The sequence below is a fragment of the Alnus glutinosa genome, chromosome 6 (assembly GCF_958979055.1).
Source record: "Alnus glutinosa chromosome 6, dhAlnGlut1.1, whole genome shotgun sequence".
NCBI lineage: Eukaryota > Viridiplantae > Streptophyta > Magnoliopsida > Fagales > Betulaceae > Alnus > Alnus glutinosa.
Window position 1 is genome coordinate 10,573,602 of NC_084891.1, and position 60,948 is coordinate 10,634,549.

The 60,948-nt window shown below is 36.4% G+C and overlaps 6 protein-coding genes across 7 annotated transcripts; 4 read left to right on the top strand and 2 right to left on the bottom strand.

The window, feature by feature from the left end:
* Window positions 1-22,177: 22,177 nt before the first annotated feature.
* On the top strand, window positions 22,178-25,854 carry LOC133872074 (tRNA (guanine-N(7)-)-methyltransferase). The gene is made up of 3 exons (XM_062309588.1): window positions 22,178-22,285; window positions 24,379-24,455; window positions 24,911-25,854. Exon 3 carries the CDS (start codon window positions 24,928-24,930, stop codon window positions 25,684-25,686), a length of 759 nt encoding a protein of 252 aa, XP_062165572.1. The 5' UTR covers window positions 22,178-22,285; window positions 24,379-24,455; window positions 24,911-24,927; the 3' UTR covers window positions 25,687-25,854.
* A 608-nt stretch (window positions 25,855-26,462) lies between these two features.
* Window positions 26,463-26,993, bottom strand: LOC133871513 (transcription repressor OFP15-like). Its single transcript, XM_062308951.1, has one exon. It carries the CDS (start codon window positions 26,991-26,993, stop codon window positions 26,463-26,465), a length of 531 nt encoding a protein of 176 aa, XP_062164935.1.
* Window positions 26,822-35,147, top strand: LOC133870983 (WAT1-related protein At5g64700-like). 2 transcript variants are annotated; one of them, XM_062308304.1, is made up of 7 exons: window positions 26,822-26,959; window positions 29,570-29,944; window positions 30,416-30,478; window positions 30,613-30,946; window positions 31,943-32,104; window positions 33,745-33,896; window positions 34,844-35,147. In XM_062308304.1, the coding sequence occupies exons 2-7, from the start codon at window positions 29,745-29,747 to the stop codon at window positions 34,968-34,970; spliced, it is 1,038 nt and encodes a 345-aa protein (XP_062164288.1). In that variant the 5' UTR covers window positions 26,822-26,959; window positions 29,570-29,744; the 3' UTR covers window positions 34,971-35,147. The 2 variants fall into 2 exon arrangements, with proteins under 2 accessions (XP_062164288.1, XP_062164287.1); XM_062308303.1 differs by having other exon boundaries at window positions 26,826-26,959; window positions 29,564-29,944.
* A 4,119-nt stretch (window positions 35,148-39,266) lies between these two features.
* On the top strand, window positions 39,267-50,554 carry LOC133872019 (uncharacterized). The gene is made up of 2 exons (XM_062309524.1): window positions 39,267-39,637; window positions 49,767-50,554. Exons 1-2 carry the CDS (start codon window positions 39,439-39,441, stop codon window positions 50,453-50,455), a joined length of 888 nt encoding a protein of 295 aa, XP_062165508.1. The 5' UTR covers window positions 39,267-39,438; the 3' UTR covers window positions 50,456-50,554.
* Window positions 50,555-51,574: 1,020 nt separating this feature from the next.
* Window positions 51,575-53,524, bottom strand: LOC133870253 (pentatricopeptide repeat-containing protein At2g20540-like). Its single transcript, XM_062307337.1, has one exon. The coding sequence runs from the start codon at window positions 53,522-53,524 to the stop codon at window positions 51,899-51,901; it is 1,626 nt and encodes a 541-aa protein (XP_062163321.1). The 3' UTR covers window positions 51,575-51,898.
* On the top strand, window positions 52,650-57,646 carry LOC133870252 (putative pentatricopeptide repeat-containing protein At3g15130). Its single transcript, XM_062307336.1, has 2 exons — window positions 52,650-56,058; window positions 57,093-57,646. Exon 1 carries the CDS (start codon window positions 53,665-53,667, stop codon window positions 55,723-55,725), a length of 2,061 nt encoding a protein of 686 aa, XP_062163320.1. The 5' UTR covers window positions 52,650-53,664; the 3' UTR covers window positions 55,726-56,058; window positions 57,093-57,646.
* The last annotated feature ends 3,302 nt before the right edge of the window (window positions 57,647-60,948 follow it).

The window sequence follows — 60,948 nt, forward strand, 5'->3', positions numbered from 1 at the left end:
AAGAAATTCATGAAAAAAAGTTAGAAGATAATGAAACAATACAACAAAAAGATGACATTGGAAATAATGATAGTGACGTTCAATAATGTAATATAAGTTTTATAACAACTCTTGATGAAGAAGTTCAAGAAAATTTAGAAGAAAATAAAAATATTGATGATATATCTAATTCTATTGTTACAAATATTTATGACCTAGGTCAATGGAAAAATATTGAAGTAAAATTAAGAGATTTATTAGTAGAAAATGGTCCAACAAGAGAGAACAATATAAATTTTCCTAAAGATGAAAACTCTAGACATTTTTCTAGTACATTTTATATACGAAAATTATCAAATGGGGAGAAGAATGATAGAAAATGGCTAGTCTATTCAAAAGATCTAGATAGAATATTTTGTTTTTGTTGCCAGTTGTTTAATTCAAAATCTAGTATAAATCAACTAGCCGATGAAGGAACTAATGACTGGAAAAATCTTAGTGCTAAGCTTAAAAGTCATGAAACAACCAATGAACATATTACTAACATGAATGCTTGGGTTGATTCAGAAATGAGATTGTCAAAAAATAAAACAATTGATAAAAGCGTCCAAGAACAAATTAACAAAGAGAAAGATCATTAGAAAAAAGTATTATTGAGAATTATTGTTGTAGTAAAGAATCTTGGTAAAAATAATTTGGCATTTAGAGGAAATAATGAAAAGATTTACCAAGAAAATAATGGAAATTTTTTAAGTCTAATTGAAATGATAGCAGAATTTGATCCAATAATGCAAGAACATATTCTGCGTATTAAAGATGGTGAAATTCATAATCATTATCTTAGACATAATATCCAAAATGAATTGATACATTTGTTAGCAACTGAAATTAAAAATAATATTATTAAAAAAATTAAATATGCAAAATATTTTTCAATTATGCTTGATTGTACCCCTGATGCAAGTCATCAAGAACAAATGTCTCTCATACTAAGATGTATTGATATTTCAACAAATACAATCAAAATAGATGAACATTTTATAGAATTTATAAAAGCAGATGATACTACTGGAAAATGTCTTTTTAATGAAATTATAAACATAATTAAAAATCTTGAACTGAATATTAATGATATACGAGGACAAGGATACGATAATAGGTCTAACATGAAAGGAAAAGAAGGAGGGGTGCAAAAAAGATTTCTTGACATTAATTCTAAAGCGTTTTACACATCATGTGGTTGTCATAGTCTTAACCTTGTAATAAGTGATATGGCAAATTCTTGTCCTAAAGCTATTAACTTTTTTAGGAATTGTACAACGTATATATTCTTTGTTTTCTTCGTCTACAAACGATGGAAAATTTTACAAGACAACGTGTTAGGTTTAACTCTTAAACCTCTCTCACAAACATGTTGGGGAAGTCGGATTAAAAGTATTAAAGCCATAAAATTTCAAACCCCACAGATTAGAGATGCTTTGTTGCAATTAGCAAAAACAAGTGAAGATCCGAAAACAAAAAGTGAAGCTAATTGTTTAGCAAGCTATGAGATTGAAAGTTCTTATTAAGCATGACTATTTGGTAGGATATATTATTTGCCGTTAATACTGTTAGTAAAAATTTACAATCAAAGGACATGCATTGATTTGAATTCTTATTTCTTGTTTTAAAAATTATAGAGAAAATGGATTTACATCTACTATGATTTCATCTAAAGAGATTGCAACTAAAATGGAAATAGAACATGTATTTCTTGAAAAACGTATAATTCGAAGAAAGAAACAGTTTGATGAGATTGTCAATGACGAGACAACACAATCTGCTGAAGAATCTTTTAGAATTGATTATTTCTTATATATAGTAGATCAAGCTATTTCTTCAATTCAAAGTACGTTTAAACAATTTCATGTGTATGAAAATATTTTTGGTATTTTATTTAATTTTAAGAAATTAAAATCACTAAAAGATGATAGTTTGCAAAAAAAATGTCTTAATCTTGAAGGTTTTCTAAATGATATTGATGGCTTAGATTTATTTTCATAATTAAAAGTTTTAACAGAAATTTTACAAATCGAAGAAAGTGCTCCAATTGACACATTAAATTATATAAAAAGATTTGATTCTTTTCCTAATGCAAGTATCGCTTATAGAATTTTATTGACAATACCAGTTACAGTTGCTTCTGTAGAAAGAAGTTTTTCGAAATTGAAATTAATAAAATCCTACCTAAGATCAACAATGTCACAAGAAAGATTAAATAGATTAGTCATATTATCAATTGAAAAAGAAATGTTAAAAATATAAAAACTTAGTAAGTAATTTTGCATCCCAAAAAGCGAGAAGAATGCATTTTAAATAGAAATATAATTTTAAATTAAATAATATTTAATTTTAAATAAAAGGCATCACTTAAACTTCTCGCCTAAGGCCCCCAAATATATCGGGCCGGCCCTGTATGTAATACAAAAACCTTGTGATGCAGCTCATGAAGAAAACACTGAATCACAATTGTCGGGAATTCAGGAAAATATGGGACAGGGATGTCTCTGTATGGATCATCACGAAATAATAATTGGTTGGAGGGTGGTCAAAATGTTATGGAAGTGTGTTTTCTGAATGACTAAAATGAATCAGAAGATAAAGCACACACATGTGTGTGTGTGTGTGTGTGTGTGTGTGTGTGTGTGTGTAGACTATAGATATATGAATGTATGTACGCACGCGTGTATGTCTGTCTATAATGAAGGCTAATCCCCATACGTCACTTTAACCCTTGTTTGATAAGTTTTTCACGGGATACCTAACTAAGAAAAATATGTCCTCCAAGTTGCCTTTTGAATAGCTTTTAATATATATATATATATATATATATATATATATATATATATATATATATATATATATATTTATGATCCAATGAGAGCTGTTTCCAGATTTCTTTCGTCTCAATGCTCTAGGAAACTCACTCCATCGTCTTACTTGTTTCCTACAACTTAGTCAAAATTATCCATAATATTCTTAATAGCATGCAGCATATATATATATATATATATATATATATATATATATATATATATATATATATATATATATATATATATAGACACACACACACACATTGGTGAGCACAAATATTAATAATGACCTTTTGGTCGACTTGTTTCTTCTGTCATCATATAAGTTAATTGCACACTATTAATTTGAATTTCGATTTCGATTTCGATGATCATCATAATATTACCTATTACTCAAAATATAAAAAATTATACTTTGAATTCGTAATTCCAATTTGAAACATATATATACAGGTTGTTCGAAATATAGATTTTATTCACCTCACCCCCTTCCCCCTCTGCAACATAGATAAAAGATTAAGAACTACACGTCTACACTTGGCGAGTCAATATAAAAAGAAAAATTAGTAAAACTGAAAAAATTAAATTTCACTAAAAATTAAATAAAATTCTCAAATGATTATATCACAAGGGATGTAGTTTAAATACTCCATTCATATATAAAATAATCACTTATTGCATTCAACAAATTAAAGTACATCTATGTATAATAAAGGGTGCCCATTTCTCGTACATGTAAATGATGTGAATCAAACAGCAAAAGAACTAAAGGGAAAGGATATGGGCTTCTTCAAGGGAGTCGTGACCTCTAAGACACCAAAAGATGTTCTAGATTTTGATAATACTTAAGCATGATATTTTATTCATTAGGATTATACTTAAATAGGAGACGGTTAGGTCATAAAATATAACCATTAGGTTTAGCCGTCATTTACATCATACAAGAACCCTAGCCTCCGTTTAAATGCAGGAACCCTAGAGGAATAATAGCTACATGTTACAAGGCTAGGTTTAGCCATCATTGACTTAAACCCTAGTGAGAAAGAATACTCACGATTAGTCTATTATAACCTTATTTGGAATATATTTTCCTTATTAGACTAGGAAAGAAACAACTAGCAATTATATGGAGATTATACTCTTATTAGTCCCTACATGCTCCTCAAGGCATGATTGCATCAGTAAAGCAACTTGTTGATTAAAGGTGCATTTGAGATTGTGATTTTGTAGACAAAAAGTACAATTTTAAACCAAATCGTAAAAAATGAATCGTTTGGGAATTGCGTTTTTAAAAAATTGCAATTTGAAAACGCAAAAAACTGCTTTTTTAAACTAAATTTCAAAGGCTAATCTGCGATTTTAAAAGCCAAATTGCGATTTTGTCAAACACTTAACTGCGTTTTTAAAAATCATTTTTTCAAATCGCAAATTTAAAATCGCTATTTTTAAATCGCACTTTTTGAAATCGCAAACTCAAATGGACCCTAACTAGAATGTTTAAACAACACACCTTGAAGAGGATGTAAAAATAATAAAACCAAATAAATTTCATATGTGTAATTAATAAATTAATTTTTAGATATAATATCGTCCGGAAATCATTCATCATGATAATTATTGTCTTTGTGTGTTAAATGATAACGATTTTCCTAACAGATTAACTTCATACGAAATTGAAAATTTAATTATTAATTAATACTAACATACTCCCCCTTACGTGTGGGACAATACAACACGTAGGCTATTTTAATTGAAATTGGGGATAGACTATAGAGTCAAGGTTTGAACTCAAGACCTCGACTATAATACCATGTTGTTATAGCGAGGCCATTGTTGGTATTCCCTAGCTGATGACTGTGGTGACAGAAGGATTGTACCATTGATGATTTCAAGTTTATTCTTGGCACCAATAGCGATGATCATGGCACGACTTTGTGTTGTAATTGTCTTCAATGAGTAGTTGGGATACTGATGTGGTCGTTTTGTGTACAAAAATATCAATAATAAAATTACCACTCGCAATAGTACGAATTCTTGTAGGATAGAGCTATATTGAAGGTATCGAACCTCAAGGACTGAGTAGGAATTGCTATCAAGTTTTTTAAGATTAAATATAACTTAGTTAAAAGAAGTTTGATTTGATTTTGTTTTTAACTAAATTAAATGCATAAAACTAAAGACATAAAAATAAAGATTGTAGTGATGAGACAAATAATAGGGGATTGATTTCACCATTCACCACATAACAATGGTCAATCATAAATTAACAAGAAAAATTCATATTATGCATGATATAGGGCTCGTCTCACTCGAGTAGTCAAGAAACTACCGCTAAAGAATAAGTATAATCTATCTTCGATTGGCACAGACCGTCCACCTAACTATTAAGATGCGGTACGACCCGTCTTCCCTAGGTATGGATTAGTTACGTCTTTAATAGGATATACACAATCAATGGAATAGTATAACCCATCTTCGGTTGGTACGAACCATCTACCTAAATTACACTAAACTAGGGTGTAGTACAATCCGTCTTCTATAGGCATAGCCTATCTAACCCTCTTGATCATATATCAATTAAAACCGTTGTATTTACATCATTCACATAATCGCAAAAAATATGAAGGATTGAGTTCAATCAATATAAAAAACTTTCTAAGACAAGATAAGAAATTCATAATGATTGAATATAAACATTAAGATCAATTCTCACAATTATACAACCATCATACATATAAAAAAATCCCAAATTAAAATACAATTAAATCATTGTTACTTGAAAAATGGCTACATCAACCCCTATTACGAATTTAGCCGCTCATCGTGGTGATGAGATAGCCTCCTGTCATATTCTTCTCCTCTTCAACTTCTCAAACTTCCAAGAAGAATTTTCTGTCTAAAGCTAAGCACACATTCTCTTGAAGCTTAAGAGTTTATTTATAGATATTAGGAAAGGCCTAAAAGCCTTAGGAATCCAAGAAAAATTGGAACTCAGTCTCTTAGTCCAAGTAGGAAAATGATTTCAAATTCGTCCAGATTGGTGGTCTAATATTGTGGGGAGATTTTAGTATAGTAAACATCCTAATTAGGAAAGAACTATTTCTGATATATTTGTTTTATTTTTTATTAGCTTTCCAACACCACCAATTTCAGTGCAATCCAAGACTTGAGCAAAAAGTTATGATTGAAACACTGAGACGTATGCAGAATTCAAATTTGAACCCAATCCGATTTTGACTCTTATTAGAGAAATTCTGATTTAAGCCTTCCCTTGATTTGATTAAACTTAACCACATCTTCTAGGTCTTCTCAAAGTGTGCTTTAAGTTCAAAATCAATAGAATTAATTGCATCTTTATTTACTACCTGAAAACAATAAAACAACACAAAATTAAATAAATAACAATGCTAAGGAATTAACATATATAAGTTAAGGAGCTTGAATGTGCAACATTCAACGCTTATCAGATACCAACATGATGCACGGTGGCATAGTGGGTTAGTAATAGTAAACAACAATAGAATCACAACTCTTTTCAAACTAAGATTTTATCATGGAATCGAGACAAAAATGATAGAAAATCACTCATTAAATGGTTCATATGGATAAATTGATAAAAATGCATGAGCTGGAAGCTAAAGCCATCTTAATAGGCTTATATAGAGCCTACATTCGAAACCCTACATGATAAAAAATAAATAAATAAATGAAATAAAAACACTTTGCAGTACAAATAATACAAAATAACAACTTTTGCCTAGTAAATGTTGGAATTACAAAATTTTCATGAAATACAAAATTGTAGCCGTCAGAATATGATTTCTAATGCCACCAAGTTTGTCTCAATCTGATGTCATAATCAGAAGATATGATATTTTAAGTAAAATGAGTCTAACAAAAAACTGATAAAATTGGCCTGCAGTAATTCAGATGATTCTTGCCCCAATCCTTCATATGCCCAATCAATCCATTTCATCTAGTTCTCTTCAAAAGCAAAATAATGTAACATCCCACAAGAAATAATAGTTCACTAATCACCACAAGACTGCGATGATCAACTTGAAAACTTTTCATATTGGATTCAAACAACTCTAGCTTTAGACAATTGTCACACATCTTCTTTCGTTCATGCGCATTAATATTTACCCAAAAGGGATCAACGATCTCTTCACTTTTAAACATAAAATTCTTCTCCGCATAAAAATCATCAAAAGCATTAACATCAAGAGAATTTGATAAAATATTTTCTACTCCAAGCAAAATTAATTTCATTAACATCCAAATCAAATACTTCACTTTTAGGGCTTTCATCAAGCACATGATGTATAGAATTCTCATCAACAAAATTTTCAATATTATCTTAGAGATTTACCTTTTCCAATGGTTCCTCTTTCTCAGGATAAATGTCGTAAATTAGTGGATAGACTCAATCTACTACAAATTCTTTCTCTTGATCATATGAGAAGGAACCTCCCACAAGATCTTCATCGTTGATATCGGTATCATAGTGTTAGTTTGTGTTACTTCATTTTGTTTGACAAAATCACTATCTTGTAAAGTTGTTGTCATAATCAAAGATGCCGTATATTTCAGAGTTTTCATTAGAGAAAAGTGTTTCAAGATGTTCAATGAAGATTCTGTGCAGATTTCAACTCAAAGAAGTCGGATCCCAAGTTTCCGTCCTAACAGCCAAGTCATGCATCCAGATGCCCATTAGTGTTGAGAAGCCGAACAGTTCAAGGTTGCATCCGTCTGGACGTCATGGCAACACATTCGGACGCACTTCAAAGTTCGAGAAGATTCCAGCTTTCCTTTACAGACACAGAGTGGGAAGACAGCTTTCACCCGTCCGGACGCCGAGATCCTTGATAACGAAATTGCATGCATACTCTCTGCATCCGTCCGGACGTCAGGGCAACACCGTCCGGACACAGTCTTGTTATGGTAATTATGTGCAGACAAAGTGCAACCGTCCAGACTCTAGGGCAACACCGTCCGAACACGGACTTAATATGGAAACACGTGGAGTGCATTATGGAAAGCCAGTTGCACAGACAACCGTCCAGACACTCAATGCTTCTATCTAGACGCCACCTAGAGAAATCAGAGACAGACTTGTTTTAGGTCTTCTTAGCCTATATAACTATATATAGAAGCCTCTAGGCATGTATTCTTTATAGAATTCGGTATTGAATTCTTTATAGCTTAGAGATGGTGTTTAGGGAGATATTGTGAAGATCTGCTAGCTCTCAAATTGTTGCCGATGTGCTATTGTTGTGCTCGTGTTTGAAATCTATCTTAGGGAGGAGCCCTAAGGTAAAAGAATTCATAGAAGACCCCTTCAAGTAGGAGACTTGGTTGGGAGGCGTTCACGTTCGATTACGTGTCAGAATGCAAGATACGATCACTGCATCGGGTATGTGAATGTTACTGTCTTTGTACTAGCTTTGTCTTCTGATAGTGAATTTCTTGGGTTTGGCTGCCCCGAAGTGGTTTTTCTTTTAATTGATTTTCTACTTCGTTAACAAAATATCTGTCTCTTTTAATTCTGCACTTTTGATATTTTGTTACACATAGCACACACAAAAGATTAAATTAGAAGTCTTTTTATTTTTCAATTAGTATTAGAGCTTGGTACACTCTGTTTAGATTAATTTCTTGAATGTAATCTTTTTTACTTCTATTTTATTATGGCTATGTCTCAAAATCTTAATTTTGTCCCTGCCTTTGATGACACGAACTATGGCTATTGGAAAGCTCGTATACGTTTCTTTTTAAAATCCATTGATGTTTGGCAGATTGTTGAATCTAGTTGGATTAGCTAGAGGATACAACTATCGAACTAGTTCATCCAAAAAACGCACGACTTACTAACAATAAAGCCCTCCATGCTCTATGTCAAGCTCTTTCACCATCTGAATTTGCAAGAATTTCAAACTGTGAAACCGCTTTAGAAGCATGGCAGATCTTAGAAACAATATATGAGGGCACAAAACTTGTTAAATCTACCAAGCTCCAAATGTTGATTTCTAGATTTGAAGAAATTAATATGCTAGAAGAAGAGACATTTGGGGAGTTTTCCACTAAGATCAACGACCTGAGAAACTCGATAGTGAGTCTCAGGAAGTCAGTCTCGGATGTAAAACTCATCCGAAAAATTCTAAGATCTTTGCCTAAGCGTTTCAAAATAAAAGGGACTACCATTGAAGAAAGCAAGGATCTAGAAGAAATAAAGATTGAAGAGTTGGTAGGATCTTTTAAAACCTATGAGTATTTCTTGCCACCAATCAAGAAGGCAAAGACTATTGCCCTCAAGGCATCTAAGAAGAAGGTCAGATCTCATCTAAGGAAGACTCTGATAATGAAGAAGATGTAGTGGCAATGCTGGCCAAGAACTTCGGAAGACTAATAAAGAATAACAAATTCAAGAAGAAGTTCACCGAAAGACTGAAGAAGGCCCCCTAGAGAATCTAAGCTTGAAGACACTGAGAAGAATGACCCAAGAGGTCCCAGGTGTTTTGAATGCTCAGGTCTTGGGCATATTCAGGCTGACAGTGGGAATCTCAAGCAGGGTAAAGGGAAGGCCTACAATGCGACTCTCAGTGATGAGTTAGAAGAAGAAGAAGAAGAAACTCTTGCTCAAGATCAAAAATTTCTAGCCTTTGTGGCTCCACATGAAGACCAAGAGGATTCTCAATCCTACTACTCTTAGCACAATGATGAAGATGGGGAAGAACTGAAAGAGGACTATAAAGTCCTCTATGTAGAGTTCTTGAAGTTGAGAAAGACTCGCAAGCAGCACATCCATGAGCTAAACGATTTGAAGACTGAGAAGAGTTCTTTACTGCTCAAGATTCAGGATCTAGAGGAGAAGATATTGGAGACACAACTACAGTTGGAAAGGGTCACTGATGAGAAGCTTACCCACATGCTATCTATCTAGAAGAGCCTAACAAATAAAACTGGACTCAGGTATATAGCTTCTTCCTCTGATATCCCCTTTACTTCTAAGACTATATTTGTCAAGCTTACAATCCCCAGCCTCCATCTGCCTGCATGGATAAAGAAAAGGAAGTAATTGGTAGGGATGTTCCGGCTAGTGCAAAGGCCACTTAGAAGCCTCCTACCATTAGAATGCCTCTTATATCCCACAACTATGGTTTAAGTGGTCACATCCAACCCCATTGCTCACTTCTCAAAGCTCAGAGATCGAAGGTCAAGAAGGAGTTGCCAAGACAAGCTACATTTGACACTAGATATCTAGCCCAGCATCAGGCTCCATGGCATTAGGGCCCAAGGCATCAGGCTTCACAACATCAGGCTCATCAGCATCAGTAGCAACAGCAGCGATTTGTTCCTGCTCAAAATGGCAAACCCAAGACAAACAAATCAAGGCACTACATGAAGAAGCAGCAGAAGCCTGAGAGTAACCAATTCTATAAGGAGCTACCTATGTTGATGCAGAGCATGATAAGGTGGATGGACCACCAGATGAAGGATTGTCAACAACCACCACTGAAAAGGCAGGTATGGGTCAGAAAGGATGAAGCTATTCACCCCTTGAGGGGGAGTGGACTCACCTAGATGGTGAGGGTACACATGCCTAGGGTTTGATTTCTAATCCTAAAGCATCAGGTTTGATTGCATTGCTTTGTTTTCTCCATGACATATTTTGTTTGCCTTGCAATCTAGGAACCATTATTGTTTTATCCCCACTATTTTCTCTTGTTGTCTTGAGAATCTTCTACATGTACTACTTGGGGATAACAAAAAAAGCACATCGGGCGGCTACTTTTCTGTCTTGGTAATTTTGAACCTTTTTCCTTGAGGACATGTTTGATTTTGCCACACATTCTAGGTTTAGTTTTGTTTCTTTACCGTTGAAGCATATTTTTATTGTTTCTCATAAAAAAAAAAATAAATCATTAAAATAAATAATAATAATAATAATAATAATAATAATAATAATAATAATAATATAATAATAATAAATTGTGTGAGAAGATGTAGAATTTTTTTTTTTTTTTTTCTTTTGATAGCTTTTTGGATATTGCATGTGTTTTTGCCTGATATCTCAGTTTATTGTGCATTGCTTGAATATGCTTACATATGATTGAGAGTTTATGCCTGATGTCTGTTGAGTTTTCCTGTGCATCTTAATGATAAATAGTTACTTTTCTCATGCGATATAAAATTGTGTACTATCCAAAGCTCTCCTAAATTACATTTTTTTTTCTCTCTGATTTTTAACTTCTAGAAATTCAAATGAGAGAGATTTTTTTTTTCGCTAAGATGATCAAATTGACCAACTCGCTAGTTGAACCTAGAAACTATAAATTCTAGCACTCTTTCTAGGTTGTAGCACCAAGTGATAAAAAGCATTTAAATTTCAGTTTATATGGATATTTGAAAAGATCCACTGCTTTTGTGCTATAAATATGTTCTTAAACTTGTCTCTAAAAAAACAGTTAGTAACCAAATCATTACAAAAATAGACGGTCACTAAAAGACTAAGTAAAAGAAAAGTGTTGCAGCTTAGGGGGAGTGTATCAGATGAGGTTGGTCAAGCCCTAGTATAATAAGGTTTGATTTTTTACTGATCTAACATTGATTTTTTCTCTTGTTTAGAAAATTCAGTTGTTTTAAATCATATCAACGAACTTCATATCTTATTGAGAAAGCTTTCACACACATACACAGCATGAGTTGAGCAATCTATTTAAATTTTTCTATCTGCAGGGAATTTGTGTTTATTGAATAATTAACTCTTAATTATATCTTTGCATATTTTTGAAATGTTATTTGACTACTTTATCAATTGAAGCTATTTTTAGGGAAAAATATTTTTTTGCAAATTTTCCTCCAGTTTTAGATTTTCAATGTGAAGCGTCCAGACAAACCTACTATTCGGTCCAAAAGCGTGCAGCTCAAACATTTGGACAGTTTAGTGACACGTCCGGACCAACACAGTCTTGTCAAGAGCTGACATGGCAGTGACCATCCGGATGGGTAAGTTACGCATCCTTTTCTCCCCTACGCCGCATCTCTCCTTTGTTTCTCTCTTTTCTTACGAATTTGGTGCATTTTCTCATGCTTTCTCACGAGTTCTCATCCTCTTTTGTCCTTTTGTGCATTTTTTTCTCCATTTTAGGTATTATGCTCTATCTTTTATATTTTTTTCAGTTTATTTTAACTGTTAGAATTTTAGGATTCTTTTGGAATTTTTTGTTGATATCAATAATGCATAGATTTAATTATTTTTTTTGTTGCTGGGGTTGGTTTAACTTTATTTATGTTGTTGGATTGCTATTTTTTCATGTGTAATTTTTTGGGCATCCAATTTACTGCCGTTATAAAGCCGAATTATTTTGGAACTAATAAAATCTAATTTCATTGGTGTTATTTTTTGGCAACTATTTGGGTGCTTTTTTTTTTTTGCAGAACTATGTCTGCTGGCAGCTCCCAGCGCAGAGTTCATCAAAGGACAGAGGAAGGACAGGCTGCCACTATGGCTAAAGTGGCAAACTGGCAAGCATTCGCAGAGAGGAACATACACAGAGCTGATATTATGAGGCCTCCACTGGATTTCATTGCTGAGATTATCGAGGTGAATCACTGGGGATACCTATACACCTGTGCATGTCCAGTGTATCCCAGGCTTGTTTGTGAGTTTTACAGGTGTTTAGAGGTTGTTCAGGATGATGACTGAGGGATCATCCTTCAGACCACTGTTCAAGGCAGACCATTCAGATTGATCCTCAGGCCATCAGTACCGTCATTGGTGTTCCAGTACAACCTATTTCTACCAATCCATTCTCAGAGGTTATTGAGCCTCCTAGCATAGAGAGGCTCAGGGATTATTTTGATGCTCATCCACAGGGTGACGAGAGCGTTCATGCTCACATCAAGATCGGTGCCTCTTCTCCCCTACACCGACTGCTCGCATAGATTGTTTTGCACAATCTATGGCCCACAACTCATAAAAGTGAGCTCATTCTGAAGAGGGCCCAATTTCTATATGCATCGTGTATGACGATGCCTTTTTGTTTGTGCAAGCATATCCTCAATCGTATGTTGGAGATGAGAGATGATCACTCTAGAGGGCTTGGTCACGAACTTTTGTCTTCAGGTTATGACAGACATATCTATTGAGCCCAAGATGAGAGTACAGGATCCTCTTGGGAGTCAGACACTTATGAAGTCGAATGTCCAGCTGCGGCATGAAGGTCAAGATGAAGCTCCTCAACCTCCACCAGTTCATTTTGAGCTACCTATCGGAGCTTCCTTTTCTTAAACTACTCCTCCGCCTCTACAGTATAACTCTGGATTTGCTAAAGTTATGGTTGTATTAAGCTTTCTTCAGAGGGATGTCAGCTCTATTCAGCTGGAGGTCAACTCTATCAGTGCTGGAGTTGAGCAGTGCCTAGTTAGATATCCAGGACTGTCTCCAGTACCATCATCCTTCTCATGATGATGAGGATTGAGTGATTATTTACTCATTTTTTTGATGTTTTGTTAGTTTATTTTGAGGCAATTTTTACTATTATCCCTGTTTTGGATATTTGTAAACTTTTATAACTCTGAATTTTATTTACTCTGTTTACCCTTGTTTTGCTGAGACATTAAGGGGGAGTCTTTTATCGCTGGTTTTTCTATTCTATTTACCCTTTATCCTTTTGAGACAAAAAGGGGGAGTATTTTTTGTTTTGAACCAGGAATGTATTTTTAAACAGGTCAAGTGATTTTTGTCCCAAAATGGCCAAAGATGGAGTTTGTTAGTTTGTGTTGGCTACATTCCGTTTGACAAAATCACTATCTTGTAAAGTTGTTGTCATAATCAGGGATGCCATATATTTCAGAGTTTTCATTACAGAAAAGTGTTTCAAGATGTTCAAGGAAGATTTTGTTCAGATTTCAACTCAGAGAAGTCGGATCCCAAGTTTCCATTCGGACCGCCCAGTCATGCGTCCAGACACCCATCAGTGTCGAGAAGCTGAACAGTTCAAGGGTGCATCCGTCTGAACGTCATGGCAACACGTCCAGACGCACTTCAAAGTTCGAGAAGATTCCAGCTTTCCTTCACAGACACGGAGTGGGAAGACAGCTTGCACCCATCTGGACGCTAGGGCAACACCCCCCGAACGCCAAAATCCTTGATAAGGAAATTGTGTGCATACTCTCTGCATATGTCCGGAGGTCAGGGCAATACCGTCTGGACGTGGTCCTATTATGGCAATTACGTGCAGACAAAGTGCAACCATCCGGATGCTCAATGCTTCCGTCCAAATGATGCCTAGAGAAATTAGAGACAAACTCGTTTTAGGTCTTCGTAGCCTATGTATAGAGGCATCTAGGCATGTATCCTTTACAGAATTCAGTATGAAATTCTTTATAGCTTAGAGAGGGTGTTTAGGAAGGTATTGTGAAGATCTGCTAGCTCTCAAGTTGTTGCCGGTGTGCTGTTGTTGTGCTCATGTTTGAAGTCTATCTTAGGGAGGAGCCCTAAGGTAAAGGAATCCATAGAAGACTCTTTTAAGTAGGAGACTTGATTTGGAAGCGTTCACATTGGGTTACGTGTCAGAGTGCAAGATACTATCATTGCATTGGGTATGTGAGTGTTATTGTCTTTGTACTAGCTTTGTCTTCTGATAGTAGATTTCCTGAGTTTGGCTGCCCCGAAGTGATTTTTCTCTTAATTGAGTTTCCACTTCATTAACAAAATATCTGTCTCTTTTAATTCAGCACTTTTGATATTTTGTTACACGTTGCACACACACAGAGTTAAATTACAAGTCTTTTTATTTGTCACATAGGTTGGTGGACAATCCCAATGCACGAATCCTTGTGAAGGATCGTCAACATCTTCATGTTCAACATCATCATGAGCATCTCTATGTTTGAACTCCTCATTAACGAACTCATCTTCTTGGAAGTCTTCACCAACAAATTCATCTTCCTCCTCCACATAAGATGGATTTGGTAGATGAATTTGAAGCTTGCGAAAAATGGTCAAGGTGGCCCACTGCGGACTCTGTCAAACCATACCTTCCTCCATTGAGATCTTGCCTCACTAAAGGTAACCACATCATCCTCATCCATGAAATGTGGAGTTGGTTGACGGCGACAATCGTTAGCAACATCCATGGTGTCAAGTTGGTCAGATAAGGCTCTGATTTGCTCCATCAGTCACCTAAATCGCGCAGCAAATTACTCCTCCACGTGTTGCGAATGAACCACCTGTCGTTCATCACGTGTTGTTTCTTTGTGCTTATGCACAACACCAAAATTTGCATATCTGTTTCCTCTGTCGCGTTTTCTTCGCACCATGGCAGGAAAGTTGTTGAGCTCTGTTAGTTTGTAATTGGCCGCATTCTGTTGAACAAAATCACTTCATTGTAAAGATGCTTTTTAATAGGGATTCAGCTATTTAGAAGTGTTTTCAGAAGATTCTGCACAGTTTGCAAGTCAGAAAATTCGATTCCCTGCCAGTCGTCCGAACGACATGTCATACCGTCCGGACGCCCAGCTGTCCAATGCATCAGCCTTCCGGACGATGTGTCAAACCGTTTGGACGCACATCAAACTAAAGCATCATTCGTCTGGACGACGTGGATTCCCGTCCGAACCTTCCTCTGTGTCGAGAAGCTTTGAACTACTCCAGCTTGCATCCGTCCGGACGATTCAGTAGCCCGTCCAGACGATCCTTAGTGTTCGATCAAGCTTCAGGATTTCTTTCCAAAACACAGATATGGGAAGATTGCTGCAACCGTCCGGACGATGTGGTATCCCATCCGAGCGCGCTCATCCATAAGACAAGTATCGCAATTCAAATCCAAACGTCCGGACGCCAATCAGCACTGTCCGGACGCACGTGCCTTAGATATGGAAATTACGAGCATCAGATCAGTCATCCGAACGACCGTTCCCCCAGTCCAGACGTGCGAAGCCTTTATATGGAAATTACTTGCAGTGAACGTGAGACCGTCCGGACGACAGGGCATCACCGTCCGGACGCGACTCTCAAACAGGAAAGATCTTCAACAAAATTTTCAGAATTTCGGTCGCACAGTTGTCTGTCCAAACGGCCTATGACCACTGTCCTGACGAGGGCCCTAAGCTTGAGAGCAGTATTGAATTCCACTAGTGCTTAGAGAACTATATTGTGAGGTTATTGAGCTGAGTTGATCTCTCTGAAGCCGTTGCTGTGTGTTGTTGTTGTGCTTAACTTGAAGTCTATCTTAGGGGTAAGCCCTAAGATAAATTATTCTATTGATGAACTAATAAAAATGCATAAGCTGGAAACTAACGCCATCTTAATAGGCTTATATAAAGCCTAAATTCAAAACCCTACAAAATAAAAAATAAAAATGAAATAAAAACACTTTTCAATACAATAATACAAAACGATAACTTTTGCCTAATAAAAGTTGAAATTACAAAATTTTCATGAAATGGAAAATTGTAGCTCTCTGAATAAGCTTGCACCACAAGTTTTTCTCAATCCAATGTTATAATCAGAAGATATGATTTTTTTAAGTAAAACAGATCTTAAAAAAAAAAAAAAAAAAAAAAAAAAAAAAAAAAAAAAAAAAAACTGATAAAACTGGCCCGCATCACAACACCACTCTAAAGTGATCAGATTGATGAAGATATAAATGATGACATAGATCTTTGTAACTTGAAGCATTGTTGGCCGACCTTTAATCTGGATTAAGTATGCTCTAATTGGTATAAGTAAGTGGTGGGATTGACTTTAAGTGTTAATAGGTAAAATTTTGGACTTTCTAGAAATTTTTGTGTTACTCAAACATTCAAAGTTGGATCTCGAACACTCAATGGTGAACGTTCGAGGTTGGATCTTGAATGATCGAAGTTGGACTCTGAACGTTCAAAGTTGGATTCCAAACGTTCGATGTCGGTTTGAGGGTCTTTTTTTTTTTTTTTTCTTAAGGCACCTCATTTTTTTGGATGCACACAGGCGCTTATGAATAGGGACCTTCCACTTTTAAGCCTTATTTTCACCCTTTTGAGATAAGAGAACCCTAGAGAGAAAGAGTGAATGGGTCTAGAGAGAGTATGAGTTCTCTTGTAGTTCTATCTTCAAGAAGAGGTAATTCTCTTACCTTAAACATTTTCTAAGTGTTTTTCTTCTTCATTTTACCTAATTATTCACTTAATTACTCTAATTCATGTATTTAACGTTTAATTAATATCTCGGACATTACATCCCTCCCTCCTTATAAGAATTTCGTTCTCGAAATTCAAATTCTAAGTCGTTTAACAAGATTACAAACATGATTTTATCTAAGTGAACATATAAAAATAGTATGATAAAGTGATCATACCTGGGTTTAGTCGAACAAATGGAGATATCGACCTCGCATCTCTTGCTCGAGCTCCCACAAGGCTTCTTCTATGTCGTGATTTCGCCATAAGATCTTCACCAATGGTATGGTCTTGGTCCTCAATTGTTGTTCCTTGCAATCCAACACTTGCATTGGCAGCTCTTCATATGTCAAGTTCGTTTGAATATCAAGAAGCTCGTAGCTTATAACATGTGATGGATCATGAATGCACTCCGCAACTGAGAGACATGGAAGATGTCGTGAATGCCCACCAAGTTAAGAGGAAATTCAACTTTTTATGCTAAATGGTTCACTTGCTTCAACACTTGGAATGGTCCAACATACCATGGACTAAGCTTGGGTATTGTCAATACCCAAAACTCAAAAATTTCCTTGCTCTTGATATCCTTTTGATGCCCATGCAATGGGTAGTACCCCATTGTTATGATGACATTGAACCCGTGCTTCACCCACTCTGTTTTGGGGGTTTTACCTAATATTAACAAAATGCCATGTTCACCCGAAATTACCAAAATGCCCCCTAGCAACCCAAAATTACAATTATACCCCTTATGGGTGTAGTTGCATTATTAAAAAATCATTATGCCCGAAAAGTTTCATGAACCTTGATTAGTTTGGTAAAATGCCATGACCATAAATTTATATTGACCTAATTTATCTAAAGACCTAAGTAAAATCCCACAGGGGCAATTCCGTCATTTTACCACCAACCACTGGAATTTCATCTCAAAATATTTTCACACCCAGTCTCTAGTAGACAAACCAAGACTTTAAACCCTCTTGTGTTGATTAAAGGTAGGACACTTAAGAATAGAATTTGATTTTTGTTTATTCTGTAACATGTAGTTATGACAAGTGTTAGGAAGAGGCAGTGCGTTTCAGTCAAGGGCTTTACCTCCTAGAGCACTCAGGATCCCCAAGACTCGCAAACTATCTACGACTTTAATGCTATAGAGTTTGAGTCTTTCTCAACTCCACTTGTGACTTCACCAGTCAAGCAGCCTCAGAAACCCCTAGAGTCGTTGTTCGACCACACCAAGTTGGACACTCTACTTGTAATGACCCACCCCAAACGACATAATATTGTCTACTTTTGGCTCTCCCAAACCAGACTTCCCAGAAGGTCACCCATCCCGATAATACTTTCGCAAAAGCACGCTTAATTGCGGAGTTGTAATAGATTCATGGCCATCACAGCTTTAAAACACGTTGTGTCATGAATGATGAATTTATACATAAAAGCACATCCCCATTCCCAAGCGATGCGGGACGTCACAATCACCCCCTCTTAAGACCCAGTGTCTCTGCTGGCGACCCTCATAGGATCACCCCATTCTTGGTGTCCCAGTAGGTGCCCGCTAGCGATCCTCATGGGCTTGTGCACGCTCCCTTCATCTCAGGGTAGGCAATGACTCTGATACAATTGGTAACAACCCACCCCAAACGCACAATATTGTCTACTTTTGGCTCCCCCAAACCAGATTTCCTAGGAGGTCACCCATCCCAGTACTACTCTCGCAAAAGCATACTTAATTGCGGAGCTTTAATAGGTTGATAACCATCACGGTTTTAAAACGCGTTGTGTCAAAAAATGTGCGTTTTTACATATAAGCACATCCGGATTCTCAAGCGATGTGGGACGTCACACCACTGCATCCCACAAATTCTTCAATTGGGGAGGAATGTGGTATTGGAAAGGAGTGTGAAATTTAAGGACCTCGTGGATTCTGCTCCACAAGGAAATTTTTTCTCTCACGTTCCATGAAGCCTAAATTGTTTTCATGGAACGTGAAAGGGCTAAACGAAGTTGACAAGTGATTGAAAGTCAGAAATCTTTTAAGACAGTGGAAGGCAGACATTATTTGCTTACAGGAAACTAAACTTGAGTTTATTTCTGTCAATATTGTGAGCAACTTGTGGGGTTGTCTTCATGTTGGCTAGTGCTACCTTCCTTCTAGTGAGGCATCCGAGGGTATTTTTCTATTGTGAGACACAAGGGTTGTGGAGAAGATTGAGGTGTATGTGGGGGAGTATGTTGTGGCATGCTCCTTTAGAAATTTTGCAGATGATTTCACTTGGGCTTTTATAGGGATCTATGTACCCAATATCGATAGTCATAGAAGGTCTCTTTGGGAGGAGTTGGCAGGACTTCTTAGTTGGTGGGATTTGCCTTGGTGCATCAAAGGCGACTTCAATGTCTCCTATTCCCTTGCGAAAGATCAAGGGAAGCTCGCTTTCGTACCGTGATGACAAAGTTTTCAGACTTTATTTATGAGCAGGGTCTCATGGATCTTACCCTTTCTAGGGGGCTGTCTACGTGGTCCAACAATTCCTCTTGGTCTAGACTTAATCGGTTTCTCGTCTCTCCGGATTGGGAAACTAATTGTCCTAGGCTTTTTCAGAAAAGGGTTCCTAGATTGTGCTCGGATCATTTTCCTATTCTCCTTGACTGTGGTGGTATTCAATAGGGCAAAAACCCATTTAGATTTGAGAATGTGACTGAAAGAAGCTGGTTTTGTAGATAGGGTGAGGCAATTGTAGTCATCTTATAGCTTTCAAGGCTTTCCTAGTTTCATTCTAGCTTAGAAACTGAAGGCTTTAAAGTTTGACCTTATAGGGCGGAACACTCAGGTGTTTGGTAATATCGATTCTCTTAAACAAGCTCGCCACCTCGAGGAACAACACACTTTTGATAGACTGGAGACAGAGAGAGCATTAGACCCCGAAGAGAAGCTGAGTAAAAGTCCGATCTCCAATGACCTAGAAAAAATAACTCTTTAAGAAGAAATTAGTTGGAGGCAAAAATCAAGGGTTCTTTGAGTTAAGAAGGAAATAAATGCACAAAGTTTTTCCATCAGCTTGCTAACTCGAACCTGAGATTCAATTCTATAGAGTCGCTTTATGTCAACGGCTCAATTAATTCCGATCTTTCAGTTATCAGAGATCACATTGTTCTGTTTTATGACTCTTTATTTTCTTAACATCACAACTGGAGGCCTAGATTGGATAACCTTGCTTTTGACTCTCTAGAGGTGGAGGAGGCTTCTCAGCTAGAGCTCCCATTTGAGGAGATGGAGGTTTTAGAGGTGGTGAAAGGTATGAATAGAGATAAGGCCCCAAGTCCTAATGGCCTCTCTATGACTTTTTTTCGAGGCTGCTGGGATGTAATCAAAACCGATCTCATGAAGGTTTTCTTAGATTTCCATGCTAATAGCTATTTTGAGAAAAGCCTTAATGCCTCCTTTATTACTTTAATTCTAAAGAAAGCTTAGACAATCGATATCTCTGACTTTCGGCCTATTAGTCTAATCAGTGGAGTTTATAAGATCATCGTTAAAGTTCTTGCTAATAGAATGAGTCTTGTTTTGGAGAAGATCATCTCTAAGCCTCATAATGCTTTTGTTAAAGGTAGGCAAATTCTGAATTCAGTCCTCATAGCTAGCGAATGTTTAGACAATCATCTCAAGTGTGGGGATCTTGGGTTACTTTGCAAGTTGGATATTGTAAAAACTTTTTTTCTTGATTTCCTCACTCGTTTATCTAGTTAGACGTTTGTTTTTCTATACTCCCAGTATACTAAGATGCCTCTCACGTTTTTAATAAGGTTGGCTTATTACTTATGAAAGAAAAAAATATATGAAGAGGAAGAGGCTTAAAACCCACTTGCCAGTATTTTGACGATGCAGTTTTTCTTTTGTCTAAGAGCATTCCTAACGAAGTCGTCAAACAGACGAATTCACCAAAATCAGACGATTTTACTCAAAATCTTGTCTCCAACGAGCTCGTCGCCTCTATAGTAAAATAGACGATTGTCAGAAACGCTCGTCTCATCAGACGAGGGCAAAGTCGATCGTCTGTTGTTTTTTTGCATTTGTTTATTTCATTTTCGCGGGGAAGGTCGTTGATGAGTAGAAGAGAACACCAAAAATATCACAGGGAAACACACAACCGGAAATCACAGGGGAGACACAACCAGAAATCACAGGGGAGATCAACACCAAAAATACACACGGTTCATTAAAACCCATTAATCAATAATAGCCCAAATTAATCAATAATAATCCATATAAAAAACACAAGAAATTACATCAAGAATTTTCTGTTTAATCACAGAAAAATTCACCAAAAGTTATCTCTCAACTCACCGGAAAACACCCATCGGAAACCCACTGAAATTGCCACGATTTTCACCGGGAAATCACCTCACGTCCACCGGAGATGGGTTCTGGCCGACGACCCATGGACGTGGGTCTCTGGGTTCGTCAGATTGCTACGGGTCCTCCACGATCGGGCTGGGTCTCTCAAGTTTCAGGTCTCCTAGCAAATGGGCTCCGATTGGTCACGGGTTGCAGAGCGATTTCGCCGGAAATCACTCCACGGGCCACCGATCGTCGTGCCTCCTGCTCCTCCGGCGACAATCCATGGAACCCACCGGAAATCGACGCCTCTGGACGGTCGGATCTTCTCCGGTTCTATCTCCCGATCTCTCGGGTCTGATCTCTCCCGGTGTGGTCTCTCCCTTGATCTCAATCTCTCTCTCTCGTTCACTATCGCACTGTCTCTCGGTGTGGAGAGCGAAGAAGGAAGAGGAATCGGATTAGAGAAAGAAGAAAATAATAGAAGTGTGCGTGAGAGAATAGAAGAGAAAGGATAGGGAGGTTTGAATTCTGGAACAATCCGGAAAAGGCAAGTCAGTTGAAAAGGTAATAAAAAATAGTATTTATTTTGAAGTAGAGAATATTTGGTGAGTTTGATATTTAGAGCTCTTAAAAACTAAGTAGCTAAAATAACAAAAGTGGCATTTTTAGTCAAAATTTGCTGAAATTTTGACGAGCCCATTACAAGTGCTCTAAGCGTTGAAATATCATACGTACTGTTCAGCCCTTCCCTGGGGCCCGTATGAGTGAGGTTGCCCAACCATAAATGGGTGAGCTTCGGGTCCAGGAAGCAGCTGGGCTCAACTATGAACCAGGCCCAAATTCAAATCTCTTTCAATCGCCCTATTATTTCCGTTTCGTCTCTCAGAGCAAATTTCGGCTCCATCTCAAGGGCTTCACTCTTCTTCCGTCCGTCCAGCTCCATCAGGTAAGCCTTTCTTTTTTCTCTCTGTTTTCGTTGATTACGATTATAATGTTGGATATCAGAAAAACTCAGTCATTGATGGCTATGCTAACTGGTTTCTAATAGGTTAAACCTTGTGTTTTGTGTTTACTTTTGTTCTTCTTTTCTCTTCTTCTTCTTTTTTTTTTTTTTCTCAGAAAGAGTAGGGCTAGATAAGCATGAATTGACAATAGATTTTCTGCTAGTCTTTCACTTAGCACTTTTTATTTTTTTATTTTTTGTTTTTATTGGAACGTAATGATTAATACTGTTTGAGATTCTGGGTGTACAATATTGAACTTCAAAAGAGTTGGCCGGATTCTTCTTGGAATGTTTTTGCAAATTCGGGGCTTGAAAGTATATGTAAGGTCAATAGATGAAGTATCAGAGCCCTCTGCTGCAACTTGCAGAAACCAGATAAATTTTGGATTGGTGAGGTGATTTTTGTACCAGCTTTAAAAAGTAATTTACAAGGCAGATAACTTACTTTCTTTGTTAACTTAAAAAGTTGTTGTAGTTCCTTGTGTTGGTATGGGAATAGTGTCATACTAGATCGCCTTGTTGGAATGTGGTTGGCTAGTTATAAAGGTAATGTTTGTAGGTTATATTTTCGCATAGGAGGGGGAAGTGAATGGCGGAGGCTGCCATGGACTTTCTAAGGGTAGGAAATGATGATGTCTGGTGATTATTATGAGGTAAAGATGCAGATGAAATTGATTTGGATAAAATATCTTAATCTGAAGCACCCTATGTAGGGTTGTTATCGAACTAAGTCGAGTTGAATATTTATTGTATCGACTCGGCTTGAAAAAAGTATATATAGGCTCGAGCATGGCTCGAGCACGGCTAGAAGAATGTTTGAACTTAGCTCAACCAGAATCAGCCAACTCTCGACACGAATAAACCAAACAAGGCGAGCTCAAGCTCATACTCGGCTCACATTTCAGTCAGATAGACAAAGAAACACTTGAATGAAAATTATTAAAGAAAACAGACTGATATCACAAAGGCAGAGGTCCTTGGGATCTGTGATGGAGTCAAATCCAGCAAAAGTAGAGGAAGAGGGTCTTCTAGATCACGTGGTCCTCGGAGGAAAGAGCGTAGCATAGCAGAGGATAGCAATGAAAAGTTTTATGGCTTCTTTGATCTTGTGATTCTTGTTGAGCACATTTGCTTATTCTCTTTTCAAATATGAAAAAGAATTTTTTGCCACGGTGAAGGAATTTTATATCTTCCATAGTACTATCTATAAAGAAAAAGGTAAGCAACTAAATAATACAGAAAATGCTATAGTACATTATTAGCTCAAATCTCCACCCCTTTTTTGTAATCTGGGAGTTAAAATTTGACTTAACACTATTTGTTGACAAAATATCAAACAGTACCTTGAATTTTTTGCAATCAATTCCATGTGTTTTACTCAGTTTTTAAATAGATTATTTCATCTATTTTCTAACAGAACCCATATGAAAATAAAAATATATCTCACATGAAAAATTTGTCCAAAATTTGTCTGTTTGTTTTTAATTTATTTTTATATAAAAAAGAAAGAGGATTGCTGGAAGTTGTGGTGGACCTTCCAGCAGGCCACCCACCTTCCTCCATGAGGTCGCCCCACCCCCCAACATACGGCTAGGGTTGCCTCACCCTGCAGTGGAGGAGGGTGGGTCGGGCGCCACCCATCCTCCTCTCATGAAGGAAGGATAACCACATCTCTCCTCCACGGGATTGGTGGCTATCCTTCCTCCTCCCCGTATAGGAAGGAGGGTGGGGTTGCCCACCTTTTTTTCTTTTTTCTTTTTTTTGCAATTATTTTGGAAAAAAAAAATCTCCAAGGGTGGGTTCTGTTAGGAAATAGGCAGGATGATCTTTTTGAAAAACAAGTAAAACCCATAGAGCTTATTACAAAATTAAAGACTCAAATAGTGATTTGATGCTGATCTAAAGCTGGATAGTGATTTGATATTTTTTCAAATGAATATTTGAACTCCCACACGTATCTTCTCATTTAATTATTTAGTTTGGATATTTACTTTTTGGATGACCCTTATGGATATATCCATTTCATGTCAAAACAGATCCTTTTTTCAGTTGAGGAGGGTGTGCAGCATTTTGGACTCCTGTCTGCCATTTTTTTACCAAGGTAGAAGATTTGGTAAGTGATGAAGCATTTTTAAGGTTTGGATATTGATTGGTAAGCGCGCGCATATATATATAGTATTATACATATTAGATTTTTACTAGTTTTAAATGCAAAACAAGCCAAATCAAGTTCATATACGAGCAGTCTATGAGCCTAAATCGATTCAAGTCAAGCTTATATGAGTTTGGCTCGTTTAATAATTGAGTTAAAATTTTGTTTAGACTCCTGAACTCGGGTTCGTATAGCACTTGAGCTGTTCATGAATAACTTTAACCCCATATTATTACAATTCCTTGCACTTGTTTTTTCTGAATTTTATAATATTGAGTGTGTTTGTGCTTATCATACATCTTCTGAAGAAGACTTTGATTAGTAATTAAGAAAAGCACATTATTTGGTATTTCATTTTAATCTCCCTAAGTTTGGGCAGAGGTGTCTTGAAAATCTCACTTGCTATTATGATGCAGCTTTGCAGAAAAGAACCATGTTGGAAAACAATGCAAATGCAAATATCAGCAAGTCAACTGGCCTGCCTCGGAAGCGTTTCTACAGGGCGCGAGCACACAGCAACCCGTTAAGTGATTCTCACTTCCCAATACCAATAACCCCTTGTCATGTCGACTACTCGCTTCATTATCCTCTGTTCTTTCCTTCATCTGATAAGATTGATGGTGCCAAGAAGATCCAATTTGCAGATGTTGGTTGTGGTTTTGGGGGACTGCTAATTAGTCTTTCGACCCTTTTCCCTGAGACCCTAATGATTGGGATGGAACTTAGGGATAAGGTAACAGAGTATGTCAAGGAGCGAATTTCAGCACTGAGGGTGGCAAATCCAGGTCAATACCAAAATGTTTCAGTGGTTCGGACAAATTCCATGAAATATCTTCCAAATTACTTTGAGAAAGGACAGCTTTCAAAGATGTTCTTCTTGTTCCCGGATCCACACTTTAAAGAGAAGAATCACCGTCGTCGAGTGATCAGTAAACACCTGTTAGATGAGTATGCTTATGCTCTTGGGGTTGGCGGGATTATATACACGATTACAGACGTGGAAGAGCTTGGAGAGTGGATGAAGGCTTGTTTAGAGAGTCACCCCATGTTTGAAGCCCTCACAGAGGAAGAGCTTGAAGCGGATCCGGTTGTAAAGCTTTTGAGTTCTGCAACAGAGGAAGGACAGAAGGTTGCTAGGAATGGTGGACAGACTTTCCAAGCAGTTTACAGACGCTTTATGCCATCCCTATAATACATGGAGAAACTCAGACTGCCCAAGTTCAGTTGACTTAATGGATGATTATTGTTGCTCAGTTAGTCTTCATTAGGATCATTTGGTTTTTCCAAATATGTGATGTGCAATTTTTTGTGTTATTGAGAGTCTGAGACTACAAACAATAAAAGTGTGCGATAGTTATAATTGACTTGTTCTAACTTTTGTGAGGTCTTAGGACAATAGGCTAAGGCTAGATGCAGCAATATCACATCTTCATTGAAGAAGGGCAATGCCGCAAGGCATGAATCTTTCTTCTGATATTCTGTTGCATGTTTCAATGTGACAGTGAATTGTATGTCAACAGCTTACTTGATGCACATGGATGGATTAGGATCAGATGCATTCACTTTTCACATATCTTGATGTAACAGCTTTCTAGGGGCCTTTCCTTTCATTGTCACTATTGTATTTTGAAAATAACAGTCAGTTCAACAATGGATTTGGCTAAGCGTGGTTTAAGGGGTTGTGATTCTTATACAACAAGATTTACACAACTTTTACACAAGACACTCACATGAGGTGAGATCCATGTGATGGGTCTCATTCACATGGATCCTAACTCATATGAATGTGTTGTATAAATATCATTTCTTATAAATAAAATAAAATAAAATAAAAAACTCTATAAAGGATATTTCTGTAGGGTCACCATCTTTATATTTTTATTTTATTTTATTTCACTGAAATAAAAATAAAAAAATAAAAAAATAAAATTATGTTTCTTGGGCATGTATCATGAGATTGAGAATTCTTCATCCAAGCAACTCTACAAGCAAATGGGAAAATGCGCTTATTATATACTCCCGGCAGCTCTTCTCGTTAAGCTCCAAGTAACAAAGCACAAGCTTTTCCAAGTAATCCCAATCTACGGTGAGATTACGCTCTAATCTAGACCCCACCATCTCCATCATGGACCGTCGGAACTCCGTGTAAGGCTCCAGCGAGTACTGCACAACGGCGAGGGAAGCCCCGGGGAGTTTGACGCCTTCTGCGCCGCTGTTCCCACGGAGTTGAACATCCTGTCCTGCTTCTCTTCCATGTTCCTGGTCGGGTTGGCGCGCGCTTCTTCGAGCTTCATCGGCGAGTGATCTCGACGCGCCTGTTTGAACGAAGAACCTTGAGGTCCCACGGAGGTTTGTTGGTGACTCCGTGTATCTGGGCGATTCTTGTTGTCCTCCGATATCATCGTGGGCGTTGGATGGGTTGTGATCATCGACAGTGAATGAAGTTTTGGTGAGCAAGCAAGCAGGTAATATCGAAGATGGTTTCTTTTTGGAGTGCATGGTTGGTATAGTAGTGAAAACTATGAAGATGGGTTTGATTTATATGAATGAGTGGATGAACAGACTTTGATTTGTAGATTGCCGAATTTGAAAGAAAACACACAACCATTTCTGGAGTCATTAATTAGATTAAATGAATTTTGTTGGAGGTTGTTTGCTTGCTTCCTTTTGAGATTTTTGGCCGTTCTAAAATCTGATGAATTTAATAAGCTGCTATTTTGGGCAATCTTTGCGGGATTTTACAGATTACACTAGATTTCAAGGGGATTTATCTGGAAATTATAACTCCTCCAACCAAATATCCAAAATATAATTTGTTTAAAACTAGAATAAGAATGTATGTTCTATGAAGCCTGATTTTTTAAATTTAAATAAATTTCTCTAAAGTTTGAGCTCGCGACAATCTTAGTTTTTGTGTTCATACTCTGTTCGCCAATGTTGGATCCTTGTGTGAGATCGAGATCGAGCTCGAGCTCGATTATTTTGGCCGAGTTCGAGCTCCAGCACTCAACTCAAGTACGATTATTTAATTTTTGGAAAAAAGACACTTTGCCCCTATGATTTATCCACGGCCTGGTAATATACCCCATAATGTACCAAATTTTAGATATGACCCTTCTGAACTTGCCAACGCGTGGCAAAAAATATAATCTGTCAATTCGCCCATCTGTTTGGACGGAAAGTCAGTCACGTGAGTTGCATGTGACCTTTCAATGCATTTTTTCTTCCAAAAATGCCCCCACCCCATCAACCTTTATATCCGCACATGAATGGGGGAAGAAGACACGTGTTGACAAATAGTAGGGAGAGAAAACCCAAAGTTGAAACCAAAACCCAAAGCTTTGTCTTCTCCGACAAGAAACAAGCCAACTCCGATGCCTTGTCCGACGAGAACTTCATCACCACCAAGAAACAACAAATGCTCCCAACGTGGGAGGAACCAACGGCAGCGCGCCACGAGTTCGGGGAGCATGGGGGCGTGAACATGTCCATCGAGGCCTCAGCTACCTTCAAGGTGATGGAGCACGAGACCCTCAACCACCCTTATCGACTGGGGTGGCCTGCGCCACCCCAGATGGGATCGAGGGTGGTGCACGGCCACCCCCATGTGCCTAGGGTGGCAATGAACCACCCCAAAGGAGGCCAGTAGCAACTCTGGGGTGGCTTGCAAACCACCCCCTAGCATTTCTTTTTTCTTTTTTTCTTTTCTTTTTTGGCGGGTGGGGGGTGGGGAATATGGCCCAAATGGTTACATGCCAAGAGATGCAAACCTTATCAAGAAAGGGTAGACTCAAATAGACCATATGGAGTTTGACTATGACATATTCACTTGAAATATCATATATTATAGTTATATTGTATCGTCATGATTTTTTGCCTTGTCACTGACAATAACACTGTTGCATAATACTACATGTGGTTTACCACTCTTTTTATAAATTGTTTGTAAATTGTTTGAGTTCACCGCATGATGACATATTCTGAATGTATTTAACTCGCTAAGTTGTGAAATTAGGCCTTGATTTATTTCCACATGTAAAACATGTTTTGTTTTATAGTTGGTCTATATATAGATGTCGGTTTCAAGGAGGACGAAGCTATCGTTTTCGAAAGCCTTGGAGGATACTAGCCTGATTTTTGAAGAGTTAGAATGCAGTTTGTCTGATTATTTATGCTCTAAGCCTTGAGATACTTTTTAGTGACTTTTTAGACTTAAGATGTAATATTTTATATTGACTTGATGACTAGTCTTAGACCTTAGACCGTGACACTTGATGTTTATGCTATGTTTTTCTATGATGTTTTTAGTTAATGTTCTAGTTATTATTATTTATTTATAGACGTAGAATTGGTTATCTTATTATGCAAATAACAAGTCTTGCGTTGTGAGCCCTCTAGTAAGGGTCCCAGTATTCCTTAGGACACTTATTTACTTGGTGAATAGGTAGTGGGAGACGCAGCAAGAGTTAATTATTAATGAATTAATGTTCCGTGATATTACAATTGTAATATTCAATTTGATAGATTCGAAACTCTAAGTAATAGAAATGGATGAGATACAATTATACCCCTCTAATAAAAAATTAATTTAAAAAAGAAAAAAGGATCCAATGCCTAACAGAGGGATGGCTGACAGCCACCTCTCATAGAAGAGTGGCTCGCAACTACCATCTTAGCGCAAGCCACCCTCTGAGTAAGGGGAATTAGGACAGGTGATTGTGAGAGAGCACTCATGAAACTCACCTAATCAAATAAAAATTGGGATGCCCAACTATTTATCCAATCAGGTAAATTTCATAAGTGCTCTAGCTCTCACAATCATCTGCCCGAATTCTTTTAAATTCGAACAGAAAATTTGAGAGAATTCTGATATGTGGCTGTGAGCCAAGTTTAAGGGTTTTCATCCAAGAAAATAAATGCACATAAAATAATATCGGAAATTTGAAATGAACACAAAGTAAATAAAATACATTAATAAGAAGTAAATGAATGCAAACATGAGATGAAACTTTCATGTCATTTTAATGCTTGTCCTACGTTGCATCGAACCCAACACGTGCCTGTGGTAGTTGTAGCTTCTGAAGGTCAACCTAACATTCAAGGAGGCATCCAAATCAGCTACACTTTATGAGTCAACTTCACCCTAGCTTCTTGATAAAGCGCACCCCATCTGTTCAGTGAATGGTGAAACAAAAGGAGTAAAAAGAAGAAGAAGAAGAAGAAGAAGAAAAGCAAGTTAGAGAGCAGGAAATGGACAGGACGAGGTTATTGTGGGTGTTAGAGGAAAGCAAGCCATACTTGTTCCTGAGCTTGAACGAACTCTGCCTCGCAATTTTCATGATTTTGATAGAATCAGTTACCTCCACTGGCATTAGTGCTCTTGTCATTGTAGTCTACGAGCATATCATCGCCACCATTGTCTTGGCCCTTCTCGCCTTCTTCTTCGAGAAGTGAGTGTTTTCTGTTAAAGTATTGATTAAATGATTAAATTTACCTATTTCTATCGGTTTAAACTTTTGGATTAAGTGATGATTTAATATGGTATCAGAGCCATAAATTTCTTGCGATAATAAATTTTTTCCTCTCTTGTTTGTCCACGAGTTTAGCCATTAATCACACTCTTTTAGACCAAAACAAAAAAGAAAAATAAGAAAATCAGTTAGAATCCCAAGGATTGCAGAGCTTGTCTCCAACTGATCTCTTCGTAAGACCTTGCTCTTGATTGTCTCCAACTAATCCGAATTGGGAAATTAAGGAAATGGACGGATTCTTTTTCCCTCTATCCACCATTTCCTTTCTTCCCAGTTTGGAAGGAAAAGGAGAGAGAATGGGAGAGATTAGAGAATGTTTAACCTTCAATTGTATTTTTCCTCGAAAACTAGGATTTGAAGCATTGATCAGTTGTCCTTGGTCGCATGCAGGAACAAAAGGCCTCCACTCTCCTTCAAGATAGTATGCTATGCATTCCTTCTGGGACTCTTGCAGTTAAGTGCAAATCTTTTTCTTGTTGTAGAAATTGGAAATAATTCTGACATATTTAAACTAAACTAGTACAGGCCTTTGAGCAATTTGTTTAATTAATTATTATTAATTTATCTCTATATACCTTGTTTTGTAGGATTACTCTTTGTCAGATGCTAATGACACTGTCCCTGCAATTTGTAGCATCGACCTATCAAAGCGTTGGACTGAACTTGGTCCCCTCCGTAGTATTTATAATGGCACTCATGTTCGGTCAAGAAAATCTCAGATGTTGGAACGTTAACGGACAGGCGAAGATATGGGGTCTGCTCCTCTCGGCTGCCGGTGCATTGGCTCTAGTGTTGTGGAAGGGGCCAGTCGTTCTAACCTCTATGTTGTTTAACATTAAAGGAACAAGTGATAGCGTCGTCCTTGGCAGCGTCATGATCGTTGTTGGGGTGCTTGCCACAAGCTTTTGGAATATTTTAGTGGTAAGAAAAAGATCTCTGCAATTAAGTTGATCCACCCTCAATGTTAGGGAGATTGATGATGAGTTAGCATGTCGAGACATCATTTAACCTAAAAGCTTAAGTCTATAAGTTTGAGTTCAACTGTGCTAACTATATTATCACTCACACTTATAACATCTTTTTAATATTCGAGTACTCAAACCTTTTTACGCTCATACATGTAAGTTCATCACCATGTCACATTGCTGCACTCTCCCTCTAAGGAATTTTTTTTTTTATTTTTTTTATCAGTCTTATAGGCTCTTTCCAAGATCACTAGTGGGCCATGCGGGTTCGCCCACGCCACTCTTTTATCCTTAGCCCATGAACTCTCATTTGTACTCGTGTCATTAACCTTTGCCCCTTATTTCAAGGACCTTATTCATATTCACACCAGGGGTGGAGCTAGCATTTGGGATTTGAGATTTGGGAGGGCAAAATTGAAAAAATAAATTTAGGGGGTGGGAACTAAAGAAAAAAAAAATTAGGGGTAAAGTTTTAAAATTTTCTTTTTAAGGGAAAATTTTTTTTTCTTTTTAGGGAAAACTTTGGGGCTTGGGGGGACCGAAGCCGGCCCAAAGCCCTTGGTAGCTCCGCCCCTGCTCTCACCTTCCACCTTTATCTTTGCTTCATGGATCATTGGGCATACTTGTGCCACTCCACCATACTGCACACTACTATCCACTCTGATACCATTTGTTAGGGAGATTAATACCTTAAGGAAGTCTTTTAGTGAGCCTATAATATAGCATGTTAAAACACCACTCAACCCAAAACCTTAAGCCTATGGGTTTGAGCCCAATTACAAATAATGTATTATTTCTCACAGTTCTAACATTTTTCTAATCTAAGACTCAAACCTTTCTACACTCCCACACACGTATACTCAATGCTAACATTATCATGAATATAATGCCCCATTTTTATGTTGGGCAAAACATTTTTAATATAGTTAAGGTAGTCGTCTAAATTTTGCAGGGGCGTGTCATTCAGTTTTACCCAGCTGAACTGTCGTTAACGGCGATGATGAGCTTATTTGGCACAATTCAAACTGCCATAGTCACAGCATTTGTCATATCATGGTCATCTTGGAATCTAAAGTGGGAAGGAGGGCTTGTCTTGATCACAATATTACTTGGAGTAAGCCAATATATACATACGCGTTAGGGTTGGTATCTTAAATTTAAAGCCAATTATGAATTTGACGTTATTTAATAATTATTTTTTATTTAAATAGTCACAATAATTTTTTTTTTTGAGCCAATTATAATTAATTAGATGAATTGAAGTCCTTAAACTGTATTGCATGTGATTTAGAAAATCTTTTCCTTGTAGGTTTTTAAATCGAGTTTATTGGTAATAATAAAATTGGTTCTTTATTTGAAAACAGTATGACATATTAACTACCATGTGATAGCTAGCATGATTTATCTTAGTAATTGAAATGGAAACGTCTAGTTAATATGTTAGTGCATTTGAATGAGATCTTGCATGGTTAATTAAGATAAATGCTTTATTGTATTTTCTTATCATTCCATTTTAAAAATTAATTATTGGATCTATATCATTCTGTGTGAATCCTACAGATCTAATGATTAATTTTCAAAATAAAAAGATATGAGAATGACCCAAGTGTACTAAATAGCATGTCTCGTTAATTAAGGATTGTTGAAACATTTATTGTTAATATAGGATCCATAATCTCAACAAGGGATCTCAATATCTCTTCTTAAGTAATTTATAGAGTTGATCACCTAAGTCTAGGTTTAGTAATTTCAGTCAAGAGGTTACTATAATTAATAGTCTTAAACAATTCAATTATTTAGTAAAAGTGTCCTAGATGATCATGTGATGATATTCATTAAATACTTAAAGATTAATGGCATGTTTGGACCCAAATAAAATTTGAATTCTATTTGCAATAGTGTTTGGGTTTTTCAAAAACAAATTAGATTTTGTTTAACTTTTTCTAATTCTATCTCAGAAACTCAAACTATCTAAGCATCTTTTCAACTTTATTTTGCCTTGGAATTCGCGCAATAAATTATAGTTGAGTTTAAATTTTAAAAATTTAAACACCTAAACGTGCCATAAAGAAGTAATTAACTAGAAAAGATTAACAACGAACAGTAATTACCCCATGAGGTATGCTATTTAGTACACTTGGGTCCTTCTTCTATCCTCTCATTTTGAAAATCAACCATTAGATCTGTAGGACACATATAGAACCCACTTGTGAATCATGCAGATTTAATAGTTAATTTTTAAAATGAGAGGATAAAAGAATGATAAGAAAATAAAAGACAACATTTCTCTTACCCCCATTATATAGGGTGACTGGGATAAAAAAGAGATTGTTCACCAATTTTTTCTTTATCACATGAGAAAGGAAAAGAGGAAAAGAAAAAGAGAACCCACCCTCTCTTAGCCAGAGCCACCCACTAGGCCATTATATATATATATATATATATATATATATATATAGGGAATAGGCAAAAGGATCAAAAGATATTAACAAACTACTTAAATACTGAACATTTCATTAAAAAAAATAAAAATAAAAAAATTCCAAAACACATTAACATTAACAAACAGATCTTTGGTTTTTCTCTCCATTGATTTAGTTTTTAATTAAGGAAGAAAATGACAAAAAGATATGTGGGATTTGTTTATCAAAATGCATGATTAACATTGATTAACATTTTCAAACATGACAGCGGCATATATATCCAATAGCTTTCATGTACTAAACGACCAGTTTCGGGTTGGGTGAATTGCAGGGAGTTTTGGTGACAGGGTTATCATATTACGTGATGACGTGGTCCATTAAGAAGAAGGGCTCTGTGTTCACAGCCGCATTTAACCCACTTCTTGTCGTTTTCTCGTTTCTTCTACAGATTTTTTTTCTGGGAAATTCTGCACATTTGGGCAGGTATGTAATTTCCAATTTTATTTCTCTATAATTCCACTATATATGGCCTAAAATGTTATTGAATGAGAATTAATTGTCTATAAATGTTATGAGTAATAATAAAAAAAACACCCACATTACAAACCCATTAGGGCCATTACACACCCCCACTCACATGGGGTGAACCCATGTGATGGTAGGTCCCACCGCATGCAAGAAGAAAGTGTATAATTGATGTGTAATGGGTGTTTTTGTATCATCCTCTAAATGTGATACCACAGCCACCCGATCTATTTTTCTTACCAAGTATACCCTTGTCTTCAAGTTCTTGCCTTTCAATGACCTCACCAAGCAATAAGTTTGTCCGCTTAAAAACAAGCATACTCAACGATTTCCAAAAATGTATTTTTGAAAGATTACTTAAATATAAATAATCTTTGTTTTGATATTATGTTATGTTAACTTAGAGCTTATTCCAAAAGTTTAAATTGATAAAAAGAAGTAAATTTAATTATTTAATTAAGACTTAATACTCCCCCTCATGTGTCAAACCATAAAAGATGTAAATTATTTTCATATAAATGGAAGATAAATTGTAGAGTTAATGCTCAAAGTCAAGACTTTTGCTCTGATACCATTTTAAGCATAATTTAATTTATTTCAAAAGCTTAATCCGAATCTGATAGGAAATACTAAGTTTAATCATTTAATTAATATTATAACAATATCTCTAAATAGAAACATTAATATCTTAGGTCGAGATTCACTAGGTAAAACAACCACTTTTTTCCTTTTGCAAAATCAACGCAAATTTGAGTTAGTGGTGATGTATATGCTTCCTTACAGGATTATCATTATTATTATTTGGTTAAAATCAATGATTCTGTCTAAAATTTTGAGTTGGCTAAGAAACAATTGTGTAATTTATTTTCCGTTTAAATTCATTTTGCTTATTCCTTGTTGTGTAGCATCATAGGAGGAGTTTTGGTTATATTGGGCCTTTACTTAATTCTATGGGCAAAAGCCAATGACATGGAGAAGGAAAGGATTGTGGCAGATGATGATTCTATTTACTCTCCCTTAGTTCAACCATGACGTACAGAGGAAGCTGTAATTCTTGTGATACAAATGGCCAAAAGCAGAAATTATTCTATTATTAGATTTTGTTATGATTTTTGTATTGAAAATTGGCTAAGAAATTGTTGTAGATAGTATTTTGATGTCAATGGCTTGTTGGAGGATGAATTAAAGGTATAAACATACTTCCTCTTATGAATTGACTTTTTCTTTTGTACAATTGATAGACAGATAGATTTCACAAAAGCAGAAGCAATTGAAAGAAAAGATCAATGTATTTACCATGCATGAGCCCAATTATAGAGATTAGAGGGATGTTGATCTATTTGTTCCAAAGCATTTTGCACAATCCAGGAATCATTATAACCCAACCTTGCTTTACTAATTTACAAATCATTATAAGATTTGTTTTGTAAATAGGAACAGAATGTTTGCCACAATCAATGAAACATTTCACATTTAGGGCCGTATATGTTACTCATTGCGCATAAACTACAAAACGTTTTGCTGCCATACGTGCATGCCATAAATTATTGCATCTCTCACTCGCACACAGTAGGCACGGCCGAATCATGTATCTATCTATTTGTTTTCAATCGTGTTCATACTGACAAATATAATATGTGACTACTGAGCACACCTGCAGAAAAGGTTGGGAGCACTACACCAAATCTTGCAAGGACCAGTTTAGCAATATCCCTATAAGTGTTTAATAAATCGAAAATCCCTATTGAAAGTCACATATAAATGATTTTCAATAAAATGCTATAAATTGAATTTTCGTAAAGCCTTTGAAACCTGCATTTTCTTTAAAAACACAAATCTGAGTTTTCGAACGTTCGAAGTTCCCATTCGAATGATCGAGATCTTTTTCCCGAGTGTTCGACATTCCCACTTGAACGATCGAGACCTTCTTTCTCCAAACTTTCGACGTTCTCACTTGAACAATCGAGATTTTCGTACTTTCAACATTTGAGCCTGTCTGAGAATATTTTTATCCTTTTAGCCACCTCAACCCTTTGAGCATGTCAGAAACCATATAAAAGCCATTCTTACGCCCAGAAAACACCATTTTTGTTATCCCTTTACATCAGCAACCCTAGAGGAGAGAGAGAGAGAGAGAGAGGTCCTAGAGAGAGAAAATGTGACTTTTGTTGAGGCTTCATCCCCAAGAGAATGTAACTTTTAAACCTTAATCTCGTTATAAAATATTAACATGTTTTTATTGGTTTTAATCTACTCTTTTTGTTGTTTAACAAACATCAGGTGGGTTTTAAAAACATCTAATTATGTTGCATTTTTTTATTTTATAATAATCATGCTTAGCTATATTTTCGAAAAGATATGAATGGTACTTTCCATGTTATATCACATTATTATGGTTTGATATTCCTTTATAGGATTATTAGGAGCCTTTGGTTTAGTTGGGTGATAGGTTTAAGTAGGATTTTGTAAGTCTTTCATGCTTATGACCGAACGTTCGACCCTTGTTAGCCAAACTATCGACATCGACACCGAACGTTCGATACAAGAAGTAATCTCCTTTATTAATTAGGGTTTTATTACGTAACTAGGCTTTTACATGCTATATTAAGGTTCTAGTTTGGGTTGTCTATGATATTAGAGTATGATTGTAGTGACTTGGTGATTTTTACCCTAATTGTCAATTCATCATAAATCATCATCCTTATTTCATTATTTTTTTCTCTTATTATTCGTCCGTGCAAACGTTTGTGATGTGCTCTAAACCATTCGTTGTTACATGCTCATGTAGTCAATAACATCATATCTTAAACAACATTCAATAAGAATGTCTCATCACTTGTAAAGTCAAAGCAAACACTTATAAAGCATCCATCAAAGCATATCTCAACACAATTCAAATCATCGAAAGTACTCATGAAGCATATATCATCATAAATGCTTATTAAACTTTAAAACATTAAAACCTTTAAGGCAATAAAACATAGTATATTTGCTCAATAAGTAATATACTTACTAGTATCCGCTTGACGCTAAAGAATGACTCACACTTAAGCTCGACACTACAATGTCGCGTCGCATGTGTTGATGTGATTTTTATCCTGGTGACGTGGCAATCTCCGATTTGCCCCTTCGCATATAACCTGCAACAAAGCAAAAACCCGCCGGGGGTTGGCCGACTGTGCCTCCTCCGACGCCCAAGTCAGTAGGGAGAGTGAGAGTGAATGATCATCATATTAGTTAGATTAGATTCATACCTTTTAGATGATGTGTATATGTAGGCTCCATTCTACTATTGATGCATAACAAAAATCTTATTATTGTACAGTGTGAACAGTGACCAGTAATGTGTGTAGATATCAGACATAGTGCTCCATACTGATTTCTGACTTGATTTGACAAGTGTTGAAGATCCTAATAAATGCTGAGGATCTTGGTCATTCCCGACCAAACATACATTCCCGACCAACCATATAACCCGAGTAGTCATTACCGACATAACATATAATCCTGACCAACCATATCTCCGAGTAGTAATTACTGACATAGTATATAATCCCGACCAACCATATATCCGAGTAGTAATTACCGACATAGCATATAATTCCGACCAACCATATCTTCCCAAGTGTATAACCCGAGTGAGGAATAATAATTCCCCAACAGCATGCCACAATTAAACATAACTCATAACTCATAACTCAAATTTAACTCTAGACAACCCATTAATACTTGAATATCACAAGTATCCACTACACTACCCATGGCAACCCATAGAAATCTAGGGTTTCCCCCTTTCGTTACCCATTAACTTTTTCAAACCACCCATAGAGAAACTTTACAATTTACAATAAAAAATCCTACATTTACACAACTTCACAAAAGTTAGGGTTTGACTCTTACCTTAATCCAATAGTGAAATCAAAGTTTTGCATTAATAAATTTCTACCCGTAGTTTGGGTAATGATTAGAACTCCTTTAAGCACAAAAGTACTAAAGGAATTTGAGGGATTAAGTATAAACCCCATAAATGAATCCAAAATAAAGAAAAATATACCTCAAACCAATCGGTGAAAAATAATTTTTAACTCCAAGGATCACGTTGTCGGTGTCAGATTTGGCTTTTGAAAACTCCCTTGAATCAATACCTAAGATTTTGGCTCAAACCATAGGTGAGGGAAGAGAGAAAACCAGAAGAGAGAGGAGATAAATGAGGCTGAAATCGCGTGTTGGGTATTTATGTCATAGCGACTCGTCCGGACAAGTAAGCACTCGTACGAACAAGTTAGTGAATTCGTCAGCAACTCGTGCGAACGAGAATGTGGACGAGTCTCACGGACTAGACCTTAGTTGAAATGCGTCCGACCGACCATTGCGAAAGAGATGTTCTATTCTAACCTCATCTGCAATACATACTGACGAGTGTAGCAAGTGAGCAACACTAGGCAACTCGGATGCAGTTTGTACGACAGAGGAATGCAGACTAAGCATGCTGCCCTCAACTCGTACGAACGAGATTGTGGATGATCAACTGGTTCACCACACCAACAGCGGGAAAAGGATGAATTATGCGAACAATCCCACTCAGAAAAATTTCCCACTTTTCTTCTTAAATCCCATTTCACTTTTAACAACATGGGTCAGTTTTAACCAATCTAATTAGTTTTAAGTGTTTTTGTTAGGCATTGCAACCGACAGCCCCTTTAAGAAAGGCCACCCACCAAAAATAACTAGGGAGACCGACGGCCTATGAGACAAGGGCGTACTAGGCCAATGAACTATGATCAGAACCCGCAAGGAGACATTTTGGAAGTTGTTTTTTTTTTTTTGAATGATCAGTGGGCTAAAGGCGTCAATCAATGGCCTCTTACCCGTTAACTTCCTTTCATATCATGTGACTAATTGTTAGTCTTCAATTGTTTCAAAAAAAATATTCTAACAGTGAACCAGCTTGTATCTAGTTTAAGCCAACCGGAGAGGATCCAGATCCATTAGAAACAGCCCTAAAGTTAGCTCTTAAAATTAATGATACAAAATTTTAAGAATTTTTATAGAGTTAACTCAAAAATTCCAGAGTTTTCTTTACGTATTTGTTTAAAAAAAATATTAGATACTACATTTTTATTCTACAATTATCTTACAATGTTAATATGGTAATCCAAATAAACCTTTTGAATATTAATTGTAACTTATAAATAATATAAAAATAGTTATAAAAAAAAAAAAATAATTTCTATCTTTAGTTTATTTTTTAATATTATTTTTTAATCACTCCTCTACCGCCTCTTCCCACCGCTCCACAAGAGTCGGACAACACTTCCAAGTTCCAACACGGAATCGAACGTAGAGCGAGGCATCGAAAGAAGAGTAAATATGTATAAATTGTGAGGGCAAACGAGGCAACCTGTAAAATATCCGACCCGAATCGAACAAGAGGGTAAAAGTTTACGCGATCTGCCTGCCATTGTACTCCTACGTGAGCTAAGAACGAAGGTTGAAGGATATGGCAACCAACGTTAGAGAAGCCCGAAGAAAGAAGATCATGGACCGAGGAGCCGACCGTTTAGCCCTCATAGCGGGTCGGATCCAAACCCTCCCTCCTCATGACGAGAATACAACAAGCTCAGCCTCAGACCCATCATCCCAGCCTTTGATTTCCAATGATCGGGATCTCCAACCTCAGGTCTCTAATCAAACCACTGGTACCCCCTCTCTCTCTTTCTCTCTATATTTATTTGTTTGTTTTGGGGGAAAACTTTTCTGGGTAAAACGTTTTCTGGAGAAAGCAGATTGATTGCATTCTGCAAGTTTAGTAAAAGGGCTGTAGAATTATGATTTCATCCAGAAAGAGGATCTTGAGGTTTATGATGATATTTCCTTGCGCGATACGTGTCGCGTATAAAGACTTTTTTTCTTTTTTTCTTAAGATCAAAAGGTTTCATTTGATTTGTTGTTCTTGGTATTAATGGTATAAGTATGATGTTGTAACTGACTCGCATGCTGTCCTACGCACTGTTAATTACTTAATTGATAGATTCACATGTGATACCCACATGAACGATTTGGATGGACGTTTTAATGTCCTTATATCACTAGCGGCAGATACCCTTATACGTGGTTCTTTTTCCTAAATATAAGGACAATCTAAAAGAAAAACTACCAAAAAAATACCTGCAGCAGATTCCCTAAAAGTTCTCTAAACCATTGGGTAGCTACAGTGTTATCAAATGCATTAGGTAGCTACAGTGTGATCAAATGCATTAGGCAGCATATTTCTCAAAAGTTCCCTAAACCATTGGATTGGATAGCACTGTAGCTACCCAATGGATTATTATAATCCTAAAACATACACACGGCCTCTCTCCTCTTTCCTCCCAAGTTTTCCAATCGCCTCCCTTTCTTCCTCCTCTTGCAGCACTCCCATCTCCCTCTCCCTCATGCCTCTCTCTCTCTCTCTCTCTCTCTCTCTCTCTAGAAAAACTACTGGAAACAACCAACATAAATACAACCAAACCCAACAAACTAACTAGAACTCCCTCAATGAACACTTCATTCTTTTTGATGTTCTCTTTCACATGAAGATACTTGATGTCAATATACTTACTTCTGCTTCCATTTTTATTATTCTTAAAGAAGAATATTCCAGCACGATTATCGCTGAAGATCTTTTTTTGATAAGTAATAATGCAACTTTGTTAAAAAAAGCGTAAGGCGCCCTTATGTACACAAGCAGTATATAATAGAGCTATTACAAACCCAGAACCCAAAAACAGCAAATCGATTATCGCAGAAGATCTTGATTGGTCTTGCTATAAAATCGACAATTTTGAGATCACCAACAAAATTTCTCCACCATATTGCCTATGTAGTGATTTCATAACACACAATAAATTATGCCTTCATTGTAGATGTAGCAACTATAGTTTGTTTGTTATTTCTCTAGGGTATAGCTCCTCCAATAAGAAGAAAGATATACCCGAAGTAGATTTTCTACTATCTACACATCTAGCGAAATCTAAATCTGAATATCCAACCACCTCCAAATAGTTAGTGTGTTTGCATGCCAAATTGTCTTCCTTGGTTCCTTGCAAATACCGCATGACTTTCTTTGCAGCTTTCCAATGTTCCAATCCTGGGTTGCTTTTAGGAGTGAGCATATACCCGAAAACCCGCCCCGCCCCGCATGCCCCGCCCCGCCCCGCCCCTAAAATCGCGGATTTTAGGGGTTTTTTTGCGGGTGCGGGTTGGTTTTTAACCAACCCGCACGGGGCGGGGCGGGGCGCGGGTTAAATTATTTTTTTTGCCCGGATCCCCGCCCCGCCCCGCCCCGCCCCGCCCCATGTACATTAAGAAAAAAACAAAAAACAAAAAACCCTAATATTAACCTAAAGCAGTAAAGCGCCGCCCCCTCTATTTTGTTTTCTTTTCTTCCATTTTCTTCCCAGACCCTCTCCCCCATCTTCCAGATCTGCTTCTTCTTCTGCTTATTTCTCTTGAGCATAGCAATTCCTACATCGGATCGGCTTCTGCTTTTCTTCCTCAGGAAATGGGTACGCATCCTTTCCTTATTATTGTCATTTTAGGGTTTCTTTCCATCCTCAAAATTTTGATTATTGTCGTAGTTTTAGTACTACTTCTGCTAAAACTACCAATAGTGGTAGAGATATTGTGGAAAGCCCCAATCAGTTCTTGAAATCTGTGGGAAATTGATGCAGATCTGGAAGCTTATTTTCAACTGGGGAAGAGGACGTGGGGTGGCAAACAGCCAAACAGACATCATTTCTTTTTGTCTTTGTTTTTAGGTGGCCATTATGCCTCTCAGATTACATTCCTTTGCTTCATTTTCAGCTTTTATCGTCTTAATATTTCTTGCTTTGGCAAAAAAGTAGATAAACAACTGTTATGATTTTCTTCAACTGCTGGGGATTTTGTTGTGAGTCTTCTGAAGAAAATGTTGTGCCTTCAGCCCTTCACTTGTTCATCCCCGCGGGGATCCCCGCATACCCGCGGATCCCCGCCCCGTTCATCCCCACCCCGAGCCCACCCGCCCCGCACGGTTGCTGAGAATTTTTCGCGGGGCGCGGGTTCCCTTTGGGGAACCCGCAGGCCTGCGGGGCGGGGGCAAAAAAAGCCAATCCCCGCCCCCCCCCCCGCCCCATGCTCACCCCTAGTTGCTTTGATATCGACCCATCATTCCAACTGCCATTGCAATGTCAGGTATAGTGCAGACATGTGCATACAATAGACTACCGACTGCATATGCATATAGAATATTTTTCATCTGCTCTTGTTCCAATGCATTTCGAGGAAATTGATCATTACTGAATTTGACCCCTTTAATGATAGGTGCTATAGAAGTTGAACAGTTCTTCAGTCTGAATCTCTCTTAAACCTTTTCAATGTAGGCCTTTTGAGACAATTTTAATATTCTTTGTTTTTTGTCTTTGTGAATCTTTATGCCAATAATATAAGATGCTTCACCCAAATTCTTCATTTCAAAATTTTGAGTGAGGAACTGTTTGGTTTCGTGTAGCAAACCTAAATCATTACTTGTAAGCAAAATATCATCTTCCTTCATGGCATTTAACCATAATGTGGAGTGTTCTCCACTCATGGCTTGTGAAAAAGAATTTGGATTATCCTTAGGCCCAATGTTAAAATCAGACTCTTGGAGCTATACAACATAATCACTAGGGATTGTTGGTCTACTTATCCTAGAGGATCTTCTTAATCCTACTTCCTCTACATTTAGAGGAGGGTGAGTAGGTTTATTCTGAACTTGTTCCTCATCAGTTTACCGTTCTGAAATTGATTGTAGTTTAAGGTAATCAGTTTGGATTTCCTTGAGTATAATCAAACGTTTTTTTTAGATAAATGAGCTTTAGTCAGCTCTTGTGCTTCCTCCAATTCAATCTTTTGAGGATAAGCACTCTCACTATGTTCAGAATCCTCTAAAATTTTTGCATTTATTGACTAAATAATTCTAGTACTATGAGAAGGATAGTAAAACCTAAATCCTTTGGAATTTATTGCATAACCAATAAAATGACCGATGGTTGTCCTTAGGTCTAATTTCTTCATATTTGGATTGTAAATCCTCACTTCAGCAGGACAACCCCATATGCGTAAGTGATTTAAATTTGGTTTCCATCCATTCCATAATTCAAAAGGTGTCTTAGGGACGGCTTTGGATAGGACCTGGTTTAATACATACACATTAGTTTTTAAGACTTCACTCCATAGAAATAAAGGTAGTTCAGAATTACTAAGCATGCTCCTAACTATGTCCATAAGTGTGTGATTCCTTCTTTCTGCTACGGCATTTTGTTGTGGTGTGTTAGGCATTGTGTATTGAGCAACAATGCCTTCTTGTTCAAGAAATTGCGTAAATGAACCTATCATTTGTTCATTTTTTGTGTACCTTCCATAGTACTCCCTGCCTCTATTAGATCTTAAGATCTTGATTTCTTTTCTTTTTGTTTCTCTACTTCTACCTTATAGGACTTGAAAGTATTTAGTGCTTTAGCTTTATCATTTAGAAAATAGAGATACATATACCGTGTATGGTCATCAATAAAGAACATAAAACATCTTTGACTATTTAAGCAGGGAGTAGGGAAAGGTCCACAAATATCTGTGTATGATTTCAAGAATCTCATAACTCCTTTTGGCACTTTTAGTGGTCTTGTTGGTATGCTTTCCCTTTATGCAATCAACACAAGTACCAAAATTAGTAAAGTCAAGAGTTTTAAAAACTCTATCATTTACTAATCTTTTGATTCTCTCTATAGAGATATGTCCCAATCTCTTGTGCCATAACAAAGCGGAGTTCTTATTCATAAGGCTCATCTCTGTGCCAACATTAGTATGCAATGATAAATTGTTGTTTTCAAAGTTGGGATCTAGATCAATTTTGAATAAACCATCAATTTTGATTCCACCACCAATAAAATTTTTACCTTTAAAAATACTAAAGGTAGAGCTTATGAATAAAAAATCAAAACCAATAATATCCAATTTAGAAACTGAAATCAAGTTTCTAGAAAAATGTGGAATGAAAAATACATTTTCCAGATCCAAGAACATATCTAGTTTTCAAAATTAATCTAAAAGTCTCAACTGCCTCCACATGTGAAAATAATTTATTTCCTGAGTAGACTTGTTGTTCATTGCTTGCTGGTTTTCTTGTGTTAAGAAAACCCTGTATTGTATTAACAATATGGATTGTAGAACTAGACTCCATCCACCATGTTTACAAAGAGCCTCAACAAAAAAAGATTCATGACATACTAGAGATATGATATTACCTTTCTTTTCGAGCTATCTTTGATACTTTTGGCAATCCTTGTTCATATGCCCATTTTTCTTATAAAAGAAACAAGTATCCTTATTGTCATATTTCTTGATTGACAACTTGTTTTCTTTCTTGAAGTGTGGGGCACTTTTGCATCCTTGGTCTTTCCTTTATCATGAGTAGCCACAAAGTGAACACTTTGTGGCTTCTCATGCCTTAACCTCTCCTCCTCTTGAATACGCATGGTCAGAATTCATTTACTGACCATTTATCCTTATGTGTATTATAGGATATTTTAAAATGAGTATATTCAAAAGTGAGAGAGTTCGGATGAAATGCACCAAAAATGACTCAGATATATCAACCTCTAGGGACTTTAGTTGAGCAAACATGTCCCTCATTTCCGTAATGTTAGGGGTGAAAACCCGGAGTCGGTTTCCGGTTATTGGCTAAAACCAGCAATTGACTCCGGGTAGCCAATTGGCCAAAATTGCTAACCGGCTCTGATAACTGGGTAGCCAGTTAACCGAGTTTGTAATAATCGGCAATTAACCAGTTACCCCGGTTGGTACCCGGTTATTCGGACCAGGTACTCAAATTTTAGAAGCAAGTCATATTTTTAAATGTCTCTGTTTAAATTATCAACATTGAGGATAAGTAATTAAATTTATGGAACTTGACTTGGCGCTCCATGTGGACGAAATCACCTGCCCTTACGGACATAGATACGCCACAAGAGATTGCAAAGCATGAACGGTGAGAGCGATTTAATCGCTTTAAGTCTCATGTTTCTAGAGGTTGATATATCCGAGTCATTTTTGGTTCATTTCATCTTGAACTCTCTCCCTTCTGAATATACTCATTTTAAAATATCCTATGACACACATAAGGATAAATGGTTAACAACTGAACTCAGTAAATGAACTTCTAACCATGCATGTTCAAGAGGAGGAGAGGTTAAAGCATGAGAAGCCACAAATTGAACACTTTGTGGCTACTCATGATAAATGAAAGACCAAGAGAGGCAAAAGTGCCTCACACTTCAAGAAAGAAAACAAGTTAGCAATCAAGAAATATGACAATAAGGATACTTGTTTCTTCTGCAAGAAAAATGAGCATATGAAGAAGGATTGCCAAAAGTATCAAAGATGGCTCAAAAAGAAAGGTAATATCATATCTCTAGTATGTCATGAATCTCTTTTTTTTTTTTTTTTTTTTTTTTTTTTAAGCTCCTTGTGATACGTGGTGGATTGATTCTGGTTCTACAATCCATATTGTTAATACAATGCAGAGTTTTTTCAACATAAGAAAACCAGCAAGCAATGAACAACGGGTCTACTTAGGAAATAAATTGTTTTCACATGTGGAGGCAGTTGAGACTTTTAGATTAATTTTGAAAACTGGATATATTTTTGGATCTGGATAATGTATTTTTCATTCCACATTTTTCTAGAAACTTGATTTCAGTTTCTAAATTGGATATTATTAGTTTTTATTTTTTATTCATAAACTCTACCTTTAGTATTTTTAAAAGTGAAAATTTTATTGGTGGTGGAATCAAAATTGATGGTTTAGTTAAAATTGATCTAGATCCCAACTTTGAAAACAACAATTTATCATTGCATATTAATGTTGGCACAAAGTGGAGCCTTATGAATGAGAACTCTACTTTGTTATGGCACAGGAGATTGTAACATATTTCCACAGAAAATCAAAAGATTAGTAAATGATGGAATTTTAAAAACTATTGATTTTACTAATTTTGGTACTTGCGTGGTTTGCATAAATGGAAAGCAAGCCAACAAGATCATTAAAGGTGTCAAAAGAAGTTCTGAGATTCTTAAAATCATACACATAGATGTCTGTGGACCTTTCCCTATTCCTTACCTGAATGGTCAAAGATATTTTATATTTTTTATTGATAACCATACACATTATATGTATCTCTATTTTCTAAATGATAAGGCTGAAGTACTAAATGCTTTCAAGACCTATAAGGTAGAAGTAGAGAAACAAAAGGAAAAGAAAATCAAGATCGTAAGATTTGATAGAGGCGGAGAGTACTGTGGAAGGTACACAAAAAATGGACAAATGATAGGTCTGTTTTTGCAATTTCTTGAAGAATAAGGTATTGTTGCTCAATACACAATGCTTGACACACCACAACAAAATGGTGTAGCACAAAGAAGGAATCACACACTTATAGACATGGTTCGGAGCATGCTTAGTAATTCTGAGCTGCCTTTATTTCTATGGAGTGAAGCCTTAAAAACTGCTGTGTATGTATTAAACCGGGTCCCATCTAAGGTTGTCCCTAAGATGCCTTTTGAATTATAGAATGAATGGAAACCAAGTGTAAATCACTTACACATATGGGGTTGTCCTGTTGAAGGAAGGATTTGGGTGAAGCCTCTTATGTTATTGGTATAGAGATTCACATGGACAGAAAACAAAGAATGTTATTGGCATAGAGATTCATTGAAAAGGTTTTAAAAAGATTCAGACTGAAGAACTGTTCGGCTTCTATAGCACCTATCATTAAAGGGGATAAATTCAGTAATGATCAATGTTCCTAAAATGCATTGAAACAAGAGCAAATGAAGAATGTTCCATATGCATCTGCAGTTGGCAATCTGTACTAGACCTGACATTTCAATGGCAGTTGTATGCACAGGACTGCACTAGACCTGACATTCCAATGGCAGTTGGAATGCTGGGTTGATATCAAAGCAACCTAATATTAGAACATTGGAAAGTCATACAGTGTTTGCAAGGAACCAAGGACTACAGTTTGACATACAGACATACTGACCATTTGGAGGTGGTTGGATATTTATATTTCGCTGGATGTGTAAATAGTAGGAAATCTACTTCATGGTATATCTTTCTTCTTGCTGGAGGGGCTATATCCTGGAGAAGCAACAAACAAACTATAGTTGCTGCATCTACAATGAAGGCAAAATTTATTGTAGGCTATGAAGCCACTACACAGTCACTATGGTTGAGGAATTTTGTTGGTTGTCTCAGAATTGTCAATTCTATAACAAGACCAATCAAGATCTTTTGCGATAATCGTTTTGCTATTTTTGGGTTCTGGGTTTTTTAGAGTTCTATTGTATATTGTTTGTGTACGTAGGGATGCCTTACGCTTTTTTTTTTTTTTTTTTTTAATAAAATTGCATTATTACTTATTAAAAAAATATCTGCGATAATCGTATTGCAATATTTTTCTTTAAGAATAATAAAAGTGGAAACAAAAGTAAGTATATCGGCATCAAGTATCTTCATGTGAGAGAGAACATCAAAATGAATGAAGTGTTCATTGAGCATATCAATACTAAATTGATGATTGCGGATTCTATGACTAAGGGTTTACCAGTAAAATTGTTCAAAAGTCATATGGGGCTCATTGATTCATTTTGTATCTAGTTCTTTCTAATTAGTTTTAATAAGACCAACTTATTACTTATCAAAAAAAATTAGTCTATAGTTTTTGTTATAAAGTGTTGTGCGCATTTGTTATCTTATTCATGAGGATAAAATTAAATTAGGACCTGAATAACTTATGAGAAGTTTATTCATAAAGTCCGATTGCCCATATACTACTCATTTATGGAATATGATATATGTAATGCATGGCAGGACGGCTTATTATGTCAAGTTTTACCACAATGATTCATGTAAAGTATTCTTTGTGTGAGTATGAAGATTTTATAAATAGTTGGAACAAATAAAGTAATGGTCATATTGTAGAATCGAACGTCATAAGAAATTATGTGTCATAAGGGCCAAATGAGAGAATGTATGAAATTCCATACATGTCCCTATGACACATCAGTAATTATGGTAATATGACTTATTCCATTCAGATTGATTCATGGGAATCCATCTATGAAATTATGCTGATTTTACTCCTTGACGGGAGGAGAAAAATCAGTCATCAACTTAATCAGTTTTGATTGAGAGGGTCCTTGATCTACCTATAAATAAGAGTTCCGTATAACCATCTATTGGCACTGGTAGACATAGGTTAGAGGAACCTTTTTAAATTTCTTCTTTTAGACTCTCTGATTCTTGCTAACAAGGTTTCTTCACTCTGCTTGAGCAAAGCATGGCTAGAGGTATTTATAGAATCAATCATTCTGCTGCTTATTTACATTGTTAATTTAGCATTTGATTTATATTGCTAACACTCTCGTTTCCCATTCTCCGGTAGAACAACTACTTGAAACCAACATAAATACAACCAAACACAACAAACTAACTAGAACGCCCTGTACAAACAACAACAATCCTCAATCTTATAAGAAGAGCCAAAAACCAAACAAAATCGCTACAACCCAAACAAACAAATAAATTCAGAGCAGATACCACTCGGCCAAGAAAACCCGCAATCAGCCCAAAAGAAGACAAAGACGAGAGCCTTATGTTGATGGGGGCACTTCGATCGGATGCGAGTATCCAATCCCGCTAGAGAGATGAGAAAAAGAAGATAGAGGAGACAGAAGAGAAGAGAAGATTTTTCTGGAATAAAGGGAAAAAAAATGGTAAAAATAAAAGTAAAAAATATTGTTTTAATGATATGGAGAAGATTAAGAGAATCTATTGTGGTTTGTATTTAGATAGGAAATTAAAAAAAAAAATGATTTTGTTCCCTAAATTTAGAGAAAATCATTGGATGTCTGCTGCTAGTGCTCTTATGACATTTTAATGGCTCTAGGTAACTTTACCCAAAATTGTCTAAATACTCTTCATCAAGTTCTCATCTTTGAGAATTTGTTCAAAATTGAATGCTAGAAATGTTATGACATAAATAGGATTTTTAGTATGTGTGGGGTGTTTTACTGGATGGACGCTTGATATGGTGGACTTTGGGTTTTTCTTCATGTTTGCATGTCCATATCGAAACCATGTAAATACATGTGATGTTTATGTGGGGTGCATTTGAAGGATTTTTATGGTTCTTTTGAGTTCTGTTCACATCTAAAGTTATGGCAGTTAGGGGTGGGTACTATACCTATACGATTTTGGATAGGCTTCTAGTTAGGTTACAAATTCATGCCTAAGTGAATGAGCGCGGCGAAACAAGGATCATAGGACACAAATATAGAGCAGTAGTCAATTAGCTTGCCTAGAGCTCTAAACGGACTAAATTTTTGGCGGCTGTTTTGGATATGGTATCTAGTTTCAAATGACTGAGTTCTTGGAAATAGCGTAACAGTACGCAAGTTTGTATCTTTCCCAAATCTTTCCAAATGAAATATAATGAACCAAATGCACAGATTAAGATGTCATGCTTTTACTTCTCTTTGACGTTGATAGTTTTCTTCAGTAAATTATTGCTAAGTTTGGTCATGGAAACCTGAAGGGTAAACTCTATTGTCTCAGCTTCACCTAACTGGATGGACCCGAAGAGCCACGGTGCAGTGGCTCTTCTCTGACTTGTTTGTTTTTTGTGAAGTTCTGCTATTCTGTGTAAATGGAATTTGAAAAATGATTATTTATCACTCCATGCTTATGGGTCCTATGTTCTGCAGTTTCTCCTCATGGTGAGGATGAAGCACCTGGTTCTTTGTTGCTGGAGCCTGATCCCATCACTAATGCCAGTCAGACTAATGCTTATGATGGTGGAAGCAATTTACCACCTCCCTTGCACAAATCTGAGACGAGCATTGAAGCCTTAAGAACCCCTGCTTCAGAGGTCATTTGCAAAGTACAGTCACCTCTGGTCTCATCAATTGATCAAAATTCATCTGCTTCTACTTTGGGCTCAGAACAACATCTACAGCAACAAGTACAGCGACATAGATTTTTTACTCCAAATCAAATAAGTTCTGCCATTGCAGCATCGGAGAATATCCGTCTTTTGTCTTCTGCAACTGTAGCCCTTATAGTTATATTATCATATCTAGGTTTTCCTTTACTAGGTACCTACATCATAAAGAGCATAATAAGCTTTAGGCCTCTCTATCTACTTTTGCTAACCAATGTGACGGCTGTGCTTGCACAACTTCTTTTTGGTAAACAAAGAGGTTTTCAAAGGGCTGCCAGAGATGAAAATGAAACTACTCAACTTAATGGAGGATATGGTTGGGCTGAACAAGTAAGCCGGACTTTGGAGACAGGTCTGGTGATGCAGAAGGCATTTGATGCCGTGTTCATGGATTGCAGTGTCTATGCAGTAACTGTAATATGTGGCCTCTCCCTCGCACATCTATTGCGCTAATCAGCTGGTATAGTTTTGTTTGTTTATTTTGGTTTCTACCAATTGATATCATTGTATGAATTCATCCTAGCTAAAATTGGCCAACCTTTCCTTGAACAATTTCTCTTTTGTACACAAGTCTCATTCTGTTTACTTGCCCGTTGCGATTCTTTTCGTGTATGAATTCATCTTTAGAGAATAAAGATATAGGTTCGCACACTGTTTTTAGGACAACGGATTATACTTGGTAAACTTGATGCTGAAGTTATTGGAGCCTAGTGTTTTGCATGCCGATCTGATGTTCATTTATGGGGCATTAGGAAATCATATATGAAGTCAGTGTTTTCTTAACTGAATTGTTGTGCATTTGATATTAGAGTATCATCTTTACTTGGTCTTTATGGTAGTCCTATGAGGTTTAAGGTTCGAATCTCCTTGGGTGCAAACAATACATTGGGGCCAACTCGCTAACGAAGCTGGAGTATTACCCGATCCATGTGGAATGGGCACTTTACACGGGTTCGAGGTTTAGCTGGTAGGGGTGGGTTTACAAAGTTACCCTACCTTGAAAGGGTTCTCTTATGGGTGAGACAACTGCAACCTAGCCCTTTGATTGCATAAGCTAATCGCAAAAGCACACATCAAATTTACTGAATGAGTATTTTTCACACATTACATAGTTGGCTAATTTTGCTAATTTGGTTCAGTGTTCCATCTGGCTGGTATTTGAAATTTTGTGCATGCTATCTCGCCATTACATTAAGGGTCAGAGCAAAATTCTATCTGAACGGGGAGTAAAGGCAAAGGAACTCTGTGTAGGCTTTTGTATTTCCACCAGTTCAACAGAATCGATCCCATTTTCGGTTTCGCTCATTCCTTTGAACTGCTATCAATTGAATCAACTGAATTGGGTAGAATGAGTTAGTTCACTGGTTGGGTCGATTTAGTTTTATCAAATTGATATTTTTTTAAAAAATAAAATTTCTCATTTTTTTTTAAAAAAAAAAAAAAAAATACCCATTTAATCTTCTCTCTTGAATCTATATATAATATTTAATTCATACATCATCACTTTGGCTCGTATGCTCATAGTACCTTCTCCTATATCTAATTGTGAAAAATGTATAGTGGTGAAAAGCAAATGAACCCATTCGCCAGAAATGAGATCCCACCATCCAGTAAACAGGTGTTTCTCTTTATTTGTTTATCATCCTAAAGTAAAGTTGTTCTGAAGCTCTGCCCAGAAATCCTTCCAAGATCTTATTCTTCCCATTATGGGGAGAATGAGAGCATGGGATCTGGTATAGGTTGAGGGAGTGTGCAAATCTTTTCTGGCTCTGAATCAACTGCATTTGTTTTTTCACTAAAAACCCCAGCTATGATCTCAACACGCATTCAGTTTCTATTATAAGAAAGTAAAAATGATTAGTGAAGTTCTAATTTGATCTTAACACCAATGTTGACTTATATCCTCCTCTGCAACTTCTCTTCTTGCACACCCTCCTCGGTTCTGTCATGATGCAAAGCTAGCAGCTCTAGCATCCAAAAGATATCTTTTGAAAATGGTTTTGAATCATCGGCCGATACAAATTCTTGAACCACATTGTTAACCTCAATCAAACTGCATCCCGGCGTTTTCTTCATCTTCTTGCTTCTTATGAGTTTCCTCATCCTTGACACGCCCTCCCACTTCCCAAGATCTGCATAAATATTAGAAAGCAACACATAGTTCCCTGTGTCATCTGGTTCATACTCCATAAGGTGCTCCATGGCAATAACAGCGATCTCAAGATTGCAATGAGTCCTGCAAGAACTCAACAAAGAGCCCCATATCTTCGAATCTGGCTTCATTGGCATCTTCTCTATTGTGTCGAGAGCCACAACAAGGCGTCCTGAGCGTCCAAGAACATCGACTAAACAACCGTAGTGTTCAATTTCTGGCTCTATGTGATAGTCTTTTCTCATGGAGTCAAAGTACTTCAGTCCCTCATCCCACAAACCAGCGTGGGTGCAGGCTGATAAAATACCAAGAAAAGTAATTCCATTGGGTTGAGCCTTCGCTCTCCGCATATCTTGAAAGAGTTTAATTGCTTCGCGAGCTTTCCCGTGATTTGCTAGCCCTCCAATCATGGTGCTCCAAGATATCACGTCCCTGTCAACCATTTTATCAAACAACTGCCATGCTTGATCAATACAACCACATTTGGCATACATTTCAATCAGGGCATTACAAATATTAGTCTTACACAAATAGCCATTTTTGTCTGCGTACATGTGAATCCATTTCCCAACCTCAAGAGCTCCAAGCTGCGCACATGCCGGCAGGACTGACACAATACTAATCTCATCAGGCTCAATTCCTACCACTTGCATTCGGCGAAAAACATCCAAAGCATCCACATAGCACCCGGTTCGAGCATACCCCGAAATCATCGTTGTCCAAGAGACAATAGTCTTGTTTGGCATATCCTCAAACATTGCTCTTGCCTTTCTCATCTGTCCCAGCCTAACAAGCCCAGAAAGCATACTATTCCAAGAAATTGCATTTCTTTCAGTCATGTCCTCAAACACTTTGTGTGCGTCTGTCAAATTGTCACATTTGGTGTACATGTCTACTAGTGCATTCTCTATTATCAAATTTGTCTTCGGCCCAAACTTACACAACTGGGCATGAACCTGCTGGCCCAGAAAGTGACACGAAAGCCCTGCACAGCCCTTTATCACAAATGGGAATGTGAATTTATCAGGAAAAATGGGATTTTCAGCTTGTGGATGTCTTAGCATTTTCTTGTACAGGATGACTGCTACACTATACTTATGGTTGTGTGTGTAAGCTCTGATCATAGCATTGTACAAAAACCCATTTGGCTCAACCACTTGCTTGAACAGCAAACTTGCATACTCCATATTCCCACTGCTGTCACACACATCCACCATTTTTGTCAACAAGAAGTTGCTCTGTGATAGTGACAACTTCACAATGGGTGCATGGATTTTCTTCAATCCCTCTATGTTTACGCAGTTTCGCAACACGGGCACGAAAAGATCTTCCAATTCTCTACTGACAAAGGCGCTGGTTCTCGTTCCCATTAATGACTTTTGTTAAAGATCTTTGCAATAGTTACTACTAAGCAACTGAGTTGGAAAAATGCTATCCTATTTAGTTTCGTGATATAGATGGGAAGTTCGCGGCACGGGTAGGAGCAGATGTTCCAGTTCTATAATAAATAATGAGTGAGCGACAGAGATTTGCAAACCTGCTGAGGAACTGTTCGAAGAATTTGTTACTTGAGCAGGGATTGCAAGGTCATGGGGCTGTAGTAAAAATGGGGCTTGGGCTTGATTTGATGTTAAACAATGATCTTATAGATATGTATGGAAAATGTGGCAGAATAGACCTCGCTTGTGCTGTGTTCGATAGAATGCTTGAAAGAAATGTTGTTTCTTGGACATCTCTAATGTGTGGCTACTTACAAAATGGCAATGCCAACGGGACACTATCACTCTTCCGCAAAATGGGGTCTTCGGGCATTAAGCCAAATGAGTTCACATTTTCAACCAATCTTAAAGCATCATGGATTTTGGGAATCCCAGAGAATGGAATGCAGATCCATAGCGTTTGCACTAAAACTGGGTTTCAATGGGTGCCTGCGGTGGCCAATTCTATCATTGACATGTACTCTAGATGTGGAAGAATCAGTGACGCAGCTCAAATGTTTGACAGCATGCCTGTTAGGAATCTTATCACTTGGAATGCAATGATAGCTGGATACGCACTTGAACGAAGTGGTGACAGAGCTCTACTTTTGTTCCAGAAAATGCAAGAACAGGGGGAAATACCTGATGAATTCACGTATACAAGCACATTAAAGGCTTGTAGTAGCCTCGGAGCCATGCAGGAAGGAACCCAAATTCATGCTTCATTGATTGCAAGAGGATTCCCATTTTCGGTTCAGACCACTATTGCAGGTGCTCTAGTTGATCTGTATGTCAAATGCAGTGACTTGATTAAAGCTCGGAGAGTATTTGATCAAATTGAAGAGAAGAATGTGATATCTTGGAGCTCACTAATTCTCGGTTATGCTCAAGAAGGGGATTTACTAGAGGCCATGGACTTGTTTAGGCATCTCAGGGAGAGTAAACATCAAGTAGATGGATTTGTTCTCTCAAGCCTGATGGGTGTCTTTGCTGATTTTGCACTTGTAGAGCAAGGCAAGCAAATACATGCCTACACCATCAAAGTCCCATCTGGACTAGACATGTCAGTGGCCAATTCATTGGTGGATATGTATCTCAAGTGTGGGTTAACAGATGAGGCAGAAAGACTTTTCGGTGAAATCCCGGTGAGAAATGTTATTTCTTGGACAGTTATGATCACTGGCTATGGAAAACATGGTCTGGGAAAAAAAGCAATTCATCTTTTCAACAAAATGCAATCGGATGATATTGAGCCCGATGGTGTGACTTATTTGGCGGTGCTCTCAGCCTGCAGCCATTCTGGACTCATCGAAGAAAGTCAAGAATACTTCTCAAGATTGTGTAGTGACCCACGAATTAAACCAAGAGTAGAGCACTATGCTTGCATGGTTGATCTCCTTGGCCGAGCTGGGCGCTTAAAAGAAGCTAAGAATCTCATTGAGAGCATGCCGCTAAAACCCAATGTAGGGATTTGGCAGACACTGATTAGTGCTTGTAGAGTACATGGAGACCTGGAAATGGGGAGGGAAGTAGGAGAGATACTTTTGAGATTAGATGGCGACAATCCGGTCAACTATGTGATGATGTCAAATATTTTTGCTGAGGCAGGGTATTGGAAAGACTGTGAGAGAATAAGACAAACAGTGAAGATGAAGAGGTTAAAGAAAGAGGCAGGACGTAGTTGGGTGGAGATTGACAAGGAGGTCCACTTTTTCTACAATGGAGAGGACACGCACCCACTTACAGAGAAAATTCATGAGGTGTTGAAGGAAATGGAGAAGAGGATCAAAGAAGAGGTGGGTTATGTTCATAGGGTGAGGTTTGCACTGCATGATGTGGAAGATGAGTCAAAGGAGGAGAGCTTGAGAGTTCATAGTGAGAAGTTGGCAATTGGTTTGGCATTGGTTTGTGGTGAGTTGGAAAATGAAGAAAGGAGGGTGATTAGGATTTTCAAGAACTTGAGAGTTTGTGGGGATTGTCATGTGTTCATTAAAGGTTTGTCAAAAGTTTTGAAGGTGGTATTGGTAGTGAGAGATGCAAATAGGTTTCACAAGTTTGAGGATGGCTTGTGTTCTTGTGGAGATTATTGGTGATCGTATTCTTCTCAATGCTGCGGATTCTTTTCTTGAAGGGAATGGCTTGTGCGTCCTCACCAATTGTCTTGCTCAAGCTTTGGAAAATCATACACTTTTGCTCAACCAGACACTGTCCTTTTGCTTGAACACAAGAAAGAGGGTATTGAAGCAAAATAAAGGAGACAGACAGCCTCTGCTACACCTACAAGTGGAAGCAGGGCCTACTTGGGTGGTTGGTTGGTTGGGGACTACGTGTTGTTGGTCTACCTGATTCTTGAGAGTTGAGATAGTGACCGTGCGACGATGGGCTTACCTTCAATCTGTAGAGTCCGATTTGTAAGGCAAAACAAGGTACATGGCCATCATAAATTTTGTTACTGTTTTAGACTAATAATCTGCATTCTCTTTACAATCCCATTCATACAGATTTTCTTCAGCTTCTACACCAATGGCTTTAGGGCCTATTTGTATTTTGATTTTGAAAACAATTTTCAGGTTTAAAGCCTGAAAATTGGACCTCCACCCACTGAAAAAGTGTTTGGGTTAGGGTTTCTAAAGATCCATTTTCTACAACTAGTTTTCAAAAAAATACCTAAAACCGGAACTAGGTCTCATTTGGCAACGATTTTTAGAGCTTTTTTTTTTTTTTTTTTTTTTTTTTTTTTTTTTTTTTTTTTAAGCAAAAAAAGGCAAAAGCATTAGTAAATAACTCAAAATAAAAATACTTAAAAGCTATTTTTAGCTTTATGTTACATCTTATCCAAAAAAAAACAAAAAACACACTAAAATTTTTTGACAAACGAAACCTTAAGCATGAAAACAGAGGAAAATTAGCCTGTACCCAGACATATCTTTCTATTTTGTCGTACACCCCTCTCTCTCTCTCTCTCTCTCTCTCTCTCTCTCTCTAACACCCTATAAAATTTTTTGCCAAACGAACCTTAAGCTTGAAAACAGAGGAAAATTAGCCTGTACCCAGACGTATCTTTCTATTTTGTCGTACAGCTCTCTCTCTCTCTCTCTCTCTCTCTATGTTTGTTTATATGTCTTTCTTCGTGGCTGGTAAAGATGCCACTTATTTGGATGCCTTTGATCTTATTTGGATCGATGGTGTTCTCTTCCAGTCTTATTGGATTAGGAGGCACAGTTTTGTGCAAGGGTGTTGAGTCACTTTGCCTTAGTATTGCTCCCCAGGCACAGTGAATAACACCTTGCCAAATTCCCTTTGTCAAGTTTTTGTCAAGTTTCAAAACAGCTCCAAACTTCTTTTTATTTTTATGTTTTTATTTATTTCTTTATTTATTTTTATCAAAAATAGCTTTTTAGAAACGGCAATACTAAAAACATATCCAAACGATATTTCATGGTGCTCAAAAACTTTTCAGATAACTCGAGCTCAAAATTTGGCAAAGAGCAGCTCACATCCGAGGATGGGACGACACTTAGTGTTGGTTGACAAAGTTGACCGTACGCTGATAATTCAAAGAAGACTTGCGAAAACAAGGAACAAACACGGGTGACTCACAAGATATACGGCGGAGGACATTTCGATGCTTAAGTTAATGAATTGTTTGAGAGAGGAAACAAGGGGTAAGAGAATGAGAATGAGAATGGAAAAATGCGTGTACCTCAAAATAGGGTTTGTCACCTTTATTTATAAGACTGTAGTCGTTAAGGCAAGTAGGTTTGTTTGATATGACAATTTTTTTTTTTTTTTGTTTTTTTTAATAAGCATAATATCATTAAAAAATGTAAAGCACAGTCAAGTATACAGAGAGTATACAAGAAGAGAGTCTAAGACTTGATATGACAAGTATTGAAGGTCCAGGGTATGTTATGGAAAGTCGTATATTCTCCTTAATGGCTTTCCTTAGAGGGTGTTCTCACGAATTCTTCTCTTATCGAGCCAAATTTAAATAGGTGGATACCTTATGTACTTTTCCTTTTACTAGGGGTGTACATGCGTAAAGGTGTAAACGAGCTGAGCTACTCGTGAGCTTACTCAAGATCGGCTCAAATAAATTCGATTCCTGCTTGAATCGATTATTAAATGAGTTGTTTGTGAACACGAAATTATGCTTGATTATTAAAATATACAAACTCGTATAAACTCAGCTCGACTTGTATATATATTACAATATAGTATATTAATAAACAATACACTATATGTAAGCATAAATTAAATAACAAATCACAATAATCAATATATATTAATCGGTTATAATTGTTTGATTATATATAGTAAAACAAAATAATATCAATACTTAATTATTAATCATATGATATAATGACAATTTAGATACTTTATATTATATTATTCATGTAATATAATAGGACTATATGATTATATAATAATATAACATTGTAGCTTATGATTTGTAATCACAATATCAAATATTATAAGTATTATCATTAGATACTTATGAATCATTACATCACCGCCATTACATAATTTAAGATCATACGAATTATTAGATCATATGATCATATGATAATACTTAGATCGTATGATCATATGATATTAGTATTATTAGTAGATAGTTAGAAATTATTACTTATAATGATCATATTTATTATATATAATCTCATAAGTCAAGTGATATAATATGTTTCATGATTCATATATATATACAAATTGCTATAAGTATAAATTATAGCCACATAATTTCATATAAGTATACAAATTTATACTAATACAATGAGTATGATTTCAGATTTTAAGTATCTAATAAGTCTTAATAATACTTAATGATTAGGCATATAAATTACATACGTAAATATGAATTCAATTTAGTGTTAGGCATCTCAACACTTTTTTTCATAATTTGGTTCTAACCTAATGTGTTATAATCCTATGAGATTGTGACACACTTCCCAAAATAATAGATCTCATGGGATTATGACACATCAAGTTGGAACCAAATTCTGGAAAAAAAAAAAAAAAAAATGTTTGGATGTCTAGCATTCCTCTTCACCTTAATCATATGATGTAATAACACTTTTGAAACTTAATAAGAAATATTCATATATAATGACAATAAAATTCATATAATCCCAAATTAAGTTATTAGAATTGGAATTACCAATGTGTTAATTATAATCACAATTTATGTATTATATATATATATATATATATATATATATATATATATATATATATATATATATATATATATATATATATATATATATCATTAAATATATAGGACCATATGATAATATAATAATTATCATTGTCAATGTTTTAACTTAATATTTATATTAACGATTGTTACATTTTTTTGTATAATTAAATACTTATGAATAGTTATATACTTATATCACATGATTTAAGATCAAAGATCATATGATAATACTTTTTTTGTTTGAGATCATATGATACGATCATTATATTTATATTAAGTTTGTAAGTATTTACATTATGAATTGTTGTATCATAATTCATAAGAATATCAAATACAAATTTAATATATTATTAATTTCAAATATTATTTTATATTAAATTGAAATCTTATAATTATAAAAGATCTTTTGAAAAATGAAAATATTGAAATGAGATTGACCAAATCCACATAATAAACCAAGGTGTCCTAGTTGCATGATCTCTAACTCTTAAATTTTTATTAAATTTCAAGACAAAACCAAAAAAGGAAAAGAAAATTTCCTTTAATGAAACAAGTTAAGATTAATTTTCAAAATTCAAACTTTGCATTAAATTTCCCTAAAATTTCTATGAGTTTCCTATAATTATTATTATGTATCTAATTATGTAAACAAGGTTTTCCCTTTTTATTTGAAAGTTGAAACAGTTCATTTTTAACTTTGATTAACTATTAATGATTAACATTTTTTTTTTTAAAAAAAAAAATGAAACGGTGCGTTTTTTTTTTTAGGTATGTCAAATGTTCATTTTGTAAGCAATTTTCCAAGAAGGAAATTGTGCGTTTTTATGAGTCTTCAATTTTTTTTATTAAATTATATATTTATTAATTCAATATTATTGATTTGAATAAAAAATAATCACGCATTATTTGGGAAGTTCTCAACCGTGCGATTATTTTCTCTTCAATCACAATCGTTTACTTTTTATCGGGTTACAATTGTGATGCACGGCTACACAAGAATTTCTACAATATTTCTCACACATGGTCATTCATCCAATCTAACGACTACAATTGAATCATCAAAAAATGATTTCAATCTATGATTTATTGATTCGGCAACGCTACGTCAAGTACTGTGGTCAAACATTTTCATTGTAAGCTAGCGTGTATGGAATTATTTTTTCAAAAAATGTTCATGTGCGGCACAGTGACGGAGATTAAAAAAAATATGCCTCAATGCCTCAATGCCTCAGTGTAAGTCTGCATAACGCATGACCTAAGCCCCTAGGTTTTGACAACTTGATGCATTTGACGCTGACAGCACAATGACCGAGATTGAAAAAAAATGCCTCATTCCCTGAATTTTGTGGGTCGTGCAATCTTTTGTTGATGAATCTGAGCCTTTCATTAAGAGATAAGGCATACAATTTTAATCAACTATCCAGTTTATCCTACTCCGAGAAAATATATGGTTTTTAAAATAATCATGCGCTCAATCTCATTAGATATGATCCAACGACTATAATTCCTATCTTGAAATTAGTTATAATAATCAACGGTTAGGATCACAAGTAGCCCCGATTTCAGCTGTATATGGGTGTAGGGAAAACTTTCCAAAACGAAAAGTTTAGTTTGACAATTGAAATTGAAAGTTTCGATTTTTTGAAACCAGGTGCGTCCGTCGCAAACTAGACTCCTTTCTTTCTCAATCCTCAATGTCAATGACAATGAGCGAATGAAGCATGAAGCTATTGATTGCCAAAAAAAAAAAAAAAATTGAATCGAATCGCTGATCACTTGATCTCTTTCAAAATCCATTTGAAATAAAACTTCGTTTTTAAAAATCTTAACTCTCAATCTCTCTCACTCACGCAATTAACGCAAGAATTTAATGCCTAGGAGGTGACTCAGGTGAGTGGTTCAGATAATTAATGCTTGCTTTTAATGTAATGGTTCCCTCTCAACTATACTCGATTCCTCTTCTTCGCAATCTAACCTTTGATTTATTTTCAACTTTTTCATCGAATGGCTTATATCTTTCTACAGGATTTGGTTTTGAAATCTTTTAGAGTCTTCACTATTGTCGTCGAAATCGAACCAAAAGAAATCGATCTATCTGATATTCCATCTCTTCGAG

Coding starts and splice junctions, on each gene's coding strand:
- LOC133870983 (XM_062308304.1), top strand. CDS start 29,745: ATGGACAGGACGAGGTTATTGTGGGTGTTAGAGGAAAGCAAGCCATAC. Junction 29,945..30,415: donor CTCGCCTTCTTCTTCGAGAA/GTGAGTGTTTTC, acceptor GGTCGCATGCAG/GAACAAAAGGCCTCCACTCT. Junction 30,479..30,612: donor TTCCTTCTGGGACTCTTGCA/GTTAAGTGCAAA, acceptor CTTGTTTTGTAG/GATTACTCTTTGTCAGATGC.
- LOC133872074 (XM_062309588.1), top strand. CDS start 24,928: ATGTTGGAAAACAATGCAAATGCAAATATCAGCAAGTCAACTGGCCTG.
- LOC133872019 (XM_062309524.1), top strand. CDS start 39,439: ATGGCAACCAACGTTAGAGAAGCCCGAAGAAAGAAGATCATGGACCGA. Junction 39,638..49,766: donor GGTCTCTAATCAAACCACTG/GTACCCCCTCTC, acceptor TATGTTCTGCAG/TTTCTCCTCATGGTGAGGAT.
- LOC133870252 (XM_062307336.1), top strand. CDS start 53,665: ATGAGTGAGCGACAGAGATTTGCAAACCTGCTGAGGAACTGTTCGAAG.
- LOC133870253 (XM_062307337.1), bottom strand. CDS start 53,524: ATGGGAACGAGAACCAGCGCCTTTGTCAGTAGAGAATTGGAAGATCTT.
- LOC133871513 (XM_062308951.1), bottom strand. CDS start 26,993: ATGCACTCCAAAAAGAAACCATCTTCGATATTACCTGCTTGCTTGCTC.